Genomic DNA, 72,089 nt, shown 5'->3' with positions numbered 1-72,089 from the left:
TTAGTCTCAGAGTTGAAAAGATTTGGGCAGGGTTCATAGGAGGGCAAGGTTCATATGAGTAGTAATTACAGTATACTCTTCTCATGGATCATTACCCTTGCTATAGGGGCCCACAATATTCAGTATCAAAAGGATTAATGTTAGTTGATGTAGTCAAATATTCAGCAACAGTAGCAGCCATAGACTCAGGAGACAGTTGCAACACAAAGACACATTTGATTCAGTATTTTGGATGCTTCTTAGTTGCAGTTGTTGTAGTAGAAACAAAAAAGTGAGAGGGAGTGTTAGTTTTGTTATAGTACATTCCACTAGAGTAGGATTGGGATTGTGAAAAATCCTTTTCTTGTTAAGAGGGAGTGTTGAAATTGTAGTAAGAAAAGGATTCATTTGAATTGTGCCTTAGTCAAATGGAGAAATTTTATTTTCCACATCAACAGGATAACTTGGATTGTAGTTAGTTTGAGTAACATGAATTTTTCTCCTAGTTAAATGGGTAATTTGATTTTTTAGGCTAGAAGTAGAGTTTTGCATGGGTTGATTGCTAAAATTGAGCAATCTAGTGGAGTTATTATTAGTTAAACTCAATTCTCCGAGATCTAGCCTTTAGTGGAGTCAGTAGGAGTTCAGTTGAGTAGTAATCACTATTTTTAACTCATTAATCTCTCAGATAACTAATCAATTTACTAGAAATAGTCCCATTCCTGCATGGAATTCGAATTTCCTAGTTTGAGTGGAGGAAAAGGCATCATTGTAATTATAAATTGTATACTATTTGAGTGTACAATTATTGAATGGAGCAGGTGATCAATTCCTTCAGTATTTGCACAAGGAAATAGGGAATTATGTTATTTTTAAGGGGTTGATTTCCTCAATTATTATGCAAGGAAATAGGAGGATTGTAGAGGCATATTTTGGCTAAGTGTTAGTTAGAGAAGGTTAGTGAGTAGGAGATCAGAATTTTAGTGTAGGATGTGCTTTGGGATTGAAGCAAGACATTGTAATTGATCGATATTCTCATTTGAATTAATGCTAAGCAGCGAAGAGGTTTTTCCAAGTTGGGTTCCCCTATAAAATCATTGTGCTCCTTGTGTTTTAATGGTTGCATATTATTTCATATGTTTCTATTGTGTGTTTTCCTTTCCGCAGAATAGTGGAAGAAATTTGTGTCTTTTGATTTCAGTTTGATTTCATTAGCAGTAGAAAATTTCTTGCAATTTCTACATAATATACCAAGGAATGTCCACACCATGCATAAGTAAATCATTTTCTAAAAGGTACATCTAATGCACTAGTTGTTTTGATAGATCCTTTTCCCTCTCAGAAAGCTAAAATGGTTTCCCATCATCCATCTTCTTCTTTCGAGAACTCTGCTAATATCATGATGATGTCCACTCAATATGCTCAAGTTATGGCAGCAATAAGGTCTAAAGACTATGGTTCTCAAAATCCTTCAAACGAAAGTGCAACTAGTCAAGCTTCAAAATCATTCTAGCCTCCTTCTGATCCTCTACAGATCAAGAAATCGGTCCCTGAAACAATAATTCACCCTCCTCCTAAAGGTGTTATTTGAAAGTCATCTTTTAATATGCATGTCCGTGTGACTCAAAATTATAACATTGTTGAAGACTTGGATCAAGCCCATTCAACAATGTTGGCTCTTAAAGTACTCCAATCATGCCCAACACAACAAAAATTATTGTTATCAGCTATTGGTGGAATTGATACACATGATTCTAACCTGATATTCTTTGACCTCGAGAATCATGTACCTAGACTCCTGCATCAACAGGTATTCTAGATTCCAATTTTTGTTAAAACCAAATGAATGTTTCACACAATAATTGACGAGGTAGATTCTAGTTGTATCATGTCTATTTCTTGTTCCAAATCTTGGGGCTCTCCAACACTTAATCAATCACCTGCCTCTCTAAAATAATTTGATGGAAGAGGATTCAAACCCTATAGATTTTTAAATGACTTACCAGTGTAATTAGAGGGTAAAATAGTTGCTATCGAGTTGGAGGTTGTTGATGCTCATCTCGACTACAACCTTTTACTAGGTCGGAGCTAGACTTATGCCATGTCTGCAATAGTCTCTTCACTATTTCAATTGATACTATTTCCCCACCAAGGGAGAATAGTTAAAGTAGACAAACTGAATTTTTACACCTCTAATCCAAATACCATTGGTCATATACCCTTTGTGGGAAAAATTCCTAGTTCTTACGAGAATGTCGGTTTGGTTCTACTTAAAGACTCATCATTAATGGGAACTTTTTCTCTCCCTCCACTCCATTTTCTTACCACATTCGCACAAGTAAATATGATATCATCTAGTACCAATTCTTATGATCCATGGATAGTACCTACTAAGTTTGATTATCATATCTACAACAATTAAATGTCACTTAGCCCAATTGAATATGCTTATGAAGCGATCCATTTAGCCTTTGAGGTAATTTCCACACCAAACAACCGAGTGAATTCGGTAGTCGATGAATATTATCAATATTTGTGGTTAATTTATATGTAAAATATTGATCCTTTTGATGGTGTTTTCCCTACGGATGAAAGAATCATGGAGATAATGTCTTCATAGGAAAAATCATGGGATGATAATCATCATCGTTCCTCTTTTCTACTAAAATTAGAAGTTATTGAGAATAATTTCGATTCATTATTTTTAACCGAGATAGTTTCACAACACCAAAGTCCTATTTTGATTTACAAGGCAAGTTCTGAAAAAAATTTGGAAGAAATATATGCTATCATCCTAATCGACATCTTGTTGAAACCAAGAATTGTTGAAAATGTTCACATAGGAGCCTCTTGTTCTATGGAAAAAAAACAAACTTATAAGGCCCTATTTCAATAATTTTGAGACATATTTTCTTGGACATACAAGGAAATGACTAGAATTTAGTCAAGTATTGTTATCCATGAAATTAAAACTTATATGGATAATAAGCCCACAAGGAAAATATTACGTTCAATGCATTCGCAGAAAGATGTCGCTATCAAGGTTGAAGTTGAGAAACTTCCAAAAGATAGTTTTATATACCATGTTCCTCTAATCGACCGGGTTTCAAATATCGTCCCAGTTACGAAGAATAAATGTTCCATAATATTGTGTGTTGATTATAGAGATACCAATAAAGATCATTGAAAAGAAAATTATGCAACTCCTTTCATTGATCAAATAGTCGATGATTATGCTAGAAATGAAATGTTTTCATTTATGGACGGATTTTATGGATATAATCAAATAAACATACTCAATTCTGATCAACATAAAACCACTTTTATTTTCCCTTGGGAAAATTTTGCCTATTGAAAGCTTCCTTTTGGTCTTAAAAACATTGGAAGAACTTTCCAAAGAGTTATGTCTTATGCCTTTGCTGACATCAAACATATTTTTGAGCCTTATCTTGATGACCTGCCTACTCACTCTAAGAAACTTCAAGATCACCCAATACATCTACGAGCCATATTTTTACAATGCAAGAATTGCAATATTCGCTTGAACCCACACAAATGTTTTTTTTGTGTGGAATCTAGGTGACTCCTAGGTTTCATCATATCCAAGGAAAGTTTCACATTGACCCATTGAAGGTTTAGGCCATACTCAATTTAGTTGCTCCTTCTAACCTTTGTCAACTCCAAAGTTTGGTAAGGAAAGCAAACCTTTTATGTCGCTTTGTACCAAATTATGTCGAGCTTACTAAAGGTTTCACCTGATTATTGAAAAAGGGGTTCCCTTTCTTTGGGATGACATAGCCCAAAAGGATTTTGATGCTTTGAAGGGTGTGTTGACTCACACACCTTTGTTGCAACCCCCTGATTACCATTGAGATTTTTTTTATACTTAGTTGCCTAAGATGATACTATTCCTATGGTACTTGTCTAGGAAGATGATGCAAATGAAGAACATGTGATTGACTCCTTGAGTAGAAATATTACTAGTAAAAAGATAAAGTATTCACATGTGGAGAAATTAGTTTTTGCAGTTGTACAAGTTGTCCAACGGTTTTGACATTATATATTACTTTGCAAAACTATAGTGATATCTGATTCCAACCCTATGATTTATATCCTTACTCATCAATTGTTGGGGGCAAGTACTCAAAGTGGATTGTGATTCTACAAGAGTTTGATTTAGAATTCATTAAATCTAAGTCTAAGAAATACTTAGTCATTTCATAATTAATATGTAATATTCCCTATACTGAATTAGAGGAAGTGAAGGCTCCATTCTTGATAAAACATTGTTTCTAATCAGTTCATATGACCCTTGGTATGGAGATATCATCATTTATCTCCAAACTCAAAAATTTTGGCCTGAACCATCTCATTCTGAATGACATTTAATATGATACCAAGAAAAACGTTATCTTGTTTAACTCATCCAGAAGCCAAAAAATCACTCAATGATTTTCATTATGTAGCACGTGGAGGGCATATGTTTGGTTACACTACAACCCAAAAAATCCTACATGTTGGTTATTACTAGCATACTATGTTCAAGGATTACATATTAACAGTCAAGAAATGTCATGCCTTCCTGATATATAATTAGAAAATGCGTGCTCCACCCACTCATTTACATATAGTAGTTGTTGTTGGTCCTTTTGCTAAATGGGGCATAGAAGTTGCTGCCTAATTGAAGATTTTGGAAGGGATCGAAGATATTGGAGGCTGACATGGTGTGGAGGGAAATTCTAGTCTTTGTCTAGGGTAAAGAGTCTCAAAGAATATTATTGAAAAGAAGAATTATCTTGACTGTGTTTTCCCCTCAAGGGGGGTTTTCCCTGGCATGTGCCTATATATGTGTCTCTTGTTTTGTGATCTTCATGTATGTATAATTGCTTGATGAAATATAAGATAATAAAGAAGTAAAAGAAGCCAACATACTCACAAGTAATTATCAAGAAAGGAGAATCAAATCCTAATATAATATACTTGATTTTCCAACAGCTTGGCCCTTATATAGTCAAATTTGTACTTGAAAAAGGGGCTTATGAACTAGTGGATTATAACATAATACCTTTAGTTCAGCCATAGAATGGGATGTATCTCAAAAACGACTATGCCTAGAATTTTTTTGCATAAGTACTTTGTACATTGTTGTACCATATTTTTTGGTTTACTGTAATTTATTTTCTTGCGAGCTTATTTTTTTCGCCTGCTTATATTTTACACTTTATTTGTAGATGTTGATGTTCTACCAACCTTACATTGGCTATTTTAATGGCGCTAGTCTTAGTACCCGAAATATTTCTTCTGATGCGTGGGAAATTTATATGCCTATGGATGAGTTAGTGAGTGTGCATGGCACTTTCCTTGGTTGAACAACTAACAACATTGCAGAATATGTTGGAAATAATATTGAGAGAGGGGGGTGAATCAATATTAGTCAAATCAATAACTTTTTCTTTTCATACTCTGATTTATATACGCTACTTCAATGAAGGTAACTCACATGTACATGCAACTATATTTAAGACAACCAACGTATATCCAGCAAACTTATGATTAAGTTAATTCAACGTATATTGATCTTTAATCAGTGCATCATTACTTCATTAACCATATAAATAGTAACCATGTGTAGTAATAATAGAACAAACCATCACACATAAGAAACACACATGAACACCAAGATTTAAGGTGGAAACCCAATGCGGGACAAAAACCACCTCTTACTGTCTTCTTTTAATATAAGAAAAACCTGTTTACAATCTTGTACTGGCGCAGACTCATACCAGTACATAGGCACCCACCTGTAGAAGGCTACAACCTTCTTTCATTCTCCAGCTACTACTAGAAGGGAGCTACAACCCCCTAGCTCTTGTACTAGCTGATTCATTTACTAGTATGTAAGTGCTGACCTACAGAAGGCTCCAACCTTCACTCGTTTCCAGCTGCTACTGGAAGGCAGCTCCAACCCCCTGTCTCTTGTACTAGCCGATCCATTTACTAGTACGTAGGCACCAACCTACAGAAGGCTCCAACCTTCACTCGTTTTCTAGCTGCTACTGGAAGGGAGCTCCAACCCCCTGGCTCTTGTACTGGCTGATATGTTTACCAGTACGTAGGCGTTGACCTACAGAAGGATACGACCTTCGCTCTTCCATGTTTTGTAAATTTTTAGATTGGATGCTCCTAGTACACAAAAATACACATGAAGGCCTCGTTTCATCAAATTTTCATACTGGACCCATCAACAACATTGAAGCTCAAAATCAATCACAACTACAATACAATAATCAAGTACATCTGCATCAACCAATCACTGAAACTCAATCATCAATCTCTGAATCAATCAATCACTGACAACCCATCATCGCTAAAGCAAATCACAATCAATCAATCTGAACATTCAGAACACTGTCACCAAAACACAGAGTAGAACCCAGAACTCTGCAACAACAACCAGAACCAACTGCAACTTCAAATATCATATTTCATAATGTATACGCTACTTCGATGTGTCGAACCAATGTGTATATGTGCTTTTATCAAAGCTAAACAGCGTACAGATCTGCAAATATTAACTCATAACTTTGCAACTATTCCAGACTTCAGTCATACCTAGATCATAACGTTTACAGAATAAAACATGTGTTAGTATTCAGATCTATACTATCATGATCAAACCACATAATGATAATTCATTTCAGGCCTTATGATTCCTATCCATCATCCATCATCAACCACATAGTTGCATCCTTAGTTCAGATCAAGCAAAGCATCAAAAGCCCATAAACTGCATATTTGATCTAACACTTCATAAGATATTCAATACTAGCACACCTTGGCCTAATCATCCTCTCCTCCTTATATAGTTTTAGGCCTTTCTCAATACCTTGGACCAAAGCCACTTAGGACCAATACCTTGGACCAAATACCTAGGGTCAATACCTCAGACCAAATACCTCGGACCAAATACCTTGGATCAATACCTTGGACCAAAATACCTTGGACTAAATACCTTGGACCAAAACCTTGGTTTTCCAATATGTATGCGCTTTTCCTCCTGTGGAAGTGCGTGTATATGTATACACTCCTTTTGTTTTTTTAACTCACGTGTATATGCTGCTTGGACAAGATGAAGCAGCGTATACTTCTTAAACTACTCTCTTTCTTCAACCTCTGGAGTCTAATCTATAATCCTTTGTTGTTAACCTACTGCACTATGAACTGTCATCTGAGTGAGTTGCCATCAAGAACAACACATGTATCATAATGCCAACAAAATATAGTGTAGTTATTGAACTTTTATCTGATGCCATTTCACTTGGTATTGATTCTCTAGTTGTTAGTTTGGATTCTCAACTTGGGATATTGCATTTAAATAATGTTTATTTAATCAGAATTTCGTCAATGTTAAGGATGTTTTTACAGGTCTATCTCTTGGAAATGGAATTTGATTACATTGAATATCAACATATTCCAATACATTTAAATACATTAACCGACACATTGGAAAACTATGTATTAAATCAACATTTGCAACATTTGTAAAAAGAAACAATAGTCATTCATATATTGTATAAAAATAGGCAGAGTAAATATAAGAAGTCTCCATAGATTAATGTGTATGTAAAAAGTTTTGGTTTTTACAAAAAATGACATCCAAGGCATATGAGGCCCATGGCCTTTTATTATCTGCATACATGTCGATCAAACCAAAAAGATAAAATCTAGCTCAAAAGCCTATAAAATAAGTACTCCTGATAACAGATGATAGTTTTTTCAATTCATTTTTTCACATATTCTCAAATGGAATAGAAATTGGACCAATAAAAATCCTTGACACCTTGCAATCATCCCTTTGAAAATCCTTACACGTTATCTCTCCAAAAGTTTCAATAATTCTAGTTGAATAAGCTTAAAAATAATTTTTGGACTAATCACACCCTGTCTACTATGAAACCTACACTGTTGCATGTTGCATAACTGAGAAACTACGTTGTCAATCACAAGTTTCGTTTGTTGCAGGTGTAATGGTTATATAATTTGGGAAAAATAAAAAATAATTACGAAAATTCTCTTTCCAGAAGCTTCTGTGGTGGTTTTAACCATTTACTATTGATTGGGTTCTTGAATTACTACTCTAGAGGTCTTATCTCTTATCCCTAGAGAATATCCTCCCTGATATGTGGATCTATGTCCTAGATTGGTAAAAACCAAACTAACCTATTTACCCTATAAATTGACTTCCTCCCATAGAGTCTAGGTTGGCTTTTGGAGACCCTTAGCTATGACTTGATGTTGCCTCTTTTTACTTAAGGATCCATTAACATCCTTGAGTTGTGATTAACGTCTTGATTTGTGGCAAAGGAAGGACAAGTTTTATTGTGAGACATCTACATTATCAAGAATTGCATAAGGGTTGTAATATTCTCCTTCATTTCATTAATACAAAAATATGTGTTTTCCTATACTTGTGTCTATTTGATGCTTATGTATTTCAATGCCCTCTTGACTCACTTATTAGAGATATTAGTTTATGCTATGTATATCTTGTAGTTCTTTTGCTTGTTGTAATTGTCTTGCAGGATACATTTATAGTAATTGGAGCTAGAGCTAAAGTTTACAAGCCAAGAGAAGAGGAAGACTTGTGTTGGACTCTAGGTAGATATTTCCTCCATTTTTTATTTTTTGTAAGGAAAACATTGGCCTTTTTTTTCTATTGTTTCTAGATCAAACCACTAGATCTAGGGGATTCACGTTTGTCTGCATAAGATAATTTTCCATATAACAACTTGGCTACTCTGCTGGGGAATGAGATGTTCCTTTAGTGATCTCCTTAGATTAGCCATTTTAAACCTTTCAATCCAACTTAAATTGACTTGTTTGCAGAGTAATTAGTCTTGGGAAAGAATTAGTCTAAGCTTGGTATGCTTTTTGTTTCTCTTTTTGAAAAAAATTATACCTAGTGTACTTTTTGGTATGAAACAGAGTGACTCAGCACACCTATCTCTCTCTGTAAGTGAGATGCATCACACTAGTTCTTGTGTCTAACCTACAGTGATTCCTATAGGATGCAAAAATTTCATTTTAATGCCTTTCTCTAAGCGTTGATTTTGTCCACTAAATTTTCACGAGTCTTTGTACTATTCATTGTCTCTGTAAAGCCATCAGTGTATTTACATTTGGATTTGAATTCCTTTTGATGAGAATTTGTTTGGTTTTTCTTTCTTCTTGTTAATTAGGGTTTGTGAACACTTGGGCTCTATTGTTGATTACATAAAAGAATTTTCATATTACGTTTTCAGTTTGTGTGAGTTCTTTTGGTCAATGATCTAACATCATTTTTGTTGGGCATGGAATCCCCCCAAGGCATGTTTTGGGGCTTAAAGCCCAAGTTTTGACTAAGTCCATTTTAAAGACTCCGCGATTTATGGGTGCGGAGCGAGAAGTCATAATAGAGTCACAGGGTTGTCTACCCTTGCTTTTGTAATGTAATGTCAGTTTGAAAGATCTACCCATGGTCCGTGAACCATGGCATTGTATAAATAGAGTGAGGCTCTAAATGTAAGAGAGAAATCTATAGAATAAAAATAAAAAGAAGCATTGAGTCAAAGTGTAAGTCATGTCTTTGGGTCGTAGAGTAGGAGAAGGCTCTGTAGCTGAGTGCGCAAACACCTAGTAGTCCGCAGTTGAGTGCGCAGACCCCTGCAGTTGAGTGCGTAGGGTAGGTCGAGTCTGTAACCATTGGAAGCATTAATAAAGAGAAGTTTTACCATATTTTTGTGTATCTTTTCCTATTTTATGTATTATTGGGTATGAATTGCAAGTTTACTGTTTTATTTACTACACGAACTCATATGAAGGTGTTGAATAAGAAAATATAACATAAGGCATCCATTTACGTGAAGATAACTAATGGGTATAAGAAGATAAGTAATATCTCGGGTGTGACTTAGGGAAATAGTGCAGATCACCACTCCAGTAGAGCGAAAGCTCCACAACCCCCAGTTAAGGTTGCACAAAAAAGAATATATCAGGGCGCGAAGGCCAGGGAAGTTCGTGAAGTAACCTGCATGAAGAGACTCACAGTTGGACCAAATCACCCCCTCAGACATCTCAAGGGTGCGGAAACCTAGTTCCACCACCCCCCCATACTACTTTGGGTGAGACCTTAGTCCGCGCTCCGTGGACTATTGCCAAAAGGAGCAGTAGTACAGGGATTTGTTTGGCTAATTAACTCCGAACTTGGGTCAGGCCCCAACAAGCCAATAAATGGTTTTGTTGCCAGGATTGGGATCTGCATAGAGATGTCTAATGTCATATCACTGGAACCCAACTAAGAAAGAAATTAAAGATTGGTTGGATAGGAAGATTCACGAGTTAGCGGCGCGGGAGAATAGGAATCCAAAACTATCAAAAGAAGAGTGGTTAGACTGCCACTTGTACACAAAGATCCACAAAATTTTCTTCGCATCTTTCCCTACTGAGTTGTACGAGTGGATCGCAAAGCTAGCAGATAGCCAAGGAAGGCGCAAGCTTGATAGAACTATTGTGTGGAATCCAAAATTGCTGCGCAGATTGGAAGCATCAGAGGATAAGATTGTGCACGCTGTTGATCATTATCTCAATCGAATTATAGGAGGATTCATCACTGAGTTCGTGGTAGATACTTCGGTCAGATATAGCCAAGCAGAATGACACTTCCTCAAAGGACTGCGAGGTAAGTACATTAAGTCTTTGAACACTTGGATTAAAATGCTACTGTGTGAAAAGCAGGTTATGCGAATACATTGATGTTTGGCGCTATGCGAAGTGGGAGAATTTACAGAAATGAAGGTAGTGTAGAACTAGAAACTAGCCCCTTGATTTCACCTCTGCAAGGGGATGAGGAAGAGCTCGCAAAGGTCTCACCAAGAAGTGTGATCAATTTCATAAGGCAAAGGATTCCGTGCATACCACCCCCACCCACACCACCGCTAGTTTCACCATCTTCACCCCCATCTTCACCCATACCACCTCCGCCACCACCGCGAGTCAATATGGAAAGCACGATAAAGTTGCCAGTGTTCGAGGGTGTAGAAAATGAAGATCTGAACCAGTTTTGGTTCATGATAAAAGATTTATGGGAAGCGTAGGGAGTTACAGATGACAATATAAAGAAAGAAACGTTGGTAAGCTCTTTGCAGGATCACGCACTGACCTGATACATTAAGCATTCCAATGACAATCCGAATGCATGGATCGTGGATATCCAAACTGCATTGAACAGATAATTTAGCACGAAAAATTTAGAGGCGCAGTTGATCATTGGGTTCAAGGAGATCACGATGCTACTAGGTGAGACTCCTTGAGAGTTGGATCAGAGACTGAAGTGCACAATTCATGAAGCTAACATGACTTTGATGGATGGACAACACTCTGAATGGTTTGTAGCATCACTAATGCCACATTTAAGGAACGCGTTGTCACAACTGAGGCTGAGGCCTTGGAGATCGCACTGACCTGATACATTAAGCATTCCAATGACAATCTGAATGCGAGGATCGTGGATATCCAAACTGCATTGAACAGATAATTTAGCACAAAAAAGTCAGAGGCACAGTCGATCATTGGGTTCAAGGAGATCACGATGCTACTAGGTGAGACCCCTTGGGAGTTGGATCAGAGACTCAAGTGCACAATTCGTGAAGCTAACATGACTTTGATGGATGGACAACACTTTGAATGGTTTGTAGCATCACTAATGCCACATTTAAGGAACGCGTTGTCACAACTGAGGCTGAGGCCTTGGAGATTGTGATGAGACTGCATGAGCCCCTGATACAGGATCCCAACATGGGATTTTTGCAGATCGACACACAGTTGAAAAACTTGTGCCTTGAGATGCAGAGTTTGAAATAGGACAAGACAACTCGCCCAAAGGTGCGCGATGAGGTATGGTGTGTTAAATGGGTCAGGGTCATGACAAGGACCACTGCCCAGTGTTCGTGAATTACCTCGTAGGTGGAGGACTAATGCCGTTGAGACCAGAGGCACAAGTAGGACCTAGCGTGGCGCCTGCGTTGTGGTGCACGATTTGTCAAATAGGAGGAAAGCATGCTACGAACAACTACCATTTATTAAAGAAGTACACGCAGAATTTGTAACAGTTGTTCTGTAATTTCTATATTTCAGCGGGACATGATGGGCCCACCTACAGAAGCTATGAACTGATGATGGATAGGACTCCCACCTATAGAGTTTAGGCCGAAACATGGCCATTGAATAGAATGCAAGGATGGCGTGAACCATATTTCAGGGGCACGGATGAGGCCGAGGTGGAGGAGGACTTGGAAGTGGTCAGTAACAGCTGATATGTTATAATTGTGGAGGTCCAGGACATTATGCCTGTGATTGTATGAATTTGACGTGTCCATCATGCTTGTATTGTATATTATTTGATCATGAGATGGAGGATTGTCCCACACTGATAGCAAGGCTGCATGACAAGGGAGCGCTCCAACCTCCCCCGACTTAGAACCTGCAAATGATGAGGTCTAAGCTGCACGAGGAAGACCCTAACGTGAACATTGTGCTTCAAAGTGGAATTACAACAAGCAATGACAAAGGCAAGCAACTTGAAGATAGTACTTGGGTTCACAAGGCTTCGACGAAAGAACCAGAGTTTTATTTGGAGCATGCTAAGGAAACCTTCATGGAAGCTAGGAAGAGCTTCATTGATGCCTCCACTTCAAGAAGAAAACACAGACTAGAGTCAGAAATGGACCCATCGATGCTCACAACATTCTTGGAAACATGCATGAAGTTGTTGCACGACAACAAGGTTGTAAAGAGATTGCGGGAACTCATAAATAGATGCGCTGGGACCCCGCCAGGAGAACGGCACGTAGTCCGAAAGATTGGAAAGCATGCAACGAGCATGGGAAGAGAAATGAGATTGACTGCACAGATTGGAGAATATGAGATGGAAAAAGTGATTTTGGACCTAGGATCAGACGCGAACGTTCTACTGAAGTAGACATGGGAGTACATGTGAAGGCCTATGTTGCAATGGTCTCCTATCCAAATGTGAATGGCGAACCAACAAAAGATCTTACCTATGGGAAGATTGCAAGGAATCACCATGGACATTGAAGGAGCAAGCACGCTAGCAGATTTTGAAGTGACAGAGATTCTTGATGATAACAATCCCTACCCTGTGCTATTAGGGATAGATTGGGCCATTGACATGAAGGGGGTGATAAATCTGAAGAAGCACAAGATGATTTTTGAGAAAAAGTCTCTGCGTGTAGTTGTACTTTTGGACCCTGCAGAAGGATTGCACTACACAGAGCTAGTGCATGACTATGAAAGCGATGAAGACTTGGACTACATCTACAAGATAACCACGCCAGAGAAAGATTGGGTAAATCCCACCATGGATGGAAAAATCTCATGGGAGCACAAAAGCTCCTATACATCAGATTTTGACGAGGAGATAGGGAGATGGTAGAACTGGTTACATTAGGTAACCATGCTGAACTGTAACATGATGATGAGATCGTTGCGCTACGTATCAATGGAGGTAAGGGATCTGCCTATGTATAATGGGTTAAGTGAGGTAGATGACTTCTTGAAAAGATTTGAAAGGGAGGTTCCAGCACAACAACGTTGCGAGGCTTTGAATTGGGTACTACGCACTATGCCTGCAAGGTGGTGGGGTACGCACTAAGGAAGCTTTGAGGATTGGCGCAAATTCTGGAGAATAATGCGCATACAGTTTGGGAAGCCTCAAATGCAATTAACAGACAAGATTTCTGGAAAGAATGATCCACACACACACCTGTCGAGATGGGTACAAGCATATCTTAAAAAACATGCACGGATGCACACAGACTTCGCGTTGGGAGACACGATCTGTAAGCATGTGCGGGCGAGGAAATTTTTCAAACGACCCCTCCAGTTGGAACAATGAAGTATGGAAATAATGAGTGTGTAGAAGGTTATCCGCGCAGAATCCTTTAACGAAGTATGCAAAGCACTGAACAAGGTATATGATGCGCATCAGACTGATTGGGACCTGCGCATACCAGCGGTTCTGTGGGCTTATAGGACCATGTGCAAGAAACCAACGGAGAAGATGCCTCCGAGGCTAGAGTATGGAGCGAACTCTAAAATCCCCATAGAGTGTAAAATTCCTAGTTCGCGCATGGCAGTGTTAGTAGATATGACGGCTAGCAGAGCCTTGGGAGAAGGGATCGCACAGCTGAACGAAGCAGAATGCTCGGGACCTGAGGCAAAAATTTGATAGGATGATGTTAGGCTCCAAGAACTTATGAAAGAAAGGGTATGATTAAGGGAGAAAAGCACTCTGGTGGAAGTGGAAGTCAAGAAGCTTGAGGATGAAATAAAGAAATATTTTCTCGATAAGAAAACCAGGATTATAAAACAGGGTGCGCACAATCGCGTTGACAAATTTGGGGACTATCGTCGAGAGTTGATTTGCCTGATGCCTTGGATTGGACCGCATATTACTAAATTGATCACCCATGGTGGCACGCTATAAATGATAAAGTGCATGACACAGCAGTAACAATAAAAGGTGGATGTTTTCCAGGGAAAGTGATGGGTGACTAGTTGAAACCCAATACAGGTGGCACGACCACCTGAAGCCATGGGAAGTATAGTCTTAGCGCTCCAAGCTATTGAAAGGAGGCATCGGACTATAAACTACTCTGCTCGGGAGCTGCGTGATGTTGGAGCTGCGTGCAGGAGAAAAGTGTCACAAGGTCTGTGACCACGCAAAGGGGGCTGCACTACTACGTGGGTTGGCTAGAAAGTGACCGTTGTAGTCACTATTCACAATGTGATGCTTGACTTGAGACCAAATGGAGCGGGCAACAGGCATTTAAGACGAGCTTTATGGGTGATATTTGGGAAAATTTTCTGCCAAGGGAGCATTCATGAACCGGATTTGGGGGAAAAGGTCGAATTCAAATTCAAAAGACACTATAAATTACAAAGGGTTGCCCAACAAACAACACTTGGTCACTTGCGAATTGAGCTGTTGTATGCCCCGCATATTTTGAGTGGAGACCTGGTTTCCCTATGCAGAGCGTTGATTGAGTGATTGAGATATTTCTGGATGAGCAAGATGGCAGCGTTTGAAGAAGCTAGGGAAGTTGCAGAGATGACAGTTGAAGAGGCCGCACAGGCCCTGATCATAGAAGAGGCCCCCAAAGGCACCGGGATTGTGGTGGAAATCCCTAAATCACCACACTTGCTGTGGCCATAGAAAGACAAACAGTCGATGATTCTGGTGTGTGTTTCCCCTCGAAACCTATTGCGCACTAGATTAACGATGGAGGAGAAAGGGAAAGTAGTTAACTTGGAAACCAACAAGGAGGAGGAAGACTTGGAGGACCTGATAATTGAAGAAGACAAGGACGAGAGCATGGAGGAAGAAACTGAGCCTGCACACCCTCCAACAAAGCTTCCCACATATATCCCCTATAGAAGGGGAAGGAAAAAGTGCCCAAGGACCTCAATGAGAGCAAGAGCTCTCTCCAGACTCCGCTTCTCCCAGACGACATCATCTTTGAGGGCATATACCTGGGACAGGTGCCAAACTTGAAGTTTGAATATTGGGATCTCGTTGACCATGAGAAATTCCGTCACCTAGAGACCGCACAGCTCATGAAGCCCAAGCAGAACACTGCGGCGGGGGTTATAGAATTGGAGCCATGAAAGTGGTTGCGTGGAGTGGAAAAGGCAGGGTTACTAAACCTACTCTGGGTGCCGCATTTCCACCACACCCCAATGATGATCTTCATCATCAGGAAGATGCTCTACCTAGTGCATGGTGGGTGTTTGTGGTTGTAGGAGCCCATCCCCATCACGGACCACTTAATCCATCGCATTACTCGACTCCTGTGGAAAGGGGAGGACCCCATAGACATCTCGGAGGGCAAGAGTAGCAATTTGGCCATCGCGGAGGCCATGAAGAATAAATACAAGATGGAAAAGAAGAAGAGCGGCTATGCGATCTCCAGTATTAACAACAAAGTAGTCAGGGTGGCGACTCAGATACTAGTGGGTAAGGTCATACGGAAGTGCCACATGTACGAGGTCCCCGCACCAATGGTGGCACTTTCTAAATAATCCGCAGAAGGGGTCTAGTTCAACTGCTCTGAATTCTTATGCAAAGAGTTCCTAGAGAATTTTCGCGAGGCACAGGAACAAGGAAAAACATTCCACTAAGCATGGCTTTTGCTATCCATAGTTCTAGTGGTGGGGGAATTGTCAGAGGATAGCCAGTTCCCCACAATTGCAAGGGATCTGTCAAAGGCTGCAAAGTATGCTTCGCTATGGGCCACTAAGGACACGAATTGGATCCACGACAGTAAGATATTCTATGTGTTCATGGAGACTAACATCAGAATGGGGATTAACCACAAGCCACAGTTTTCACCCACTATCTACAACAACCTGCAAAGCTTTTCAGAATTTAAAGTGGATTTTCACCACATATATCTCAGAGCGTGCAATGACCTGACCAAGCAATGGAGTGAGCTACGCTTCATAGCCATAGATGATGTGATTTTTGATGTACTGGAGACATGGCCACCAGAGTGGCAGACCCCAGACATCGCTACGGAGGAGAATTCTACTACATAGAAGAAGAAAGAGGATGCCAAACTACGCATGGTGCAGTTGGCAGAAAAGAGAAGGCAAGAAGCAGCGGAAGAAATAGTGCAGGAGGCACGGGATGCTACATAAATAAAAGCAACAAAAAAAGAGGTCGCAGCAGCAGCAGCACAGGAGGTAGCCGAGTAGGTGCATGAGGGCTAGAAGTCGCCTTCGCATGTGCAAGAGAAAGATATAGAAACAGAGGAAGAGGAGGGTGGTGTAGACCCACAAACAACATCAACACTATTGAAGCACCAATGCCCAAATGAGCAGACAAGGCTGCACAAGAAGGTATGAGCCTCTAAACTATCTATCAACCCGATCACCCTTACTGAGGGGGATCTGCACGACATAGGCGAGACGGTGCACGACGTCACCACCGAGGCCCTCGAGAACTTTGTGGAGGAGAATCACATTGTGTTGGGGGCCCTCCAAGTGTAGATTCAGGAGTTGCAGGTGCACACTCCTTAGGTTGGTACTCTTTCGACCAGCCTCACAGTCGGGACAACTGCAGCCGAGGAAATGCTACACGCTTGTAAAACCAACACAACAGTGCTACCAGAGGGGGTATTGGTTACAAAAAATGAGGCTAACAGGCCTATGGTCAGTACTTTGAAAGGCCTCAGGATCAACATGGTTGTGCTCCCACGGGAGACTCTCTATGTTTTGCAGGATGGGATTACTGCAAAACTATGGGCTAGGGAGAGTCACGCGTTGCAAGTGTTGAGCAAGCAGAAGATCAACATGGAGTAGTTGAGCTTGCAGTGCGACGAGGTTGTGTCATAGAATAGGCAGATGGTACAGGTACTGGATGAAGTCTACCAGATGGTCCCTAAGTTGGCCATCCCAGTAGATGCACTAGGAGAGGCGCGCATCCACATATTAGCAATAGGGGCGCACGAGGTGCGAGATGAAATGACCAAGGTTCAGCTGGAGCTGAACCTTCAGATAGCAGAGTTGTAGTTGAAGGTGTAGGCGTCCACCCCGGGGATGGAAGAAATCAACAGTGCAGTAAGGGACTGCACCAGAATGTTGGAAGAGTCATTTGAGGTCCTCACCAATCTGTTGGAGGACCCTAACATCCAATGCTTAGAGACAGAGGCACGTGAGCTTTAGAAGTAGCGTGAAAACATCAAAGGGACCACGCAAATGGTGGTCCTCACTTAGAGGCTCGCGTGAATGCAACAGGCCAAAGCACTGAAATAACAAGTGGATGTAACAAAACACAGAGAAGTAGTTTTGAAGGCACGCATTTAGCCTTGGATCGACGAGGCCTTCATCATTACAGTAACAATTGAAGGCAAGCTCACGCAAATGTAGGGGACACAGGAACAGATCCAGGGAAGTAGTTCCAACACCGCAACCTCGGAACAACGTGTACAGGAGATTCAGCAGGCAGCCGCTCAGTGCACTGCCGACCTTGCAGTTGTTCGAGCAGAGTTAGAGGGTCTCTGCACAAAGATCTCTGCACTGATAGAGTGACTAAAGGGTGAGTCACAATGTTTGTGTTGGGGGCCTGTTGGGTGTGGAATCCCCCCAAGGCATGTTTTGGGGCTTAAAGCCCAAGTTTTGACTAAGTCCATTGTAAATACTCCGCGATTTGTGGGCACAGAGCACAAAGTCATAATAGAGTCACAAGGATGTCTGCCCTTGCTTTTGTAATGAAATGTCGGTTTGAAAGATCTACCCATGGTCCTTGGACCATGGGGTTGTATAAATAGAGCGAGGCTCTAAGTGTAAGAGAGACATCTATAGAATAAAAATAAAAAGAATCATTGAGTCAAAGTGTAAGTTGTATTTTTGGGTCGTAGAGTAGGAGAAGGCTCTAAAACTGAGTGCACAGAGGCCTAGTAGTCTGCAGCTGAGTGCATGGACCCCTGCAGCTAAGTGCATAGGGTGGGTCGAGTTTGTAACCGTTGGAAGCATTAATAAAGAGAAGTTTTACCATATTTCGGTGTATCTTTTCCTATTTTATGTATTATTGGGTATGAATTGCAAGTTTATTGTTTTATTTACTGCACGAACTCATATGAAGGTGCTGAATAAGTAAATATAACATAAGGCATCCATTTACACGAAGATAACTAACGGGTATAAGAAGATAAGTAATATCTCAGGTGTGACTTAGGGAAATAGTGCAGATCATTGCTCCAGTAGCATGGAAGCTCCACAACCCCTAGTTAGGGCTGCGCGAAGGCCAAGTAAGTGTGCAAAGTAACCTACATGAAGAGACTCACAGTTGGACCAAATCACACCCTTAGACATCTCAAGAATGCGGAAACCTGGTTCTAGCACCCCCCCATACTACTTCGAGTGAGACCTCAATCTGCGCTTCACAGACTGTTACCAAAAGGGCCAGTAGTACAGGGATTTGTCTGTCTAATTAACTCTGAACCTGGGTCAGGCCCCAACAAGCCAATAAATGGTTCTACTGCCGCGACCGGGATCTGCATAGATATGTCTGATGTCGTATCACTGGAATCCAACTAAGAAAGAAATTGAAGATTGGTTAGATAGGAAGATTCACAAGTTCATGGTGCAAGAGAACAAGAATCCATGACTATCAAAAGAAGAGTGGTTAGATTGCTACCTATACACAAGAGATCCATGAAATTTTCTCCGCATATTTTCCTACTGAGTTGTACAAGTGGATCGCGAAGCTAGAAGATAGCCAAGGAAGGTGTAAGCTCAACAGACCTATTGTGTGGACTCCAGAATTGGTGCACAGATTGGAAGCATCAGAGGATAAGATCATGCATGCTATTGATCACTGGCTTGATCGAATTATAAGAGGATTCATCACTGAGTTTGCGGTAGATAATTCAGCCAGCTATAGCAAGGCAGAATGATGCTTCCTTAAAGGACCGTGAGGTAAGTACGTTAAGTCTTTGAACACTTACATTAAAATGCTACTGTGTGAAAAGTGGGTTATGTGAATACATTGATGTTTGGGGCTACGCGAAGTGGGAGAATTTACAGAAACGAAGGTAGTGCAGAACTAGAAACTAGCCCCTTGATTTCACCTCCATGAGGGGACGAGGAAGAACTCACAAAGGTATCACCAAGAAGTGCGATCAATTTGATAAGATAGAGGATTCCATGCATACCACCCCCACCCACACCACCACCAGTTTCACTGTCTTCACCCCCATCTTCGTCCATACCACCTCTGCCACCATTGCGAGTCAATATGGCAAGCGCAATAAAGTTTCCAATGTTCAAGGGAGTAGGAAATGAAGATCCAGACCAGTTTTGGTTCATGATAAAAGTTGTATGGGAAGCGAAGGGAGTTACGGATGACAATATTAAGAAAGAAACGTTGATCAGCGCTTTGCAGGATTGCGTGCTGACCTAGTACATTAAGCATTCCAATGACAATCCTAATGTAGGGATCACAGATATCCAAACTGCACTGAACAGAGAATTTAGCAGGACAAAGTCAGAGGCACAGTCGATCATTGGGTTCAAGGAGATCACAATGCTACTAGACAAGAACCCTTGGGAGTTGGATCAGAGATTGAAGTTCACAATTCGCGAAGCTAACATGACTTTGATGGATGGGCAACACCGGGAATGGTTTGTAGCATCACTAATGCCGCATTTAAGGAATGCGTTGTCACAACATAGGCTAACAACTTAAGCTGAGGCCTTGGGGATAGCGATGAGACTGTATGAGACCCCGATACAGGATCCTAACTTGGGAGTTCAGCAAATCCATGCACAGTTGAAAAACTTGTGCCTTGAGATGCAAAGTCTGAAACAGGATAGGACAGCTCACATACAGGTGTGCGATGAGGTATGGTGTGTTAAATGTAAGGGTTAGGGTCATGACAAGGACCACTGCCCAGTGTTCGCAAATTACCTCGCGTGAGGAGGATCAATGTCGTTGAGACCAAAGGCACAAGCAAGACCTAGTGTGACACCTGCATTGTGGTGCGTGATTTTTCAAATAGGAGGAAAGCATGCTACAAACAATTGCCATTTATTACAGAAGTCCACGCAGAATTTGCAATAGTTGTTCTGTAATTTTTGTAGATCAGTGGGACATGATGAGCGCACCTGCAGAAGCTATGAACTGATGATGGATAAGACTCCCATCTATAGAGTTCACGCCGAAACATGGCCCCTCGACCTGAACACAAGGATGGCGTGAACCAGATTTCAGGGGCGTGGATGAGGCCGAGGTGGAGGAAGACATGGAAGAGGTCGCAGACAGCTGATATGTTACAATTGCGGAGGGCCAGGACACTATGCCCGTGATTGCATGAATCCATCACATCCATCATGCTTGTATTGTACATTGTTTGATCATGAGACGGAGGATTGTCCCACACTGATAACAAGGCTATGTGATAAGGGAGTGCTCCAACCTCCCCCGACTCAGAACCTGCAAATGATGGGGTCTGTGCCACATGAGGAAGACCCTAATGTGAACATTTTGCTCCGAAGTGGAATTACAATAGGGGATGAAAAAGGCAAGAAACCTGAAGATAGTACTTGGGTTTGCAAGGCTCTGACGAAAGAACCAAAGTTTGATTTGGAGCACACTAAGGAAACCTTCATGGAAGCTAGGAAGAGCTTTGCTGATGCCTCCACTTCAGGAAGCAAAGACAGACCAGAGTCGGAAATGGACCCATCAATGCTCACGATGTTCCTGGAAACATGCATGAAGCTGTTGCATGATAGCAAGGCTGTAAAGGGACTGCAGGAACTCATAAATAGATGCGTTGGGACCGCGCTAGGAGAACTGCGCGTAGTCTGGAAGATTGGAAAGCACGCGACGAGGACAGGAAGAGAAATGAGATTGACTGCGCAGATTGGAGAATATGAGATGGACCAAGTGATTCTGGACCTAGGATCAGACACGAACATTCTGCCGAAGTAGACATGGGAGCGCATGGGAAATCCTACGTTGCAATGGTCTCCTATCCAACTGCGAATGGCCAACCAGAAAAAGATCCTACCTATGGGAAGATTGCACGAAATCACCGTGGACATTGAAGGAGCAAGCACGCTGGAAGATTTTGAAGTGATAGAGATTGTTGATGATAGCAATCCCTACCATGTGCTATTAGGGATAAATTGGGCCACTGAAATGAATGAGGTGATAAATCTGAAGAAGCGCAAGATGATTTTTGAGAAAAATTGTCTGCGTGTAGTTGTACCTTTGGACCCTGCAGAAGGATTGTGCTACACGGACCCAGTGCACAACTATGAAAGTGACAATGATTTGGACTACATCTACAAGATAACCACGTGAGAGCAAGACTAGGTAAATCCCACCATGGATAGTAAAGCTCCTGGGAGGGTGAAAGCTCCTGTACATCGGATTCTGACAAGGAGATAAAGCGATGGTAGAACCGGTTAAACGAGGTAACCACGCCAAAACTGTAACATGATGACGACATCGCTGTGCTGTGTATCATTGGAGGTAAGGGATCTGCCTATGTATGATGGGTTAAGCGAGGTAGATGACTTCTTGAACTGATTCGAAAGGGAGGTGCCAAAACAGTAACGTTTCGAGGCTTTGAAATGGGTACTACGCGCTATGCCTGCGAGGTGGTGGGGTACGCACCAAGGAAACTTTGAGGACTGGCGTGAATGCAGGAGAATGATGTACATATGGTTTGGGAAGCCTCGGATGTGATTAACAGACGAGATTTCTAGATGGAAAGATCCACATGTGCACCTGTCCAGATGGATACAGACATATCTTAAAAAACCTGCGCGGATGCACACAGACTTTGTGTTGGGAGACACAGTCAATAAGCATGTGCGAGTGAGGAAATTGTACGAATGACCCCTCTGGTTGGAACAACGAAGTATGGAAAGAACGAGTGTGTAGAAGGTTATCCATGCAGAAGCCTTTGACGAAGCATGCGAAGCACTGAACAAGGTATATGATGTATAGTGGACCGATTGGGCCTTGCATGTACCAGTGGTTCTGTGGGCTTATAGGACCACATGTAAGAAATTGACAGAGCAGATGCCTCCAAGGTTGGAATATGGAGCGAACGCTGAAATCCCCATAGAGTGTAAAATTCCTAGTCCGCGCATAGCAACGCTAGTAGATATGACGACTCACAGAGCCTTGGAATAAGGGATCGTGCAGCTGAACGAAGCAAAACGCTTGGTACCTGGGGAAGAAATCTAACAGGATGATCTTAGGCTCTAAGAAATCATGAAAGAAAGCATGTGAATAAGGGAGAAAAGTGCTCTGGTGGAAGCAGAAGTCAAGAAGCTTGAGGATGAAATAAAGAAATATTTTCTTGATAAGAAAACCAGGGTGATAAAACAGGGTGTGCATGATCACGTTGACGAATTTGGGGACTACTGCCGAGAGTTGATTAGATTGATGCCTTGGATTGGACCGCATATTACTAAATGGATCACCCATGGTGGCGCACTGCAGATGATAAAGTGTGTGATGCAACCAGTAACAATAAAAGGTGGATGTTTTCCATGAAAAGTGATGGGTGACTAGTTGAAACCCTATACAAGTGGTGCGGCCACCTAACTCGCCATGGGAAGTACAGTCTTAGCGCTCCAGGCAGTTGAAAGGAGGCACGAGACTATAAAATACTCTGCTTGGGAGCTGTGTGATGTTGGAGCTGCATGCAAGAGCAAAGTGTGACAAGGTTTGCGACTGCGCAAGGGGCCTGCGATGCTGCGCGGGTTGGCTGGAAAGTGACCATTGTAGTCACTATTAATGATGTGATGCTTGACTTGAGACCAAATGGAGCGGGCAGCAGGCATTTAAGTCATGCTTTATGTGTGAGATTTGGGAAAATATATTGCCAAGGGAGCATTCGTGAACCAGATTTGGGGGGAACAATTGAATTCAAATTCAAAAGTCGCTATAAATTACAAAGGCCTGCCCAGCAAACAACACTTGGTCATTTGTGAATTAAGCTATTGTATGCCCTGCGTATTCTAAGTTGAGACCTGGTTTCCTTGAGCAAAGCATTGATTGAGCTCCTAATTGATCAATTGAGAGATTTCTGGATGAGAAATATGGCAACATCTGAAGAAGCTAGGGAAATTGCAAAGATGACAGCTGAAGAGGCCGCACAGGCCTTGATCGTAGAAGAGGCCCCCGAAGGCACCGGGATTGTGGCAGAAATCCCTAAATCACTGCGCACTTTGAGGCTGAAGAAAGACAAACAGTTGATGATTCCGGTGCGTGTGTCCCCTCAAAACCTGTTGCACACTAGATTAACGATGGAGGAGAAAGGGAAAGTAGTTAACTTGGAAACTAATGAGGAGGAGGAAGACCTGGAGGCCCTCATAATTGAAGAAGAGAAGGACGAGGGCATGGAGGAAGAAACTGAGCCTATGCACCCTCCAACAAAGATTCCCGCATATATCCCCCCATGGAAGGGGAAGGAAAAAGTGCCCAAGGACCTCATCGAGAGCAAGAGATCTCTCAAGACTCCACTCCCCTCGGATGACATCATCTTTGAGGGCACGCACTTGGGATGGGTGCCAAAATTGAAGTTTGAATATTAGGATCTCACTGACCATGAGAAATTCCCTCACCTAGAGACCACGTAGCTCATGAAGCCCAAGTAGAACACCACAGTGGGGGTTATAGAATTGGAGCGGTGAAAGTGGTTACGCGGAATGGAAAAGGCACGGTTACTAAACATGCTCTGGGTGCCACATTTCCACCATGCCCCAGTGATGATCTTCATCATCAGGAAGCTTCTCTGCCTGGCGCATGGTGGGTGTTTGTGGCTAGAGGAGCCCATCGCAATCATGGACCACTTAATCCGTCACATTACCCAGCTCCCGTGCAAAGGAGAGGACCCCACAGACATCTCGGAGGGGAAGAGTAGCGATTTAGCCATTACGGAGGACATGAAGAAAAAATGCAAGCTGGAAAAGAAGAAGAGGGGCTATGCAATCTCTACTATCAAGAACAAAGCAGTCAGGGTGGCAACTCAAATACTGGTGGGTAAGGTCATGCAGATGAGATCCCATGCCAATGGTGGCACTTGTTGAAAAATGCGCAGAAGGGGTCCAGTTTAACTGGTCGAAATTCTTATGCAAAGAGTTCTTGGAGAATTTCTGTGAGGCACAGGAACAAGGAAAAATGTTGCAATATGCATGGCTTCTACTGTCCATCGTGCTGGTGGTAGGGGAATTGTCAGAGAACAACTAGTTCCCCACAATTGCAAGGGATCTGCCGGAGGCCGCGAAGTACACTTCGCTATGGGCCACTAAGGATGCAAACCGGATCCGTGATAGTAAGATATTTTGGGTGTTCATGGAGATGAACATCAGAATGGGGATTAACTGCAAGTCGTGGTTATCACCCACTGTCTACAACAGCCTACAAAGTTTTGTAGAATTTAAAGCAGATTTTCACCACATATATCTCAGAGTGTGCAAGGACCCAGCTAATAAATGGAGCGAGCTACCCTTCATAGCCACAGATGATGTGATTTTTGATGTACTAGAGACATGGCTGTTGGAGTGGTGTGCCCCAGACATCGTTGCAGAGGAGAAGTCTGTTGCATAGAAGAAGAAAGAGGAGGCCAAACTGCGCATGGAGAAGTTGGCAAAAGAGAGAAGGTAAGAAGCAGCGGCAGCAATCGAGCAGGAGGCGTAGGATGCTATGTAGATAACAACAACACAAAAAGAGCCCACAGTAGCAGCATCATAGGAGGCAACTGAGAAGGCATGCAAGGGACAGAAGTCGCCTTCGCATGGGCAGGAGAAAGAGATGGAAATAGAGGAAGAGGAGGGCAGTGCAGACCCACAAACAACGTCAACACTATTGAAGCGCCAACACCCGAGTGAGTGGATAGGGCCATGCAAGAAGGTAAAGCCTATAAACTGTCTATCGACTCGATCACCCTTAGTGAGGGGGATTTGCACGACATAGGCGAGACGGTGCCTGACGTCAAGACTAAGGCCCTCCAGAACTTCGTGGAGGAGAATAAAATTCTGTTAGGGGTCCTCTGAGTGTAGATTTAGGAGTTGTAGGTGCGCACTCCTCATGTTGGTACTCTTTCGACTAGCCTCACAGTTGAGACAGCTGCAGCCGAGAAAATGCTATGCACTCGGACAACCAACACAATAGTGCTCCTAGGAGGGGGCACTAGTTACAACAAATGAGGTTAACAGGCCTACGGTCAGTACTTTGAAAGGCCTCGAGATCAACATGGTTGCGCTCTCACTGGAGACGCTCTATGTTCTGCAGGATGGGATTACTATAGAACTGTGGGCTAGGGAAAGCTGCGTGTTGCAAGTGTTGAGCGAGCAAAAGATCAACATGGAGTAGTTGAGATTGCAGCATGACGAGGTTGTGTCACAGAATAGGTAGATCATATAGGTACTGAACAAAGTCTGCCAGATGGTCCCTGAGCTAGCCATCCCAGCAGAGGCCCGCATCCACAGATTAGAAACAGGGGTGCGTGAGGCACAAGACGAAATGACCAAGGTTTAGTTGGAGTTGAACCTTCAGATAGCAGAGCTACGGTTGAAAGCATAACCATCCACCCCTCCAGAGGTAAGAGAATAGCGAGCAAACACTATTACATCGGGGATGGAAGAGATCAATAGTGCAGTAAGGGACTGTACCATAATGTTGGAAGAGTCATTCGAGGTCCTCACCAATCTGCAGGAGGACCCTAACATCCAGCGCTTAGAGACAAAGGCACGTGAGCTCTAGCAGTATAATGACAGCATCAAAGGGACTGCACAGACGATGGCCCTCACTCAGAGGCTCGTGCAAATGCAACAGGCCAAAGCACTGAAAGAGCAAGTGGATGCAACACGACACAGAGAAACAGTTTTGAGGGCATGCGTTCAGCCTTGGATCGACAAGGCCTTCGTCATTACAACAACAATTGAAGGCAAGCTCGTGCAAATGCAGGGAATGCAGGAACAGATCCAGGGAAGCAATTCCAACACTGCGGCCTCAGAACAACATGTATAGGAGATTCAACAGGTAGTCACTCAGTGTGCTGCAGACCTTGCAGCTGTTCGACTAGAGTTAGAGGGTCTTCGTGCAAAGATCTTCACATCGATAGAGTGACTCGAGGGTGAGTCACGATGTTTGTGTTGGGGGCCTGTTGGGTGTGAATCCTCCCAAGGCATGTTTTGGGGCTTAAAGCCCAAATATTGACTAAGTCCATTGTAAAGACTCCGCGATTTGTAGGCGTAGACCACGAAGTCATAATAGAGTCACAGGGTTGTCTACCCTTGCTTTTGTAATTTAATGTCAATTTGAAAGATCTACCCATGGTCCGCAGGCCATGGGATTGTATAAATAGAGCGAGGCTCTAAGTGTAAGAGAGACATCTATAGAATAAAAAGAAAAACAAGCATTGAGTCGAAGTGTAAGTCATGTCTTTGGGTCGTAGAGTAGGAGAAGGCTCTGCAGCTGAGTGCGCAGAGGCCTAGTAGTCCGCATCTGAGGGTGCGGACCCCTTCAGCGGAGTGCACAGGGCGGGTCGAGTCTGTAACCATTGGAATCATTAATAAAGAGACGTTTTACCATATTTCTGTGTATCTTTTCCTGTTTTATGTATTATTGGGTATGAATTGCAAGTTTAATGTTTTATTTATTGCACAAACTCATATGAAGGTGTTGAATAAGTAAATATAACATAAGGCATCCGTTTACGCAAAGATAACTAATGGGTATAAGAAGATAAGTAAGATCTCGCGTGTGACTTAGGGAAATAGTGCAGATCGTTGCTCCAGCAGTGTGGAAGCTCCACAACCCCTGGTTTGGGCTGCGCAAAGGCGAATATATCAAAGTGCGAAGGCTAGGGAAGTGCGCAAAGTAACCTGTACGAAGAGACTCACAGTTGGACCAAATCACCCCCTTAGACATCTCAAGGGTGCGAAAACCTGGTTCCAACACCCCCCCATACTACTTCAAGTGAGACCTCAGTCCATGCTCCACGGACTATTGCCTAAAGGGCCAATAGTATAGGGATTTGTTTGCCTAATTAACTCTGAACCTGGGTCAGGCCCCAACAAGCCAACAATTTTCATTTTCATTACATTTGAAATCAAAAAGCAAAAGATTTTTTTTTTCATTTTTGCATTGCATATAGGGTTTTCGAATTGCAATGGATTAGTACATTAAAATATCTTCTTAAGAAGCTCTTTTTTTTTGCATCTTTGATTCTTCCATAATTGTTTGTTTCTTCCTTCCCATAAATAAATCTTCATCGAAATGAAAGAATTATTTTCATCATTCTAGTTGCATCATAGGAAGTTCAAGTGAATTCATACCATGAGCCTTGAAAATGAAACATAATTGAAGAATAAATTGAAAACTTACTCAATCAATCCAAGTATATAGAACATTAATGATACACATAGAGGTCTAGGCTAGAGATGTGTTCTGGTGCCATAAAATGTAGGAGATGTTGTTATTTGTTTGTGTTACATTTTTGGGGTATTCCGTATTCCATGTACTATAAGTATATTGGATCATTCTCCCCATTTCTTCGAGTATATCAGATGGTGCTCCCTGTATGAAATGTATATCAGAATACTTCCTATTGTATAGGGTGCATTAGACAACACTACCATGGACTGCACTTCCACATACCTTCGGGTATATTTTGTAAGTCCCCTATAGGTTGCTATATTGTCATAGATAACCGAGTCGACTACCTTGTCTATTGTGATAAACTTAACACAACATTCAACGAGATTTCCTGCACGCACTGGAAATGGTATATTACAGTTCACAGTTAGTTGGTAAACCCTTTTCCCTAGTTACCCCTATTTTGTTTTATTTGTGTTGTTAATTTCTAAAATTAATTAACCCATCGTGGAAGAACACCCTTAACAACCTCGTTGTTTGCATATAATGAAAATTTTGCTTCCTTTACCTCGAGAGGCAACACTTGCTCATCATAAGAATAAGAAAATGTAAACTAATGAACCTTGTACTTTAGAATCTACCCCTTCTAGAACCACCTTTGAAGTTAATCCACTCAAATCGTCACTTCCCATAAGTATTGAACCCTAAATTACATCCTTACCAACTAGTGAGTTTGACATAGTCGAAACTTAAGCCCCTGAAAGATTAGAACCTAAGGTCATTGAACCTGAATTTCTAGATTCATATAATTGACAACCCGAGGTTATACAACCCGAGGAATCTCAAAAAACTGAACCAATTACTTCAAGAACTTATTCTTCTCTTCCTCTTCCTTTTTCTCAACCACAAGCTATAAAATTCGGTCCTGATGGGGAACAATTCCTAATTAGATATCTTTTGAGTGTCGAGGAAGTTACTAAAGAAGAGTCTCAATCTTCATCTCTTGTTCAGTTGAGAGGGACTCCTCTTCACCGAGCTCATCCTTTTCTTACCCCTCATACTCAAACACAAGCTCCTTCCTATCACACCCCTCATTTCACTTCATCTTTGAACCTCCCTCGACAAAATCCTTTGAGAATTTTAACCATGAATGAGTCAAATATGGTTTCTCAACCCATGTCAGTTATCATGAGTGATTCGACCAAAGTTTTAGCCACTTATATGTTTGTAACTTCACCATAAAATCATTAATATGGTAGTCTATTAGTGCCCCAGCTATCAGTCTTTATCTGGAACCTTTTTTGGTGCGTCGACTAGTTAATAGACTTCTCCTTTATCATCTTCATTTGGAATACCATTTGGTTCCCCTTTAATGAGTGCCTCACAACCACAACCTTTTCAACTTATTTGCCCCAAACTTATTTGGAGTAGCAATATGGTGTATTTCAGAGTGGATTTTGATATCCACAACAACCTTATTCATCTTATCCATGATACCCTCCCATCGGGGGGGATTTCCATCCATACACTCCTTATCCTCTGAATGGGGGGAACAATGCTACTCAAATATTCCCATCCTATGATCAAATGATTCAAGTTGGGACTCCATCCTATTTGAGTCCTCCTCCTATAAGTCCTCCATTTCCAGGAATGGCTGCTAATCCTTAGAATTCTACGTTTCTTGTTCAACCTCATTTGGTCTTAAATAAAACTCCAACCTCTCAACCTGTTTCAACTATGCCCTAAGTTCCTACTTTCCAACTTGTTCAATCTGTTTCTCAACCCGTCCAAGTTCCACCTCAAGTGAGTCAACCTGTCTAGGCTATATCTCAAATACAAATTACTCCAATGGTATCTAAAACTTCTCAAATCCCATCTACCCAACCTCTTTAGGGTACGTTACAAACTCCACCTCCTAGTCATTCTATTCCTTAAATGCAAGTAAACCAACCTATGAATGGCATGACATAAGTGCGAAACAGTCAACCCAATGTTGGAATGATACAAAATCCATCCAGGAAACCATTCTAAGGAATTCCTTAAATGCTTGTTGATGAAACTACTATCCTTCAAATGCCTTATAAAGGCCAACAAATCCAAACTCAATTGTTCCAACCTTATCAAGGTTTTCATGGAACTGGTCAACCTAGTTATAGTTATCCTAGTTATCAAAATCCTCCTTATCCTAAAATGCAAATACCAATTGCTCAATCCATTCTGCCATATCCATGATAACCTCCACCATAGGTTAACATTTATCCACAAGCTCAACCTTCAAAAATATAAGTTAATAGATAGTTTCCATTTGTTTCAGCAATTGAGTTTCCAGACTTATCCTAGCTAACGGATGATCCCATTTGTCATTCTTCTTGGTGGTCAACCATTCCTACCAAATTGTTGAGTGACAATTCGAAATTTAATGGAATTCCTGGAGAAGATTCATCTAATCTTGTTATGACTTATCATTTATGGTGTGCATTCAACTCCTTGAATGATGATTCTATTCATTTATGGATTTTTCATAGAACTCTTATTGTTATGGCATCTAAGTGGTATGTTGAATTACCACAATATTCATTCAAAAAATTCAATGCATTGGCAACCACATTTCTAACCCATTTCCAATTTCCCATCCATTATGAAACTGGAATTGATATTTTGACCTCCTTGAAGCAGTCTGACTCCACTCATATATCTGATCATATACATGAGTGGATGCGTTGATGTAAATTGGTTAAAACTTACATTCTTGATCAATTATTGGTAGAGTGGTTTTCCAAATCCCTCTTGTCTAATATAACTGGAGATGTTTCCAAAGGTGGATTTTTTAATAAACAAAAATTCATTTCTCATGCTCAATATCTAGATTTGATTTATACTCAATCTGGCATGCTCTATGACAAGATACCCAATGCTCTACGACCTCAACATACTACTCCACCTGCTCTCCCCTCAAAGGAATCACATGGTGTTAATGGCATGGTTGGTTCTGTTAGTCAACAATGGCAAGAAACTCTCCTAATCAATCTAATTCAAAATCTACTCCTGCTACAACCAATCAAAACCCTCCCAGTCCTATTCCTGTGAGAACTTCTGAGATAAATGTTGTTCAATCTAATAAGGGAAAATCTTAGCAACCTTGACGTAAGAAAAAGGGTAAAGGAAAGAATAACAAAGAGAAACCTCCATAGGAAAAGCAGAAAAATTAGTATCCTAACGAGGATCTAAAACCTCATTATCCATGTCTTATCTGTAGTGATGAACATTTCATGAAAGAATATCCACATTATGAAAACATCAATAGATTCTTGAAAGTTTCATCCACAATGCCTACCGTTTTGATAGACCCTTTCCCTAATGAGGAAACAAATACAATTGCTCAAAATCCATCGTCCTCTTCCCAAGTGATGATGTTATCTATTATTAGTAATAAGAATGGTGTCATGGTGGCTACAAGGAATAAGAACTATGGAAACCTGAATCCTTCAAATGGAAAGATTGATAATCAACTTTCCAGCTCTACTCCACCTACCTCTAGTCCTCTCCAGATAGAAAACCTGCTTGTTGAATTGATTATCAAACCTCCTAAAGGAATTATTCATAATTCAACATTTAATCCCCATGCCATCGCTGCGCAAAATTACAACATAGTTGAGGATTTAGCTCAAATTCCTTTAGCTATGTCAGCACTCAAGGTGTTGCAGAGTTTTCCTTCACAAAAAAATATTTACTAGTAGCGATTGGAGGAGTAGATCATTCAGATTCAAATCTTGTTGTATTTCATCAAAATAACCATACTCCTAAACTTTTGCCCCATCTAGCTTTCATGATTCAAGTTATTTTTAGAAGTAAAACTATCCACCGCACAATCGTAGATGAAGGTGCCTCAACCTGCATCATGTCTCTTTCATGTTGGAAAGCAATTGGCTCTCCACAGCTTAATCAACCACCGTCCACTCTCAAAGAGTTTGATGGGAGAGGATTTAAACCTTACAGTGTCATGAATTCATTACAAGTAGAATTGGATGGAAAAACAGTCTCAGTATAGGTTGAAGTCATTGGTGGACTTTTGGATTATAACCTCTTGTTGGGACAAACATGGGTTTATGCCATGGCAGTCGTGGTCTCAAACTATTTTAGGATGATGCTTTCCCTCAACAAAGGGGCATCCTGGCCATCAGTAAACTTGCCTTTTTTGCCATTGATTCCCAAGTCACTGGGAGTATTCCACTTGTAGTTGAATCTCCACAATCTTATCAACATGTTGGGATAGGATTGCTTAAAGATTCATCCTTAATGGGAACTTTCACACTCCTCTTCCTAACATTCCCAATCTAGTTTCCTCTATTAATATCATTTCATCTTGTACTATTCCATCTAATCCCTGGATAGTACCTGATAGATCCAGCATTCAATCATTTTGTGACCATATGCCAATCAGTCCCATTGAGCTAGAGTATGAAGCTATCTAGTTGGTTTGTTTCACAGATCCTGATACTAATGGCTTAGTAAATTGGGTTGATCATTCCCAAGATTCAGGTTCGAATTTTGACCCTTTCAATGGAACATTTTCCACCTATGAAAGCATCATGGAGATCATTATGCCAGATGACACTCCATGGGACGATAATCACCATCAATCCTCATTACCTAAAATTCTTGAGAATAATATGGAAGATTGTTATTCATCCAATGTTACTGAGTCATTTCATGGTTTTATCTTTGTCTATGAGGTAAATTCCGAGAATAATTTAACAAATATTGAGGAGACTCTACCGCTCAATATTTCTATCAAACCTAGAGTAGTTGAAAATGTCCATATTGGTGCATCTTGCTCTCCCAGTGAGATCAAGATTTATAAGGACCTTTTTCAAGAATTTTGTCACATTTTTTATTGGACATACGAAGAGATGCCAGGAATAGATCCAAACATTGTGTTGCATGAGATTAAGACTTATCTGAATGCTAAACCTGTTCGGCAACGTTTACTTATGGTTCACCCAAAGAAATTTCCTGCCATCAAAGCAAAAGTTGAAAAACTTTTGTGTGCTAGTTTTTATCTGTAGGTTTTAACTTTGTACAGAAATTACCTGCAGATGAATTCCAAAAACAGAAAATAAACAATGATGAGAATATAAAACAAATACACAGAGATTTCCCTTAGATCCCAAAACCGAGACTACTATATTGATTTTTTCGTTATGCTCCTTTCAATGTTACAATACATATATATACATGCCGAAGCATTCATAAACCCCAATCCATTAACCCTGGATTAGAACATGATTGTAGTTCCCTTGACCAGATCTATAAAATACCATGGGGAGAAAACCATCATGCTCAAAACCATGTGCAAAACTCATGCACAAAACCATAGGTTGGTTCACCCACTTAATATAGGGTCCAAAAAAAAAATTCTCAGGGTGCTGCCCTAGACCTCGTGTAGGGGTGCTACCCCCCCTTAAACCCCTCGACAAAGGGGGTTGCACCCCCCCTGTTGTGCCCGACAAAATGAACAATGGGCGTTGTCGCCCCCCATGAAACCCCCACACATGCGACTAGTTGTGGAAAGAATATAACACACACCCAACATTATGTATCATGTTCCTTTAATGAATTAGGTTTCAAATTGTTCCCATTATGAAGAAACATGGTACGATTAGAGTATGTGTTGATTAAAGGTATATCAACCAAGCTTGTCCCAAGGATAACTACCCGACCCCTTTTATCAACAAAATTGTTGACGATTGTTGCGAAAGCGAAATTTTTTCATTTATGGATGGCTTCTCTGGTTACAATTAGATCAACATTCTACCATCATACCAACAAAAGAATGCCTTCATTTTTCCATGTGGCATGTATTCCTATTAAAAACTTCCCTTTGGTCTGAACAACGTTGGCAGAACCTTTCAAAAGGAAATGAACTATGCTTTCCATGATATCAAGCATATATTGCAACCTTATTTGGATGATTTTCCTATCCATTTTAAACATTGTGAAGATAATCTAATGCACCTCATAGTAATCTTCCTATGCTATCAACATTATATCATACAATTAAATATACACAAATAAGTGTTTTGTGTCCAATCTAGTCGAAATCTAGGATTCGTAGTGTCCAATAACGAGATCTACATTGATCCTATCAAATTATAGGAGATCATTTATTTTCATGCTCCTTATTCACTCGTTCAGTTTCAATTATTTTAAGGGAAGGATAAATTTATACAGAGATTTGTCCTTAACTATGCAAAACATACAAAAGGGTTTACTCACTTAATGAAAAAGGGGTTCCCTTCAATTAGGATCACACTACTCAAAAATATTTTGATGCTTTGAAATATGTGTTATCTCAAGCATCTTTGTTATATCCCCGTGACTATAAACAGTATTATTTCCTCTATTTAGTTATGATAGTTACGACAATCACGATGGTTTTGGTACAAGAAGATGATATAGGAGACAAACACCCCATATATTACTTGAGCCAAAACTTGACTAGGACTAAAACCATGTATTCATACATCAGAAATTTAGCTTTGGAAGCTATGGAAGTTGTCTAGAGATTTCGTTACTATATCTTGCTTTAGAAGACTATAGTTTCTAATTGAAACTTGATGACTTACATTCTATCATTTCAATTACTGGGGGGGGAATAATCAAAGTGGATCATTATCCTTCAAGAGTCTAATTTGGAATTTATCAAATCCAAGTCTAAGAAATCTTTAGTTTTTGTTGAATTGATCTGCGACCTTCCTTCATTTGAGTCAGAATCAACCACCAACAATTATATTCCAAATGAAAGATTGTTTTTAATTGATTCTTTCAATCCTTGGTATGGAGATATCATCATTTATCTCCAAACCCAGACTTTTCGGCTTGATAATACTAGTTTTGATCAACCTTGAATTCGATGCCAGGCTCGCCAATACATCATAATTGGTGACACTCATTACTTCCATGGTGTTGATTTGATTTTTCGATGCTGTCTTAATCATGATGAGGTCAATAAATCCTTGAATAATTGTCATGCTGAAGTATGCAATTTACACATGTATGTCTATGTGACCACCCAAAATATTTTATGTGTTGGTTATTTCTAAATGAGCATGTTTCGAGATTGTATTTTGGTAGTCCAGAAATGTCACGCATTTCAGATTTATAATAGTAAATCCCATTCTTCTCCTGCACCTATGCATCAAGTTATTTTCATTAAACCTTTTTCTAAGTAGGGTATTGACTTTAGGACTTGTAACCCTCATTCGTCCACAGGGGCATGGATACATTATCGTTATTGTAGATTATTTTACTAAATGGGGTGAATTTATGCCTACGTTTGACAACACTGACAAAACTACTGCATTGTTCCTTTTCAACCATGTTATTGCCATATTTGGTATGCCCCAAGCTATCATTACAGACCATGGTAAATATTTTCGATATTACATGATGCCTGAACTTACTGCCAAGTTGGGCCTTCAACATGATAGCTCAACTCCCTATTACCGACAAGCTAATGGGAAAGTAGAAGACATTAACAAGGTTTTGAAAACCATTCTCCAATGCATGGTATGGATTCATAAAATGAATTTTCCAACCAATCTTTTTTCTTCTTTATGGGAATACTAAAATTTTTTCCAAACATCGAATAGATTCACATCGTTTCAGTTGGTATGGTCTAGAAGAAGTTCTCCCAATTGAATGTGAGATTCCATCCTTAAAACTAGCCACTGAGCTTCTTCCTACAACTTCTGCAGAAGAAGAATGTTTTTGCATCTAGATCGCCCAGATGAGACCCGACACAATGCCGCAATGGCCAACAAGGCTCACAAAAAATGTGTCAAAACATAATTTGACAAGAATGTTAATCCTCGTCCCTTCTCGGAAGATGACCTAGTCCTTTTACACGACGAAGAAGATGACAAATTAGGAGCTGGGAAGCTCATACCATTATGTTTAGGTTCGTATATAGTCAAGCATGTACTAGAAAAAGGGGCATATGAACTGGTTGAATTTGATGGAATTCCCTTAGCACAACCCTGAAATGGGTTGTACCTGAAAAAATAATATGCTTAATATTTCTTCTACATTATTAGTTGTTTTATACATACTGTATAGATTTTCTAGTGTGTTTACAGTGTGGTTTTTTAGAGTTTTCTACTGCCTCCTCTCATCTTGGATTTAGTTTGATTTGCAGATGTTTTCATTCCCTCTGTTATATGTTGGTTATGTTGATGGCACTAGTCATAGTACTCAGAACCTTTCTTTCACAATGTTGGAAATTTATGCTCATGATGATGAGTTAGTGAGTCTACAAGGGATTTGTATCGGTCGCTCAAATAATAACATTGTTGAGTATAGATCAGTGATCAACTTGTTATTTGATGTTATTTCACATGGAATTCATCATTTAGCTGTCATAATTGATTAAAACTTGTGGTACAGCATTCAAAAAAACATCTATTCAGTCAAAATTCCAACTTTATTACACATGTTTTTAAGGGTTTCCTCTAATAATGAAATTTTGATTACATCCAATATCAAAATTTTTCTAGGAGTCTTAATACATTAATAGATGCATTAGATAATTATGTATTGGACATGCATTTGCAACACATGTAAATACACAAACCATAATCATATATTGTGTAGGAGAATAGAATAAAAGTAGAAGACGTCCATAGATAGAAAACTGTAAATAATGTTTGGTTTCACAAAATCATGTCCAAGACACCCATGGCCACATGACCTATAATATCAAAATACATGTAGACAAAATATGGTTGAAAATCCTCCTAGGCGAATAATCCTATGATGCTCTCGATAACATACAATCACATGAGAAACCTTGCCAAGAAAACAACTTATGCACTTTCGAACTCCTATGGTGTACTGTTGCGGACAGATGGGGACCTCATTAATTCCTATGTTCAGTATACTATGGGTCAAACCTTCAATATGATGCTCAAACTTAGTGAGTATCTCTATAGTGTTAGGATCAACCATCTCTTCCTCTAACCCTGCAGCCTCAGCCTGTACAAGATGTGGCTATGCTTAGTGATGAATACGCAACATGCCTTCTAGTCGTACATGTCCAATATATTCATGTAAGAAACTAATACTTAGTCTCTAATACATACAAATATAAAAAAAATGTAAAACACAAAACACTAAAAATATCCAAAATGACTTTTTTCACCTGCATCAACCCATTGCTTTCCTTCAAGTAAGAGAAGCTTCCGTCTCTGCGAAAATCAACTCCAACATATGGGTAGTCCTCAATCATAATTAGTTTATTTCGCAACCATCTAAATAAGGTAGGAGTAAAAATCATTGTAGGTGTGCCCCCATGACGAGACATCAGATCTACCCATTGCCTCATACAAGGCACTCTAGGTCCCGAAAACTCACAAGATATCAGTTGAGGATGAATTAATGGTATCCTCTCCAAGGCAAAGGATGCAATTTTAGAACCATATCCAAAGTTCTGCAGCCATCCTGTCTTTTCCTGATTGAGTTGTTCCTTCATGTTGGATGAACCCCTTCAAACAAGTTAAGTATTGTAGGCTCCAAGCACTCTAAGGCATACTGCATCTGAGTCTTGGTGGCTAAATGAAAAGCAGCACTGTCAGCCAATCGAGTAGTGGTGAAAAGGATTTTCCTCAGAGGAAGACATACCAGATCCTTTATCTCAAGCTTCCCATCCTTGGTTATTTCAGCCCAAGGTTGACAATGAATAGTAATGTAATCCTTCATTGTCTCCCCAACTCTCCTCAATCTAGATAACGAAATGGGAGCTCCTCTTCATGACAAACCTATTAGGAAATATATGTCCTCAACATCTATCATGATAGTGTGTACTCCAAACCTGAAGTATTGTCCCTGTACATCCCAACATCTGACCAAATACTCCAACAACTCTAACTAGGCCTTCATCCCCAGAATCATTAAAAACTTGAGAAGCCCACAATTTCTAAAATCCTAACTTGTTGTTGGGTCTGTTAGACACCTATACCAATAGGTTTCATATTTCATGATTGGCTATGGAAGGTCCAATATGCTCTGCTTTGATGATTCAAAGATCACATATTTCCTAGATAATCTGATCTGTGCTTATAGCTTGGTATGGACTTAAAATTTTGATGGATGGTCCAACAGTCTAATCTGGATCATTCCATGGTTTAAATTTGCAGTTGTAGAATAGAGAAAGGAGTCTGTCCAAACTGTTTAATCTTGGCAGACAAGTAGTTCAGGTAGAGAAGAAAAGGCTCCCAACAGCTTAATCTGGGACCTTGGAAGAGATAAGGGTAGAAGTAGATAGAAAACAAAAGAAAAAAGCCAAAGAAAAGAAAAGGCAAGTAAGGGTTTGCAAGTCCAAGTGCACCCTCCAAGAAGAAATAAAAATGCTAGGTAAGTAGCTGGGTAAGTAGTTGGGGTTGCAGAAAGGTTATCTTTACCATTGCAGATATGTTAACTGTGTTTACCAGAGCAAAGTCAATCAATTGACAAGGTGTTCATCTTCATCAAGTTACAGCAAGGAGCATGACTAACCTCCCTCCTCCCCCTTCCATTTCATTACTAACATCTCCTCATCAGCTGAGATTCATGGAACAAGATCATGGTTTCATGGTGGTTCTTGTTCATTCAAAAGCCACATTTCTTGTCTAAAAATCTTTTCATTTTGATCTACTCTCTAAACTAAGTAAGTTTCAAATAAGCTTAATGGTTTCCCCTCCATTTACCCCTTCATCCATATTAACTCTAACACTACTATGTAAACCCCCTACATTACCTTTCCCCTACTAGTAAATAACACTAAGGTGTATAAATCCCAGCACTATGTACATATCTTCCTCTTGGCACTATAGCCAAATAAATGATCAAGGGAGACTTTAGTCCATCTGGGACTGTGGTCAACCCTATCTTGGAGCTGCTCTAACCCCTGGTTATGAGCAGTAACCTTTTCCCTCAGCCCTCACCGTCCCTTAGCTCAAAAACACAAAAAACCCCCGTTTTCCTTGCCAAAATCACCCCTATAAACCCCTCTCTCTCATAAAAACCCTTGAAAACCCGAAAAAATCCCCAAAACCATGCAAAACCCATTTTCCTATAGTTCTCCACCCGAAATATTAAATTGAATATAATATTGAGCCGGCGGGACCCCCCCCCCCAACCTGCACGATCCGTCGGAGGACCCGCCAGCCGTCCGATCTCTGCCGCCCAGATCTAATGGTGGGCGGTCATTTTCGTCCCCTGACCTGCCGAAATTTAGCGTCCGGGGAAAGTGGTTTCATGCTCCGTACCCTGGACGCGTGTCAACCGCCGGGGTTGTTCGGAGCCCCCCTCCCCAATACCACTCGCCAGCAAAAGCGGTGCGGGGAACCCGCTTACCATTATTCCAAACCGCCACCCCTCATGTCATCATTGCGTCATCCTGACGTAGTACCTGTTCGCCCACCCCGCGCCATGTGATCCTCCACGTACCCCTGCCACCTCATTCACCCGCCACCGTGTCCTGCCACCCTGGCTCACACCTCAGCAGCCACGTCACCGCCATACCCGGGCCCCGCCATGACGTCATGCTGACGTCATCGGCGGAAAAGCGCCAAATACTTACTTTTTCCAAATTTAACGTTATAAACGACCAAATGAACCGTTTTCGGTCATTTTCACGCGCAAAAGAAGGAGCCGTTGACAAGCAGCTGCCGCGAAATTTGTCCCCAGCCATCAAATTTGACATTTCAACCGCTGCAAGTCCATATTTCGACGGCATTTAACCTCCACAGCCCGGCCCGCAGGCTTCCAAGCTAGTGTTCCAGGTATTTCACCAGTTTTTCCCCACTTTTGCCCATGCATTCCAATTCTCTGTGAATTCACCATTAAGAACTGGTAAAAATCCTAAAATTCAACTCTGCTTAGTAAGCTCAAGCAACCTGCACCACCCCTGAACTATAACTCAATACTAGAGCGGTCATTCCACGGGTTGAAACCGTAAAATTGCCCTCGAGCTGCTCGGCATTGTTCCCTTTTGCCGAGTACAGGCCACCTGTATTCTTACCAAAAGAAACCTCATTACTTCTGCAACTTACCCCTGGCAGTTCACATCCCTGAAAGGTTGCAGCAAACTGCACAGACCAGCCTACATTTTCACTGAGAAAAAACGCTTAAGACTTGGTCTAACAATTGCCATCACCTTATTTCAAATCAAGCTTTACAATGTCTGCTTCTGCATCCTCATCCCTTAGTGTAGCTCCATTGAATCCAACAAACAGAGAGCTGGAGGCCTTGCCATTGGTTGACAAGGACTGTCTTATTGAAGACTTTGAGGGCAACAGGGATTTCTTACAAACTTTCAGTCAGTTGAGAGAAGACTATAAGGATGGTCATGGCACACATGGGATATGGGAGTCAAACCTACCATATTATTGTCTCCCAGCTGTAAATGTCTTCCCTGAGATCATTCGCCTATGTGCTGAAAACTACAATGAGCAGCACAGAACTGTTAGCACTCCGTCTGGAAGAATCCTTTTCTACATCAATGCTGAGTCCATCAACAAAATGTTACACTTTGACCAGACAGAATTTCTAATCCCGTTTTCCTTGGGCCATTTGATAGAGAGTGGTGAAAAGATGACCAGTGAGGAGATTCAAAAGGTCACCAGAGATTTCATGAGACCTGAGTGCCAGCCTACAGAGCCACCTCCCTACCTGGGTATCCATTTCAATGACATAGGCAGGCTTTTACTGGACATGATTGCCTATGTGCTGGGATACAAAAACAGTGAGCATGTGGACAGAACGATGCTGGTATTGCTATCTGCATATAGCCCACGGCAACCCCCTGCCAGGAAATATAACTTTGCTAAATTCATTGCCAATAAGATTCACGATCAACTGAGCAAGCTGGACAGGCAAGGGGTCTTCAGGTACTCAGCATATATTTACCACCTATTCATGTACTACCACTCTGAAGCCTTCCCATGCTACATCAGAGGGCTAGATCAGAGAGGGGAGAGAAGATCTGTTATCTTCTGGACCCCTGTCTTTCATAAAGTCACAAACTCACCCTACACTTACTGTGAATTTGTTGAACAATTTGTATACCCAGTCTCTTGCCTGTTAATGAAGTCCCCTCCTCCCAGGGTATCAAATGAGATAAAGAAAGCTCTGCAGCTTTCAAAGAAAAATAAAATAGGTGACTGGTACCTATATGAGAACCATACTGTCATTAGGATTTATGGCTGTGAGCTCTGTCCATACAGGCTCCCAAAATACGTACCAATGAGGTTATTTGCCTTAGAATATTACAGGCAGTTGATTTAGTCAGACCTCACCCATTTCCACAGCGCCAAAAAGAAGGCCCACCTCAAGTTCAAACACGAGTTAGGCCCCTTCATCATGAACAAAAAAGAAGGGTGGGAAGAGGCAGACCTAATCCTCAAGGATAAATACCAGTTATCCTATAGCTTTCGGTGGGTCCATTATGACCCTCAAGGTTTCATCACTTCCAGAAGAAACAAGTATAGGCTGTTAGGCATCAAACATTGCCATTACCCTCACATTGAAAAATATGCCAACCTACAAGAATGGCAGATGGACACTCTAGTGGAAAATCTAACTGAGGAAGAAAGAATGCTAAAGAATAGGAGGGAGCTTGAAAAGACTATTGACCTAGACTATGTGCAGCAGGTACCTTTCAGACCGCCTTATTCAATAGGAGAAGGGACCTCGGCTACAAAGACTGCACCACAGGCACCTTCTACATCAACACCAGTGTTAGATAAAGGCAAGGGTATAATGGGCACAGAAGAGGAGGTAACAAAAGAAAAGCCTGCCCCTGAAATAGAGCAGCAAACAGGGCAGCAACAAGAACAGCAGCAAGGGAAAAATGTCCCTCCAGAGACTCAGCCACCAGCAGCTCCACCACTGCAAATTCCACCCCCACAAAAAGAGCCAGTAACTGCCCCAATCTTACAGACCCCAGCACATGAGGAAAGGGGAACTAAAAGACAAAGAGCAGAGTCCACTCCTCTCAGTGGATCCTCCCACCCGCCAGAAGCCAAAAGGCAAAGGGCAGACTCCCCAGAGGTGGAAGACATTACTGATGATGTCTTGGAGAGTGAGAGAAAAGACAAGGAGGGCAGCCAACATACAGGTACAAGCTCCTTTCAGCAGGAGCAAACTTTACAACATGGCTTAGAGGTGTCCTCCTCTTCCCAGCTGACCAAGAAGCCCAAAAGCGCCAAGGCTTCTTTCAAACAGATAAAAGCTCAGAATGAGCTGCTAAGGGCCGAAGTCTACAAGCAATTCCTTGATGCAACACCAGCCCAGCAAGAGAGACTATTGTCGGTATATGACATTCAGGAGGAGAGACTGCTCCTCAGCCACTTCAAGCCAATGGGGCCGGAGCCTAAGACACCGGCAGATTTCATAAAAACAAGGGTGGAGGTCCTAGCCAGGGATATACACCCCATGGACCAGATTGAACTCCACAGGCAAACTGGAGAGATGGTCTATACGACCCTAATAGAGAAGGCCACCATGGCCCATGAGCTGAAGGAGTCCCTCAAAAACACCAACACCCAGTTGGATTTTGAGAGATTATCGTCCCAAGCCAAGGACAACAGGATAAAGTCCCTGGAGGAGATCATCATCGATCTAGGACATGATCCTAGTGATCCAACGGGTGTAAAGGCCCTCCTGAAGAAAAAGGATGATGACTTGAACGCAATGAAGAAGAGGTTGAAGCTGCAGCCCACAGAGCACCCTCAAACAGCAGAACTCCAAAAGCAAAAATGGGCTGAGGACCAGCTAGACCTCCTAATGCAGCAAGACCAAAGGATTAGGGAACTGGAGAAAGAGCTGGAAGGAATATTACAGGAAAAACAAGCAGACTCCACTTCCCAAGCTCCTCCAACTACATCAACAACAGCAGCAACTTCAGGAGCAGCAGTGGCCCCCACAACAGAAGCAGCAGGAACAGCAACAGCCCCAGATGCTAGTCCAAGTGTAGAAGAATTGACCAAGGCCGTCAAAGCAATGGAGCTCCAAGCAGACGAAATAAAGAAGGCCAAGGAAAAATTGGCAGAACTGGATGCCAAATATGACAAGTCTAAAGTGACTGTAGCAGAACAGGGCAGAGAAATAAAGGCCCAAAAGGAAAAGATAAAGGCCCTAGAGAAAGAGCTGAATCTAGAGACTGCCATGGCTGACATCAAAAGAATTCTATGGGCCAAAATTGGCCAATCCATCAAGCAGCAGTGGAGGTCAATAAAAATAATGCATGAGCAGATGGATTTGATGGCCCAAGCTCAAGCAGACATTCAGAGGGCCAAGACAGTGCTGGGAAACAGAGCAGAGCAAGCAAACAGGATGATAGACTTCTTGAACAGGCAAGAGAGGGAGGAATTGGCAGCCATAGGCATTCCCAATAGAACAGAAGCTGTCCTCTCTGCTAAGAAAGTGCTTACCCTCAGTAATTATATACAAACAGTAGAGAGGAAATTCTATGAGATGCAAGCAGATGTGGAGGAGTACAAAGCCAAAATGGGGGTGCTGCAAGGAAAACGCCTGCCCAACCTACTGAATGGTGCAGGAAAGCTGATCTCCCTAGATCAAATGGCCAATATAATGGCAACCACTATTGAAAATCAGATTATTGCATCTGGCAGTACATCTGAACCAGCAGGGCCTCCTACAGGACAGAGCATATATGAAAAACTTGAAGGCCTGTTCTTCATTGAGAATGAAGCAAATCACCTGTTCGAGACTCCTCCCAATCTTTATAGGCATACAGAGGCCGAGGAAACATTGATAAAGATGCGCAGACATCAAATGCCTAAGGAGGATTGGTGGCAATCCATGCTTCAGATTCTGCCACGATAACTTCAGTTATTCGGTCACCACAGCAGCAATCACAGTCACAGGTGGCAAACCCGAGAAAGACAGCGCAGCAAACATAAAGACACGTTCGCCAGCATTAAAGCAAAGTGGCTCAACCGACTCCCTGACCTCCAAAGGTCAAAATTATCCTCTGACAAACTTAAAGAGCACTTATGCTGCATTCAAAGTTGTAATAACTTCTTTTCTACTTTCTGTACGAATTTATGAAGATATTTTCTCTCTCAGATGACTCAATGCCTGAGATATTTTGTAGAAACATTCCTATAAAGTCCCCTTCGCATGAGCTTGCAAGGGTTGTTGTTGATTTCTCCTGAAGAAATTCTTATGCTATAATCCTTTCAGAAGTATAATGAAGAAAGTGATGGAATTTCTCGGATTTCTGAGGTGTTGAATGCGTTCTGGTATCTGTTGATAACTGTTGGATTCCTGTGTATTTCACCATACAATAAGTCTCTGTAACTCTCTCTGTTATTTACTTGTGTTGTTAAATTCCATATATGTTATCTGATTCTCAATACTAAGCAACAAGGAAAAAGAATAACTTCCAGGATTTATTCACTGAGTACCCTGGGTTCAATCTGTGTTGTTAATGAATGTTTTCTTCAGCTGTAATCTAGATAAGTGTAATTCTTAATTGCTGCACTTTCAGAATACACCTTTCACAGTGGCCTTTGTCACAGGAATTCAAGTTTTTCTCCTGTGCAGCATGTTCACTTTCACCTCATCAGCTTAATAGAAAATTCTTAATTGCTTTCTGTTGGTTGACATACATCACCATTTAAGCTAACTTTGTTTGTTCAAGATACACAATCGGCCCTGCAGTTTGAACACCACCAATCCTGCATTTCAAAGCATTTCTCAACTCCAGACTCCATTGCCCAATGATATATTACTCTCTGAACAGAATATCATAAGACCTGAAAGAAATCCTCCAACCAAAACATAACTAAAACCTGAGCATAATAGCTAGCCTAAAACACCATCATAACAGAGACAAATCATAAAGAGAGAGCCCTCTCTGATTACAGTTTGGCTAGAAACTGTGATGCAAAGATTGGTTAGTGGTTACCCCGGCCGTATTCCCTTGGGAGTCATAGGGAACAACCTGGGTGCTAACATAATTGGCGACTCCACTGGGGACTTTTTAGGATGTTTTAATTGCTATTTATCTTCCATAGCTAACATCAAGCCTGAAATCAGTCAAGAGACCTTAAAACTGTTTCTGCATCACAGTGATAGCTTTAGGGAGGAGCTTGTTTAGGGAATCTTCATCTTAGCTTTGAAATATATATAGCCATTCTAAAGTCTTCATCCAGTCCTTTCAGAGATAAAAATTTCCTGAAAAATTCCAAAAAACAGTTAGAAGCTGGCTCCTAAGAAAAATCCACGGCATACTAGGGCAAATCCTGATCCAAATCCACCCATCATTGTTGATAATCCAAATACCATCCCTAGAAACATAAGGAGGCAGCAAAGGCAGGAGCAACCTGCTGATTTGACTTCGGAGTCAGATCATCCCAGCCTCATCCCTACTCCATGCAAGGTCCTTTTCCGGTCTACCCCTAGTTCCCCTAGCTCACCGTCCACATCTCAAACTCCTCCTCCCACATCCTCATCTACTGCTCATATCCCCTTGACCAACACTCTAGGTTCACCCTCACTTGTCACTCCTGTCATACCCGCTGTTCCTATTATCCCAACTGCCCCTGTTAATCCTCTAAATCCTGTAAATATGGCTAACAGATATGCACCCTTGCAGATACCAGCTAATGCTGCAGCTCTACCTCAAGACTACCAAAGCAAGATCTCATATTTTGACTCCAATGGCCCTCTGACAGCTGCCCAGCATGCGAAGAAGATGCAAGACCATTTTGAGACCTATGAAATAGATGATGACAGTGTCAGAATGAGGATGTTTGTTCAAAGCCTAACCGGGGATGTAAGAACTTGGTTTAGATCCCTGAATGCAAACTCCATTACAACTCCTGATGAACTGTATCAAGCCTTTACTACTAGATGGGAAAAGAAGAAAGATCCTCTGCACATACTTGGTGAATATGAAACAATCAAGAGAGGTCCTCAAGAGACCGTTCTGGAGTATTGTGCTAGATTCAACAATGTGTACAATGCAATACCACAAAACCTAAGACCTCCTCCTGATTTGGCCTTGTACAAATTCCCTGATGGATTTGATCCTGACATGGCATATCAGTTGAAGGAAAGAGAACCTGAAACCCTTGAAGATGCTCAAAAGGCCGCTGTCACAGTGGAAGCAAACCTGATTGCCAAAAGAAATAGGGCAAGGTTAGAAAAGAGAGGCATATACAAAGAAGAACCTATAGCCCTTGATCAAAAACTTGATGCAATACTTAATGGTATGAAGAGATTGGGTGATAGGGTAGAATCAGTTGAGAGAAAAGCATCATGGGAAGCACCACAAAACAATCCTCCTAGGAATCCAAATTTTAGGAGAAATCCAAACCCAAACATTGGCAAGGCCAGTGCTGACCAAGACATTAGACCCCCTTTCCAAGAAAACTATGCAGAAACTTCCACATCAACAGAGCCCAATGAAGGTCCTGAGATTAATTTAATGGGTCTAGATGGTGAAAGTCAAGTTTTCTTAACACAAGAAGATCATGAGGATGATGAAATCAAACTGTTCCAAACTAAATCAGGTGAATCCTTTGACTTTAAACAAGGCTATGACACTGCTGTTTATGAAGTCCATAAACAATACAAGCTGAGGAGCAGAACTGTGAATGTTAACCAGCCTGAAAAGAAAAAGGATAATCAGCAGCCCGAAAGAGTTACAGTCACAGAACCTAATGACAAAATAAATTTACATACACAAGAAGTGATTGTTGAGGAGATCACTGAACCACTGTCCCTAAAACAGCAGCCTATGGTCACTCCCCCTGCTCATCCTCATTCAACTCTTTTTCCTCAAGAGATGAGTAAAAAGGATAAGTCCCAAAGTCAAGACAAAAATCAAGAAGAAGATCTAATGAACAAGGAAAGAACTGTCACCTATAACCCCAAGACGCAATCTGAAAAACCTTTTGATCTAGAAACAGAAATTGGCAAATTAAAGATAGCAATTCCTCTCTCAGAACTTGCCAAGCATGACATCTATAAACTACAGATCAAAAGGTCCCTTCAACTCACTAGTAACAAAGACGATGTCAATGTGATGGATGACACCCCAGAACTCCTGTTTGGTCCAGAAGTGGATGGAAAAACAGTAGTCACAGGGGTATTGCCTTTCTATGTCAGTTTACATATTCATGACAAAATATTACATAATGCAATGTTTGACTCAGGTGCCTCTCACAATCTCATGCCAAAAGCAGTCATGGAGAGATTGAATTTAGACATAACAAGACCATACAAGGATCTGTTTTCCTTTGACTCCAGCCAAGTCAAGTGTCTAGGTCTCATAAAGGACTTATGTGTGTCTCTAGTTCAATACCCAAACAAGACAATCCTAATGGATGTGGTGGTTGCTGATATCCCACCCAAGTATGGGATGCTGTTATCAAGATCATGGGGGGCCAAACTCCAAGGTTCCCTACAATTAGACATGTCATATGCCACCATCTCTGTTTTTGGGCAACCAAAAAGACTGTACAGAGAGACACTTATGAAATACATGGTCAGCAGTGAAGAAAAGCCTCAAAACTTTCCCATATATGCTATCCATTCAGACATAGACTCATACATTCTTTTCAATGACACCACAACTCCCCAAAAAAGTGAGGTTGAAACCAAGATATTCCTACAAGAGGAAGACGCAAATGAAAGTATTATCACCCATGAAACAACAACCAATCAAACACTAGATGTTGCTGCTGCCCTAGTTGTCCAAAACATCCAATCAAATGATGAGACTGTCCTAGAAGACAAGCTAGAGAAAAAACCACAATTGCTACTCACATTACCAGCCCATGAACATATCATCAAATCTCCTTTCCACCAGGATATTCTATGGTTCCTTGAATTTGATGGTTCGGTTAACAAATTAGGAGCAGGAGCTGGAGTTTGGGTACACAATAAAGAAAACAGTCATGCAGAAGGCAGAGCCTATAGATTGAATTTCAGATGTACTAATAACATGGCAGAATATGAAGCTCTTCTACTAGGCCTCAAGTTAGTAAAGTTCTTACAAGCTGCCAGGGTTTCAATCATGGGTGATTCAGATTTAGTTATTCAACAAGTGAAGGGAAACTTTGTCACCAATGACAAAAGACTGAGGTCTTATAGGTCTGCTGTTGCTGATGTACTAAACTCCTTCTTTGAATTCCAAATCACCAAGATTTCTAGGACCCACAATCTACATGCTCATAGTTTAGCCACCTTTGCAAGTACCTGCAAGCTGCCTTTTGAGCCCCATCATTGTTTTACAGCTGAGATAAAACACAGACCCTCCATTCCAAACAATGTTAAATATTGGCAAGTATTTGAGGATGATATACAAATAAACAATTTTTTGACTTTGCAGCAAGAATTTTCAGGACTAAATATTGACAATGACAGAGCAAGTCAATCACAAATGCAGTTCCAACAGATTACTCACCCAATATCATCCAGAACAGCAAAGCAAATACTAAATCCAACTATTTTCAACATAGACAACATTCAGCAAATTCAATCAAACAATTGTGAGCAAGTAGCCAGTGCTGAAACAGAAATCATAGAGTTGAAAGACAATTTCCTACCAACAGGCCTAACTCCCCTAGAAGACATCTTTGACTCGAATGATATTCCCAGAAAACCAAAAATGCAGCCCTTGAATGCAGCCATTGAAGAATGCAACATAGGTACAATTGACAAACCCAAAATAATTAAATTGTCTGCATCTTTGCCGCCTGATCAAAAGCCCAAATACATTGACCTCTTTAAAGAGTTCCAGGATGTCTTTGCATGGAGTTATGAGGACCTAAAGTCCTATGACACCTCTGTCATCCAGCATACCATCCCTCTCAAGCCTGATCAAAAGCCCTTTAAACAAAAATTGAGGAGAATCAATCCTATGCTTCTCCCAGCGATGGAACAAGAAGTACAGAAAATGTTTAAGGCAGGCATCATAGCACCAATCAGATTCTCTGAATGGATCTCCAACTTAGTCCCTACAAGAAAGAAGACCGGTGAAATTAGGCTGTGTGTGGACTTAAGGAATCTGAACTAAGTATCCCTCAAAGACAACTATCCCTTACCTAAGATGGATCATATTCTCCAAAGAGTGGTAGGGGCCTCAAGGATCTCATTACTTGATGGATTCTCGGGTTTCAACCAAATCCTAGTACACCTTGATGATCAAGACAAAACTGCATTTACAACCCCATGGGGAACGTTCAAGTATGTTAAAATGCCTTTTGGGTTGAAGAATGCCGGGGCAACATTTCAAAGAGCAATGGATATTGCTTTTGCGAAGGAGATTCATGATTTCCTTGTCATTTATTTAGATGACCTCACACCTTTTTCCAAATCTGACCAAGAACATTTGAAACATTTGAGACAGATCTTCCTAACATGTAGGAAATATGGAATTTCGTTGAATCCCAAAAAATCCCTGTTTGGTTTAGAAGAAGGCAAGCTCTTAGGACACATCATCTCTAAAGATGGCATAAGAATTGATCCAGATAGGATACAAGCTATCCTACAAATGCCCCACCCAAGAAATATAAAAGAATTGCAAGGATTCTTGGGAAAAATCAACTTCTTAAGGAGATTTATCCCAAATCTGGCCGAGTTGATCAGATTGCTTAATAATATGCTGAAGAAAGATTCAAAGGTGAAATGGACAGTTGAAGCAAATCAAGCCTTTGAAAGTATAAAGCTGGCCCTTACCCAGACCCCAATCCTGACCAATCCTCAATTTGACAGGGAATTCATTATCTTCTCTTTTGCCTCCCAGCATACTATTGCTGCTGTTTTATTACAGAAAGATGACCAAGGAAATGAGAAGCCTATTGCTTTCTTTAGCAGAGCTCTTAGAGATGCACCTCTAAAATATCAGATCATGGAAAAGCAGGCTTATGCTTTAGTCAAGGCCATTAAGGACTTTAGGATTTACATCCTTTATTCACATGTTATAGCTTATGTACCAAGTCCTATTGTCAAAGACATTCTCACCCAAGAAAACTTAGAGGGCAGAAGAGGAAAATGGATTGCCAGCATTTTGGAATTTGACATTGAGATAAAACCTACAAAACTAATAAAAGGGCAAGGTCTGGCCAAGTTAATGACAGAAGCAAATTTCCAAGCCTTAGATATCAATCAGCTGGACAGTGAACCGGAGCTGGCGACTCCAAAGATCAATGTAGCCTTTGAACAATCCCCCTGGTATTCAGATATCTGTTATGTGTTACAAAACCTGTGTGCTCCCCCAGGACTGTCCAGAACTAAGTGTAGATTCTTAAAAATGAAAATATCAAGATTTTGCGTGATGGATGGCAATTTGCTTTGGAAAAACCATGAAGGTATATTGCTGCACTGTTTAATGGAAAATGAAACTAACAATATCATGCAAGAGTTTCATGCAGGAGACTGTGGTGGACACTTGTACTGGAAGTCCACTGTGGACAAGATACTAAGGGCTGGATATTACTGGCCCACCATGTTCTCTGATGTCAAGAAATTCACAACCTCATGCCACAAATGCCAAGTGTTTGAGGGCAAAAGACAGTTGCTGCCACTCCCCTTAAGACACATTGCAACAGAGAGACCTTTTCAACAATGGGGTTTGGACTTCATTGGGGAAATTCATCCCTCATCTTCAGGCCAACATAGATGGATCTTGACAGCCACAGACTACTTCACTAAGTGGATTGAAGCTTCCCCATGTAGACAAGCAAATGATTCCACTATCATTCAGTTCTTGGAGAACAACATATTGGCTAGATTTGGCTGTCCTGACAAAGTAATAACAGACAATGCGCTGCTTTCAGATCCAAGAAAATGGTCAACTTTTGCCATAAATTTCACATCACTCTGGGCCATTCCACTGCATACTATCCTCAAGGAAATGGCCTTGCCGAGTCATCAAATAAAAGCCTAGTAAATATCATAAAGAAAGTGCTGGAAGAGAACAAAAAGAACTGGCACAAGAAACTAGTCAATGCCTTATGGGCAGACAGACTAACAACAAAAAGATCAATTGGTACCAGCCCATATGAGTTGGTTTATGGACTAGAAGCCAAATTTCCCTCATCACTAGGAGTGCCTATTATGAAGCTTCTTCAAGAAAGCCAAGCAGAACCAAATGATATGCAAAGAAGGATCAATCAGATAATTTGTTTACAGCAAACCAGAGATCAAGTTTTCAGTAGGGTTCAAGTGCTAGAAGAGAAATTAAAGAATGCCTTTGATAGAAGAACTAAGGCAGAAGATTTCAGTGTGGGAGACAAAGTCCTCAAGTGGGATGCAAGAAGAGAGGAGAAGGGAAAACATGGAAAATTCGATTCCCTTTGGAGAGGACCATTTGCTGTCCAAGCAGTACAAGGAAACAACACCTATTTCCTTAAGAGTCTCAATGAAACTGATTTGGATGAAGGTCCTGTGAATGGCAGGATGCTGAAGCACTATTTTGAATATCACCCATGAGTGCAACCTGATTTTCCCTTGTATATATGCAGATGTATATATTATTTTCTGTTTAGATTGTAAAAATGCAGTCTTTTCAAGTTTATTGACCGCCAGCAAAAGGTAAATAGAATCAGAGGTCTACCAAGAAGAGAAGCACACAATTTTGGCACCTCAAAGCAGCAAACTGCAAAATTGGTAAGAACAATCAAAGAGCAAGGCAATCTGACCTGCTGTTCTTGGTCTTTCAAATGAAAAACCATCCCCATGTGGAGCCACTGTTAGACACCTATACCAATAGGTTTCATATTTCATGATTGGCTATGGAAGGTCCAATATGCTCTGCTTTGATGATTCAAAGATCACATATTTCCTAGATAATCTGATCTGTGCTTATAGCTTGGTATGGACTTAAAATTTTGATGGATGGTCCAACAGTCTAATCTGGATCATTCCATGGTTTAAATTTGCAGTTGTAGAATAGAGAAAGGAGTCTGTCCAAACTGTTTAATCTTGGCAGACAAGTAGTTCAGGTAGAGAAGAAAAGGCTCCCAACAGCTTAATCTGGGACCTTGGAAGAGATAAGGGTAGAAGTAGATAGAAAACAAAAGAAAAAAGCCAAAGAAAAGAAAAGGCAAGTAAGGGTTTGCAAGTCCAAGTGCACCCTCCAAGAAGAAATAAAAATGCTAGGTAAGTAGCTGGGTAAGTAGTTAGGGTTGCAGAAAGGTTATCTTTACCATTGCAGATATGTTAACTGTGTTTACCAGAGCAAAGTCAATCAATTGACAGGGTGTTCATCTTCATCAAGTTACAGCAAGGAGCGTGACTAACCTCCCTCCTCCCCCTTCCATTTCATTACTAACATCCCCTCATCAGCTGAGATTCATGGAACAAGATCATGGTTTCATGGTGGTTCTTGTTCATTCAAAAGCCACATTTCTTGTCTAAAAATCTTTTCATTTTGATCTACTCTCTAAACTAAGTAAGTTTCAAATAAGCTTAATGGTTTCCCCTCCATTTACCCCTTCATCCATATTAACTCTAACACTACTATGTAAACCCCCTACATTACCTTTCCCCTACTAGTAAATAACACTAAGGTGTATAAATCACAGCACTATGTACATATCTTCCTCTTGGCACTATAGCCAAATAAATGATCAAGGGAGACTTTAGTCCATCTGGGACTGTGGTCAACCCTATCTTGGAGCTGCTCTAACCCCTGGTTATGAGCAGTAACCTTTTCCCTCAGCCCTCACCGTCCCTTAGCTCAAAAACACAAAAAACCCCCGTTTTCCTTGCCAAAATCACCCCTATAAACCCCTCTCTCTCATAAAAACCCTTGAAAACCCGAAAAAATCCCCAAAACCATGCAAAACCCATTTTCCTATAGTTCTCCACCTGAAATATTAAATTGAATATAATATTGAGCCGGCGGGATCCCCCCCAACCTGCACGATCCGTCGGAGGACCCGCCAGCCGTCCGATCTCTGCCGCCCAGATCTAATGGTGGGCGGTCATTTTCGTCCCCCGACCTGCCAAACTTTAGCGTCCGGGGAAAGTGGTTTCATGCTCCGTACCCTGGACGCGTGTCAACCGCCGGGGTTGTTCGGAGCCCCCCTCCCCAATACCACTCGCCAGCAAAAGCGGTGCGGGGAACCCGCTTACCACTATTCCAAACCGCCACCCCTCATGTCATCATTGCGTCATCCTGACGTAGTACCTGTTCGCCCACCCCGCGCCATGTGATCCTCCACGTACCCCTGCCACCTCATTCACCCGCCACCGTGTCCTGCCACCCTGGCTCACACCTCAGCAGCCACGTCACCTCCGTACCCGGGCCCCGCCATGACGTCATGCTGACGTCATCGGCGGAAAAGCGCCAAATACTTATTTTTTCCAAATTTAACGTTATAAACGACCAAATGAACCGTTTTCGGTCATTTTCACGCACAAAAGAAGGAGCCGTTGACAAGCAGCTGCCGCGAAATTTGTCCCCAGCCATCAAATTTGACATTTCAACCGCTGCAAGTCCAGATTTCGACGGCATTTAACCTCCACAGCCCGGCCCGCAGGCTTCCAAGCTAGTGTTCCAGGTATTTCACCAGTTTTTCCCCACTTTTGCCCATGCATTCCAATTCTCTGTGAATTCACCATTAAGAACTGGTAAAAATCCTAAAATTCAACTCTGCTTAGTAAGCTCAAGCAACCTGCACCACCCCTGAACTATAATTCAATACTAGAGCGGTCATTCCACGGGTTGAAACCGTAAAATTTCCCTCGAGCTGCTCGGCATTGTTCCCTTTTGCTGAGTACAGGCCACCTGTATTCTTACCAAAAGAAACCTCATTACTTCTGCAACTTACCCCTGGCAGTTCACATCCCTGAAAGGTTGCAGCAAACTGCACAGACCAGCCTGCATTTTCACTGAGAAAAAACGCTTAAGACTTGGTCTAACAATTGCCATCACCTTATTTCAAATCAAGCTTTACAATGTCTGCTTCTGCATCCTCATCCCTCAGTGTAGCTCCATTGAATCCAACAAACAGAGAGCTGGAGGCCTTGCCATTGGTTGACAAGGACTGTCTTATTGAAGACTTTGAGGGCAACAGGGATTTCTTACAAACTTTCAGTCAGTTGAGAGAAGACTATAAGGATGGTCATGGCACACATGGGATATGGGAGTCAAACCTACCATATTATTGTCTCCCAGCTGTAAATGTCTTCCCTGAGATCATTCGCCTATGTGCTGAAAACTACAATGAGCAGCACAGAACTGTTAGCACTTCGTCTGGAAGAATCCTTTTCTACATCAATGCTGAGTCCATCAACAAAATGTTACACTTTGACCAGACAGAATTGCTAATCCCGTTTTCCTTGGGCCATTTGATAGAGAGTGGTGAAAAGATGACCAGTGAGGAGATTCAAAAGGTCACCAGAGATTTCATGAGACCTGAGTGCCAGCCTACAGAGCCACCTCCCTACCTGGGTATCCATTTCAATGACATAGGCAGGCTTTTACTGGACATGATTGCCTATGTGCTGGGATACAAAAACAGTGAGCATGTGGACAGAACGATGCTGGTATTGCTATCTGCATATAGCCCATGGCAACCCCCTGCCAGGAAATATAACTTTGCTAAATTCATTGCCAATAAGATTCACGATCAACTGAGCAAGCTGGACAGGCAAGGGGTCTTCAGGTACTCAGCATATATTTACCACCTATTCATGTACTACCACTCTGAAGCCTTCCCATGCTACATCAAAAGGCTAGATCAGAGAGGGGAGAGAAGATCTGTTATCTTCTGGACCCCTGTCTTTCATAAAGTCACAAACTCACCCTACACTTACTGTGAATTTGTTGACCAATTTGTATACCCAGTCTCTTGCCTGTTAATGAAGTCCCCTCCTCCCAGGGTATCAAATGAGATAAAGAAAGATCTGCAGCTTTCAAAGAAAAATAAAATAGGTGACTGGTACATATATGAGAACCATACTGTCATTAGGATTTATGGCTGTGAGCTCTGTCCATACAAGCTCCCAAAATACGTACCAATGAGGTTATTTGCCTTAGAATATTACAGGCAGTTGATTCAGTCAGACCTCACCCATTTCCACAGCGCCAAAAAGAAGGCCCACCTCAAGTTCAAACACGAGTTAGGCCCCTTCATCATGAACAAAAAAGAAGGGTGGGAAGAGGCAGACCTAATCCTCAAGGATAAATACCAGTTATCCTATAGCTTTCGATGGGTCCATTATGACCCTCAAGGTTTCATCACTTCCAGAAGAAACAAGTATAGGCTGTTAGGCATCAAACATTGCCATTACCCTCACATTGAAAAATATGCCAACCTACAAGAATGGCAGATGGACACTCTAGTGGAAAATCTAACTGAGGAAGAAAGAATGCTAAAGAATAGGAGGGAGCTTGAAAAGACTATTGACCTAGACTATGTGCAGCAGGTACCTTTCAGACCGCCTTATTCAATAGGAGAAGGGACCTCGGCTACAAAGACTGCACCACAGGCACCTTCTACATCAACACCAGTGTTAGATAAAGGCAAGGGTATAATGGGCACAGAAGAGGAGGTAACAAAAGAAAAGCCTGCCCCTGAAATAGAGCAGCAAACAGGGCAGCAACAAGAACAGCAGCAAGGGCAAAATGTCCCTCCAGAGACTCAGCCACCAGCAGCTCCACCACTGCAAATTCCACCCCCACAAAAAGAGCCAGTAACTGCCCCAATCTTACAAACCCCAGCACATGAGGAAAGGGGAACTAAAAGACAAAGAGCAGAGTCCACTCCTCTCAGTGGATCTTCCCACCCGCCAGAAGCCAAAAGGCAAAGGGCAGACTCCCCAGAGGTGGAAGACATTACTGATGATGTCTTGGAGAGTGAGAGAAAAGACAAGGAGGGCAGCCAACATACAGGTACAAGCTCCTTTCAGCAGGAGCAAACTTTACAACATGGCTTAGAGGTGTCCTCCTCTTCCCAGCTGACCAAGAAGCCCAAAAGCGCCAAGGCTTCTTTCAAACAGATAAAAGCTCAGAATGAGCTGCTAAGGGCCGAAGTCTACAAGCAATTCGTTGATGCAACACCAGCCCAGCAAGAGAGACTATTGTCGGTATACGACATCCAAGAGGAGAGACTGCTCCTGAGCCACTTCAAGCCAATGGGGCCGGAGCCTAAGACACCGGCAGATTTCATAAAAACAAGGGTGGAGGTCCTAGCCAGGGATATACACCCCATGGACCAGATTAAACTCCACAGGCAAACTGGAGAGATGGTCTATACGACCCTAATAGAGAAGGCCACCATGGCCCATGAGCTGAAGGAGTCCCTCAAAAACACCAACACCCAGTTGGATTTTGAGTGATTATCGTCCCAAGTCAAGGACAACAGGATAAAGTCCCTGGAGGAGATCATCATCGATCTAGGACATGATCCTAGTGATCCAACGGGTGTAAAGGCCCTCCTGAAGAAAAAGGATGATGACTTGAACGCAATGAAGAAGAGGTTGAAGCTGCAGCCCACAGAGCACCCTCAAACAGCAGAACTCCAAAAGCAAAAACGGGCTGAGGACCAGCTAGACCTCCTAATGCAGCAAGACCAAAGGATTAGGGAACTGGAGAAAGAGCTGGAAGGAATATTACAGGAAAAACAAGCAGACTCCACTTCCCAGGCTCCTCCAACTACATCAACAACAGCAACAACTTCAGGAGCAGCAGTGGCCCCCACAACAGAAGCAGCAGGAACAGCAACAGCCCCAGATGCTAGTCCAAGTGTAGAAGAATTGACCAAGGCCGTCAAAGCAATGGAGCTCCAAGCAGACGAAATAAAGAAGGCCAAGGAAAAATTGGCAGAACTGGATGCCAAATATGACAAGTCTAAAGTGACTGTAGCAGAACAGGGCAGAGAAATAAAGGCCCAAAAGGAAAAGATAAAGGCCCTAGAGAAAGAGCTGAATCTAGAGACTGCCATGGCTGACATCAAAAGAATTCTATGGGCCAAAATTGGCCAATCCATCAAGCAGCAGTGGAGGTCAATAAAAATAATGCATGAGCAGATGGATTTGATGGCCCAAGCTCAAGCAGACATTCAGAGGGCCAAGACAGTGCTGGGAAACAGAGCAGAGCAAGCAAACAGGATGATAGACTTCTTGAACAGGCAAGAAAGGGAGGAATTGGCAGCCATAGGCATTCCCAATAGAACAGAGGCTGTCCTCTCTGCTAAGAAAGTGCTTACCCTCAGAAATTATATACAAACAGTAGAGAGGAAATTCTATGAGATGCAAGCAGATGTGGAGGAGTACAAAGCCAAAATGGGAGTGCTGCAAGGAAAAGGCCTGCCCAGCCTACTGAATGGTGCAGGAAAGCTGATCTCCCTAGATCAAATGGCCAATAGAATGGCAACCACTATTGAAAATCAGATTATTGCATCTGGCAGTACATCTGAACCAGCAGGGCCTCCTACAGGACAGAGCATATATGAAAAACTTGAAGGCCTGTTCTTCATTGAGAATGAAGTAAATCACCTGTTCGAGACTCCTCCCAATCTTTATAGGCATACAGAGGCCGAGGAAACGTTGATAAAGATGCGCAGACATCAAATGCCTAAGGAGGATTGGTGGCAATCCATGCTTCAGATTCTGCCACGATAACTTCAGTTATTCGGTCACCACAGCAGCAATCACAGTCACAGGTGGCAAACCCGAGAAAATACAGCGCAGCAAACATAAAGACGCGTTCGCCAGCATTAAAGCAGAGCGGCTCAACTGACTCCCTGACCTCCAAAGGTCAAAATTATCCTCTGACAAACTTAAAGAGCACTTATGCTGCATTCAAAGTTGTAATAACTTCTTTTCTACTTTCTGTACGAATTTATGAAGATATTTTCTCTCTCAGATGACTCAATGCCTGAGATATTTTGTAGAAACATTCCTATAAAGTCCCCTTCGCATGAGCTTGCAAGGGTTGTTGTTGATTTCTCCTGAAGAATTTCTTATGCTATAATCCTTTCAGAAGTATAATGAAGAAAGTGATGGAATTTCTCGGATTTCTGAGGTGTTGAATGCGTTCTGGTATCTGTTGATAACTGCTGGATTCCTGTGTATTTCACCATACAATAAGTCTCTGTAACTCTCTCTGTTATTTACTTGTGTTGTTAAATTCCATATATGTTATCTGATTCTCAATACTAAGCAACAAGGAAAAAGAATAACTTCCAGGATTTATTCACTGAGTACCCTGGGTTCAATCTGTGTTGTTAATGAATGTTTTCTTCAGTTGTAATCTAGATAAGTGTAATTCTTAATTGCTGCACTTTCAGAATACACCTTTCACAGTGGCCTTTGTCACAGGAATTCAAGTTTTGCTCCTGTGCAGCGTGTTCACTTTCACCTCATCAACTTAATAGAAAATTCTTAATTGCTTTCTGTTGGTTGACATACATCACCATTTAAGCTAACTTTGTTTGTTCAAGATACACAATCGGCCCTGCAGTTTGAACACCACCAATCCTGCATTTCAAAGCATTTCTCAACTCCAGACTCCATTGCCCAATGATATATTACTCTCTGAACAGAATATCATAAGACCTGAAAGAAATCCTCCAACCAAAACATAACCAAAACCTGAGCATAATAGCTAGCCTAAAACACCATCATAACAGAGACAAATCATAAAGAGAGAGCCCTCTCTGATTACAGTTTGGCTAGAAACTGTGATCCAAAGATTGGTTAGTGGTTACCCCGGCCGTATTCCCTTGGGAGTCATAGGGAACAACCTGGGTGCTAACAGGGTCATTGGAAACAACCATGTCTTGAGCCTCATGCTCTATTTATATCTAGGTCAAATCCATTTCTCTCCAATGGATGTCTACAAAATGACATGAAAAAACACATAAGTCCAACAATTTGAAAACTTTTGGGAGAAAAATCACCAAAAATGAAAATTTTAAAAACCCTTTGTGCCCATCACATTGTCTCTTCTAGGACAAAGCAATCCATCGCACTCACCACCATTGGTGAGCATGTTGGGTATCCTTTTCCAGTGTTAATTTAATTGAACCATCTCACCTTATGATATAGGGAGGGTGAGATGGGACGAGGGCACATTTATAAACTTAAAAACTCACAAAATTTTCCTAAAAATGCATGAACAAGAAATGGAAACCGTAAAAATGAAGAAAAAAGATAGATCTCTTACATAGAACTGACGGTACTTGAAATGGTCCAAGGGATTGGCTGTAACCAGTTGGTGAAGATCGAAGGTAAAAACCCACTCAATCTCTCCCAACTTGGCAAAAATAGAAATGGTAAGAAATGAATTACTTTTTCACTATTTATGGTCAAAATTAGTTATTATTTCAATATATTTTAATATTTTTTTATCGACCTATTTTTTACCATGTATCATGTATATTTGATCTTTTTGTGGTATTCTCGGTAGGTTTAAAAGAAAATTGGAAGATTTAATGCAGATTATAAGTCAAATACAAGTATTTTTTATGTCTGAGTACACTTTTATTTCTTTTTCGGGTTCATTAAACCTAAGAAAAAGGAACTCCCTATAGTCCTCTTTCAACTCTGTTCAGACTCCCAAAACATGAAAATATTGTTGAGCACTTATCTTTTCAAACTTGTTAAAGTAAATGAAAAGGCATCTGCCCCGTATAAGTTTAACCCTTTTTCGGATTGGGATGGATTATTTACAAAAAATGAATATTTTAGTCAACCATGGCTAAAAGGTTCTCTTGAGTGTAATTTTATGCCTTTTCGGACTCAAGCAACTAAATTTATGAAAATGAACCTTTGGATTTTTCTTTTTCGCCTCTTTTTAAAACTTTCTAAACATGAAAAAGGAGTTGAGTTACAGCTTTGCTAGACATGTAAAACTATTAAATAATAATGGACTCATTAAGAATGATGATGTTGAACCGCTCGTTCTCAGGGTTCGTTAAAAACAATTAGAAGGATTCATCTGAAGGATGAAATTATAGATCAAGCATGTGTTATCCTCCTTAAGCTTGTCAAAAATAGAGAGGTACTAGCTAGAAATGGTTGGGAAATTAAGGAACAGGGTTGTTACAGATCCATTTGGGCACATCACTCCCATCTTATAGATCAGTACTATTAGGGCCCATCAAACCCTAATTCAGTTATTACATGCCCTAAATGAAGTCAACCATTAGAATGCCTCCTTCCCAAAAGATTCCATGAATGAAATCATCCAAAAACTGCCTCTAAAATGATCAGCACAGGCAGGCCTTCATTAGGGCGCACTGCAGTGCAGTCCAGTACACTACTTGGGTACTATGCAGCACACTTGAGCCCTCTTTGGCCTATTCTGGGCGAATTTGAGCGAAATTTCATTGGGTTTTGGGAATATTCTTATCCATAGGATGCATCTAGAAGTTTCCCAAGTTTATCTACTCCTTTGAGCTTGAATTTGGATGAGTTAGGGAGTTAAGGAACATCAATCCCTTTATCCCTTCCTCCATGGAACTAAATTCTAAGTTTGGGAGGGCATTCATTATCACCATTTATGGCATAACTTCCTTCATTCACCTATAAAAAGACCACTCATCTAAGTGATCAGGGGCTGGAAATCATTGAATTATAGGGAGATGCTGTTAGTATGAGACTTGAGTTGGTTTCAAGTATTGTAATGATGTCAAAATGTCTTGCTTGTTATGAGGAGAGGACGGGATTGAACTGTAGGAGTGATACTGAATCAAGCAAATTGGGTTGTAACTCTTCCTTTTACTAATAAAGTGTTCAAATATTTTTCCATATGTTTGTATTGTCCATTGATGCTTTCATATGTGTATTATGAACTTGATTCCATTCTATGTTTAATCAATAGATCATTATCATATTCTTTGATCAGTTTTTGTCTTCTTTTTGTGTGAAGGTACTTTTCAAGCAGATTAAGTATGGAAAGGAACGACAGAATTGGTCAAGGGAGATAAGGAGTAAGCGAAAGCTATAGGTAGGCTTCTTTACTGTCTTATTTAATCTATTGGTTATAGAAAAGGTAGAGAATGCTTTGCACTATTGTTCTAGACTTAGCTACTAGTCTAGGGGTTTAAGCATTTATCTGTAGGTTATGTGAAGGGAATCACCCCATTCACCTTTGTCCCTATATGGACAAAGCCAAAAAAGTGTTGGATAACGTCTTGCTTCACTGCAGCGACTTCCATCTGGTTACAAGAGACTCTCCCTTTCATCATGCTGGGGGCATGTAAACTGATCTCAAGCATAGTTCTTCATTTCAAGCTTGTGTAAAAATGAAACTAAATTCAAGCATAGTTTTTCGTTTCAAGCTTATGTAAACATGAAACTGAATCCAAGCATAGTTCCCTATGGTTCAAGCTTGTGTAAAAATGAACCCATCTCCATTTTAACCCTCGTGATTTCCATTCTATCATCCTCTTTTATCAGATGAGCCTTGGTTGTTTTCATCCCATCACCACCATCCCTTTGGCCGATCATACGCTTTCACTTGGTTGTTTTACCCTTTTTGAGGAACAGTTGCAATGAGTGGTCTTATTAGCCAACCTCTTCACATAAATCAACATGTTTTGAGAAGTTCCAACATCACCAGAACTAGTTGCTACCCTAGACACCACTCATTCCTCAAAATGGAGTCCTCTTTAAGCTCTTTTCAGACTCTCTAAACATGAAAAGATTGTCGAGCGCTTGTCCTTTCCAGCTCGTTAATGGATTGGAAATGATATCTCTCTTGTATTATTTTACAATTTTTCAGACTTGAGAGATTAATTTACGAAAAAGAACTCGTGGAATTTTACTTTCGTTCCTTTTCAAACTCTCTAAACATGAAAAGGACCGAGTTATCTTTATCGTTAAACTCGTTAAAAACATCAAATAGCGACAAACTTGTCCATCTAGACAAGACCGAGTTTCACCTTCGCTAGACTCGTTAAAGCATCAAATAGTGATGGATTCACCCGAAGGGTGGAATTATACAACAATCATATGTTATCCTCCTCAAGCTTGATAAAAAATAAAGAGGTATTGATCAGCAATGACTAGGGAAAATTGGAAAAAGGGGAAAACACTTTATGGTAGCAAGTCGCTCTTCAACATGACACTTTCACCTCATCACCGTGACTATGTGGGTTGGGTCATTCAGCTTGATGGTTATCACACCGTTGGTCTATCATACCATCCATTACTTTGCTGTGGGTCAATGCTACCAATTCATTTTAGTGTTGCCGACATGTTCAAGAGAAGTCTTTCAGTTCAAACTTCATCCTTTGCAATACTGTAAACCTTCATTTTCATGACGCCATTCTAGAACCTTATGTCGTCAGTCAATTTTCATCTCCAAAATCATTTACCTCATTTCATGTCGTTGATGTGGGATACATCAAGGCCATCCTGTGATGAGTCGCTTCTTGTCGACATCAGCACATCATCCAAGAAGTTGACTTAGAAACACCCCTTCATTACCTTGAGGCTTGCATACATCAATGGCAAGTTTCTCACTTCCGACAATAGGTTGACATCACTGTCCTTCGACCGAAAGACTTTGTATGGTGTTCAACATCAAATCATTTATTCACACCATGTGAAATGTACTGTAGTACCTTGAGGGTCATCATCATTATCAGTGATTCCTCTCATGTCTGTTAATAGCTTACATCATTGGTTGGTAATTAGACGATGTCTTCCCATGTTCGACTTCAGATCATCTATTCACATGGTTAGACTTGTACTTGAGCGAAAGATTGAACGAAATGAAGACCCCGGATATAGTTTCATTCATCCGGGTTGCGATATTTTTAGAAGTACTAAATCAAATGTACAATGGCCTTACGCGGATGGTCATCCTAATCATGGGTCTATATTTGTAGAAACATGAGTATATATCTATAGATGACTATCTGATTTATGTACATGTAATGAAAGTTTATATGTTGAGCATGGTTATGCCTTCCCTCAACAGTTCATGAGAAAAAATCAAATTATCATGATATATGTATTGTAATTGATGCAGATCACCTTCCACTTTGAAACCTCCTCTCCACATGGTAAAGAATTTCACTCGACATATATATATTTTTGACTTCATGCTTTAGGGGGAAACTATTATAGATCCATTTGGGCACATCGCTCCCATATTATATATCATTACTATTAGGGCCCATCAAAACCTAATTCAATTGTTACATGCCCTAAATGAAGTCAACCATCAGAATGCCTCCTTCCCAAGAGATTCCATGACTGAAATCATCCAAAAACAGCCTCTAAGAAGATCAGCACAGGAAAGCCTTCATTAGGGTGCAGTGCAGTGCAGTCCAGTGCACTGCTTGGGTGCTATGTAGCGCACTTGAGCCTTCTTTGGCCTACGCTGGGTGAATTTGAGCGGAATTTCATTGGGGTTTGGGAATATTCTTATCCATTGGATGCATCTAGAAGTTTCCAAAGTTTATCTACTCCTTTGAGCTCGAATTTGGATGAGGTAGGGAGTTAAGGAACATCAATCCCTTTATCCCTTCCTCCATGGAACTAAATTCTAAGTTTGGGAGGGCATTCATTATCACCATTTATGGCATAAATTCCTTCATTCACCTATAAAAAGACCACTCATCTAAGTGATCAGGGGCTGGAAATCATTGAATTATAGGGAGATGTTGTTAGTATGAGACTTGAGTTGGTTTCAAGTATTGTAATGATGTCAAAATGTCTTGCTTGTTATGAGGAGAGGATGGGATTGAACTGGAGGAGTGATATTGAATCAAGCAAATTGGGTTGTAACTCTTCCTTTTACTAATAAAGTGTTCAAAGATTTTTCCATATGTTTGTATTGTCCATTGATGCTTTCATATGTGTATTATGAACTTGATTCCATTCTATGTTTAATCAATAGATCATTATCATATGCTTTGATCGGTTTTTGTCTTCTATCTGTGTGCAGGTACTTTTCAAGTGGATTAAGTATGGAAAGGAGCAACAAAATTGGTCAAGGGAGATAAGGAGTAAGCGAAAGCTACAGGTAGGCTTCTTTACTGTCTTATTTAATCTATTGGTTATAGAAAAGGTAGACAATGCTTTGCACTATTGTTCTAGACTTAGCTACTAGTCTAGGGGTTTAAGCATTTATCCGTAGACACTAAAAATTCCCAAAACAAATTGGCGACTCCACTGGGGAGTGATTATCCATCTTAGTAGCTTATCAGCCTCTTAGACACCTTGACATACTTTACTTGTTGTAATGCAGCCTTTTGCGTTGAATTTTGGTCAAAATTTGAGGTTAGATGACTCTTGAGTGGCCTCATAGGAATTAGCGCAGGCTAGCCTTAAAGACTGTGCGCTGCAATGCACCCTCCAGTTAGAGATAGTGCACTGTAGTGCATCTACTCCCTCTTTGGCCTGCGCTGATCTTCCTAGGGTCAGATTCCCACCCTTGGAATTAAATTTTTTGCCAAAATTCTTTTGATTTCTTGTTTGCTGATTGTAAATGGATGTCATGTCTCAGAAAATAGGTTTTCATATCCTTAGCTAGCCCTACTTAGACTAGGATTGATGAATGTTTCTTATGTATTTACTTTGTCATTTTCAATCTATAGTCGAAAGTTAGTTGTTTGGTTGATTGATCTTTGTCAAAAGAAAGTGTCGTAAAGTCTTCATTGATGAAAGATTGATTGATTGATGTGTGCATATGATTAGTCTTTTCGTTGAAAGTGTCTTAATTCCTCATTTCTTTGAAAATGAAAGTGTCGTAAAGTCTTCCTTTCCTTGAAAAGAAATTGTCACAAAATCGTCATTTTTATGAAAAGAGTTTATTGATTGATTGTGCATTAGTTTTCCTTTTTGTTCATTCAAATTAAGGGAAATCGAAAAGAAATACATGCATTTTGCATTATAAATATTGTAGTTTGTGAATGCTTGAAAGGAATATCTATGGAAATTGCATTAGATGTGCTCGTTGGTGTTTGTCAAAAATCTGATTGCTCTATCCCTACTAGCTAAGGATTTTCATTAATAAATTAAATGGAAAGAATTCTTATCATATTAGTTGCATATTAGGAATTGCAAACATACATCACGTGGTGAATCTTGAAAGGAAAAGTTTAAAGAAGATCAACTTAAAATTTATCTGAATTTACCTAATGGAGCATTGTCACCTAACGAAAAACATTTAGAGGTCTATGCTAGAGACATGTTCCGGCGTCGTAAAACAAAGCAGTTGTTGCTAACTTGTCTGCCATACATCCCGAGTGTGATACCTCATTCCACGTACATGAGTATATCGTATTTTGTCCATGTACCTTCGGGTATATAGGGCAGTGTTACAGTACGTAAAGTATATGGGAATGCTCTCACTGTGCGGTTTTGCATTAGACAATGCTTATACGGATTGGGCCTCCACGTACTTTCGGGTATATATGGGAGGACAACACTAGGTTGCTATCCATCCTTAGGTAACTAAGTCGGCCACCTTGTAAATTGTGATACACCGAACACAACATTCGAGGAGATTACCTGCCCGTACTTCTTGGTTCGCCAGGAGGCATTCTGCAGTTCACAGTTGCTTGGTAAACCTTTTGCCTAGATCATCCCTCTTTTTTTTTGTTATGTTACTTTGATTAAAATAAAATTAATTGATCGCAAATAACATCCTCCACGCTCACTCCTTAGTTGATCTTAGGTTGAAGCATATGGTGACAAATATGGAATCCACTGATCAAGGAATTCCTTTTGATGGGAATCCTAGTCCTTTTACTCTTTTCGGAAATATTGGTGCTCCCTATATGGCTACATTGTCCCTTCCAGGATTTACCATTGGCTTGCCAGTATGGTTGTTTTCAACCTCCTTGGTTCAAAATGTCATGATTTCTCCACAATCCAGTACACCTCAAACTGGAAAAAATCAACCTCCAGTTGATCCTGAAGTTGACCCTTTGCCTTCTTCCTCGGTTGTTTCTTCCTCGACTTCTTCCTCTTCACCTAGTGAAAATATTGGTACTAGTAACCAGGTGGCTAAGAAGAAGAAGAAAGGGAAGAAGAAGAAGAAGAAGAAGAAGCAAATTCAACAAAGGGGCAACCAAGCAACCATCGCTTTGAATGCAACATCTGATGAGAAACCGTCCATAAAGCCTCACAAAGTTCGATATCCATGCAAAATTTGTGCGGGAGACCATCTTCTTTGAAATTGTCCTGATATTCCTCAAATCTTAGAATATTGGTCTTCTCGTTCACATCATCCTATGTCATCAACTTCTGGAGATCATGCTGGTGACACACCATCAACTAGTGGTAGTAAAGTTCATGGAAAGAAGGGTAAATTTAAGTTTCCATGTAAGTTATGTGAATGGAATCACCCCATTCACCTTTGTCCCTATCTGGATGAAGCCAAAAAGGTGTTGGATAACCGTCCTACTTCACCGTAGTGACTTCCATCTGGTTACAGGAAACTCTCCCTAAATCCTTCACTAGTTGATGAATTGACTGATCAAAATCAACCGTCGGTCAAACCCACTCTCCCTAAAAGTGAATCCTATGAGTCTATACCGTACCCAAATCAATAGGTCGAGGTAACAGTTGACCTGGTTTCACCTTCAGTAAATTGTACCTTTCCTGAAGAGAGTGAATTTGATACCACTCAAGTTATTTTTGTTTCTTCAGATTCTAACAAGCTTGGTGGCAATCCTACTATTCCATCAAGACAGGAGGAAAATCCTCCCGCTCTCGTAACTCAAGGGGTTAATTATTTCATTTCTATGGTACCCCCTCCAAGTAGTCTGGTCACTTCCTTTGATTGAAATTGACTGGCGGGATTCCGTCTTCCTTCTTATGTGCCTTTCCAGATCATAGTACAGGTTTGTAATATGATTGTATTGGGCAATATTATAGATGAAGATGCATCTGTGAGTATCCTTTCGTCAACTGCTTGGCAAGCACTCGATTCATCACCGCTTGTGCCTGTTACCCAGAATATGTTGGCTTTTAATAGAGGAACCAATCAACCATTAGGGATCCTCCCTCGGTTACCCATTACTTTGGGAGGAAAAATTGTTTATTTGAATGTGATGGTAGTCCCAGACCCTTTAGATTATAATTTACTTCTTGGGCACGAATGTGTTTATGAAATGGGAGCTATTGTTTCAACAATCTTTTGAGTGATTTGTTTCCCGCATGAAGGAAGAATTGTCAACGTTGACCAGCTTTCATTTCCTGGTCCAAATATGGCTCCCAGTCAACCATCTTCCCTAAATGGTCCTTTTGTACCAATGGTATCATCTCCACCACGGTTAATTATGTGGCAACACGTTCCATACCTACATCAACTGACAATCATTTCAGTGATGTTGTACATCATGTACTGGGGGCATTGGAACCAGATCTCTCCTTCATGACCTCTTATGAGCTGTGATCATAGGAGTTGAGGATAGTTCTTTGACTGTGTCAATCTCATTAAGAAAAGAAACAAGTCTATGAGGATAGTTCTTTTACTGTGTCAACCTCATTAAAAAAATGAAACAGGCCCACAAGGATAGTTACTGGTCTTGTGTCAACCTCGTTAAAAAATGAAATAAGGAATATGAGGATAATTATTTTACTATGTCAACCTCGTTAAAAAAGGAAATAGGTCCATGAGGATAGTTCCTTGTCTTGTGTCAACCTCGTTAAAAAGTGAAACAAGGAATATGAGTATAGTTCCTTGTCTTATTTCAAGCTTGTTAAAAAATGAAACAAGGAATTTGAGCAGAGTTCCTTGTCTTGTGTCAAGCTCATTAAAAAATGAAACAAGGTCCCAAGTTCCAAGCCGAGACTTTGATTAGATATCGTAAAATCTCAATTGAGTCTTTCACTTGATCTCGCAAAAAGAACCTTCATTCCATCCACCTGATAGCCACAAGTAGTCTACTTAGGTGAATGTAATGAAGCTTGGGGGGCATGCACCTAGTGGTAAAATTAAGTTTCCCTGTAGGTTATGTGAAGGGAATCACTCCATTCACCTTTGTCCCTATTTGGACAAAGCCAAAAAAGTGTTGGATAACCGTTCTGCTTCACCGCAGTGACTTCCATCTAGTTATAGGAGACTATCCCTTTCATCATGCTAGGGACATGTAAACCAATCTCAAGCATAGTTCTTCGTTTCAAGCTTGTGTAAAAATGAAACTGAATTCAAGCAAGTTTTTCATTTCAAGCTTCTGTAAACATGAAACTGAATCCAAGAATAGTTCCCTATGGTTCAAGCTTGTGTAAAAATGAACCCATCTCCATTTTAACCCTCGTTATTTCCATTCTATTAGCCTCTTTTATCAGATGAGCCTTAGTTGTTTTCATCCCATCGCCACCATCCCTTTGGCTGATCATATGCTTTCACTTGGTTGTTTTACCCTTTTTAAGGAACAATTGCAATGAATGGTCTTATTAGCTAGCCTCTTCACATAAATCAACATGTTTTGAGAAGTTCCAACATCACTGGAACCAGTTGCTACCCTAGGCACCACTCGTTCCTAAAAATGGAGTCCTCTTTAAGCTCTTTTTAGACTCTCTAAACATGAAAAGATTGTCGAGCGCTTGTCCTTTCCTTCTCGTTAATGGATTGGAAATGATATCTCTCTTGTATTATTTTACGCTTTTTTGGACTTGAGAGATTAATTTACGAAAAAGAACTTGTGGAGTTTTATTTTTGTCCCTTTTCAAACTCTCTAAACATGAAAAGGGCCGAGTTATATTTGCCGTTAAACTCATTAAAAACATCAAATAGCAACAAACTTGTCCATCTAGACAAGACCGAGTTTCACCTTCGCTAGACTCGTTAAAGCATCAAATAGCAATGGATTCACCCAAAGGGTGGAATTATACAACAAGCATATTTTATCCTCGTCAAGCTTAATAAAAAATAAAGAGGTACTAGTCAAAAATGACTGGGGAAAATTGGAAAAAGGGGAAAACACTTTATGGTAGCAAGTCGCTCTTGAACATGGCACTTTCACCTCATCACCATGACTATGTGGGTTGGGTCATTCAGCTTGATGGTTATCACACTGTTGGTCTATCATACCATCCATTACTTTGTTGTGGGTCAATGCTACTAATTCATTTTAGTGTCGCCAACATGTTCAAGAGAAGTCATTTAGTTCAAACTTCATCCTTTACAATACTGTAAACTTTCATTTTCATAACTGCCATTCATGAACCTTCCATCGTTAGTCAATTTTCGTCTCCAAAATCATTCACCTCATTTCGTGTCATTGGTGTGGGATACATCAAGGCCCTCCTGCAACGAGTCGCTTCTTTTCGACATCAGCACATCATCCAGGATGTTGACTTAGAAACACCCCTTCGGTACCTTGAGGCTTGCATACATCAATGGTAGGTTTCTCACTTCTGACAATAGGTTGACATCATTGGCCTTCGATCGAAAGACTTTGTATGGTGTTTGACATCAAATCATTTATTCACACCATGTGAAATGTACTGTAGTACCTTGAGGGTCATCATCATTATCGATGATTCCTCTCGCATCTGTTAACAGCTTACATCATTGGTTGGTAATCAGATGATGTCTTCCCATGTTCGACTTCAGATCATCTATTCACATGATTAGACTTGTACTTGAGCGAAAGATTGAACGAGAATGAAGACCCCAGATCTAGTTTCATCCATCTGGGATGCGATATTTTCAGGAGTACTAAATCAAATGTACAATGGCCTTACACAAATGGTCATCCTAATCATGGGTCTATATCTGTAGAAACATGAGCCTATATCTGTAGATGACTATCTGATTTATGTACATGTAATGAAAGTTTATATTCTGAGCATGGGTATGCCTTCCCTTAGCAGTTCATGAGAAAAAAATCAAATTATCATGATATATGTATTGTAATTGATGCAGGTCACCTTCCACTTCAAAACCTCCTCTCCACATGGTAAAGCATTTCACTCGACATATATATATTTTCTACTTCATGCTTTAGGGGGCAACCTCTAGATGCATCCAATGGGTAAGAATATTCCCAAACCCCAATGAAATTTCACTCAAATTTGCCCAGTGCAGGCCAAAGAGGGCTCAAGTGCGCTGCATAGCACCCAAGCAGTGTACTGGACTACACTACAGTGCACCCTAATGAAGGCTTGTCAGCGCTGATCTTCTTAAAGGTAGTCTTTGGATGATTTTAGTCATGGAATCTCTTGGGAAGGAGGCATTCTGATGGTTGACTTCATTTAGCACATGTAACAAATGAATTATGGTTTGATGGGCCCTAATAGTATTGATCTATAAGATGGGAGTGATGTGCCCAAATGGATCTATAACAAGGGCTTCATACCTATTAATGGCAGTGAGTCACTCTTTAACATGACACTCTTTCACTTCATCTTCATGACTACCTTGGGTTGGGGAATCCACTTGCCTCACTATTGATCACACCTTCATTATGGGTCTTTGAGTCAATGTTGCTAACTCCATTCACTCTCACCGATATGTTCAAGAGAAAGTCCACCCTCAGTTGACATAGGCTACAATACCCTTAAGCCTTACTTCATGTCCTCTCTCCTGAACCAACTTTTCATCACTACATTTTATCTCACATATTGATACAACAATGTAAACTTTGAAACGGGAACTGATACTGTTACCCGTTTCGTAGAGATAGCAAAAAAGTGACCTGATTTTGAAAAGGGGTGATGCAGAACGAACATGTTTTTTTTAGAGCATAATTTTTGGCACTTTAATTTTTTTATGTACATTATGTTTTAGAATCGTTTTAGAATGGTAGAGATTTTCATGCTGATTGAAAAAAGCGAGTATTCTGCATCACCCCCTTTTTTTAAAAGACCTGTGTTTTGGTTTTAAATTTTCTAATGTATAAAATGTAAATAATTATTTTGTAAATTTGATCATTTTTGAAGTGGCCATTTTCTTCACATTTTCTTGTTTTTTTATTTTAATTTTAACTTTTTTTTTAGTGAGGTTTTATTGTTTTGCATTTTTAAATTAGGAGGTCGATATTTAGAATTTTCGATATTCTACATATTTATACATCCTTAATTAATTTTTGAATCTACATGAAATAATTGTTTGTAAAAAAACAATATTTTTTAACAATGGACATAAAAATAACCATTTTTAACATAAATATAACTAAAAAACTACATGTTTTGATAATTTTTTGCTAGAATTGACATGTCAAAATCACAAATTTTATACGATAATTTTAACTAAAAACGATTAAATAATAGCTTTTTTTATGAATTTCATGTCAAAAAAATAATAATAATCACTTTTTTTTCAAAAAATAATGATTAACTTAAAAATCAATGCGAAAATCACATATTACAAATATTGAACGTATAACAAACCTAATTGAGTGTTTATTATTCTCATAAAATATTAAAGTCAAAACATTGCAAAGCTTGATTTACAAGCATAACTTAAATTTAATCAACAATGTCACGTAATCCAAACTCTTCGTCCTCTAGAGTTTCATCATTGTCTTTTTCCACAATATTTTCTGTTTCCTTTTGCTCACTTTCCTCTTCTAATGGGTCTTTGATGTCTGTGAGTCTCCCAATGTATGTCTTTCCAAACATTTCATATAATGGTGGTTGAGGTTCTTTTGCCTTTTTTGCCACACGTGATTAACTAAAGTCCCCTTTATTCAACCCAATTTCTTGCATTGCATCTGGAAGAAATTGAAGAACATTAATTCTTTGCTGAATGAAATTGCACTGTACTGGATCTTTTTCAATTGCAATGAAATTTCTTCCTTTTTTAAGGCAACATGCTAGCGTTGTACCTAATTATCAAGCACAAAAGAAATAATGAACTAAATTAGTACAATGACATATTAATTAAAAAATAACATATTGAAATTCAATTCCATATAATAAAACTTAACTGAGCCAGAAAATAAATCCAGAACCCAATCTCCTTCATCTCACAAATGTCTATAAGATAGTTAATCAATAATTGTGGTTTTTAATAAATGTTAACTATCTCTCATTTTGCTTTTGATTCCAGGAATCAACCAGCCACCAGCCGGGCGGGCGGCTGGTGGCTGGGTGATTCCCACCAGCCGAGCGGGCGGCTGGTTCATTCCCAGAATCACCCAGCCACCAGCAGGGCGGGCGGCTGGTGGCTGGGTGATTCCGGGAATCAACCAGCCACCAGCCG

Source organism: Pinus tabuliformis, chromosome 7 (genome assembly GCF_031772625.1).
Source record: "Pinus tabuliformis cultivar Carrire ecotype Pingquan chromosome 7, CPIR1, whole genome shotgun sequence".
Classification (NCBI taxonomy): domain Eukaryota; kingdom Viridiplantae; phylum Streptophyta; class Pinopsida; order Pinales; family Pinaceae; genus Pinus; species Pinus tabuliformis.
Note: the sequence above shows the minus strand (reverse complement) of the source record.